This window comes from Miniopterus natalensis, chromosome 2 (assembly GCF_054644295.1).
Source record: "Miniopterus natalensis isolate mMinNat1 chromosome 2, mMinNat1.hap1, whole genome shotgun sequence".
Lineage (NCBI taxonomy): Eukaryota > Metazoa > Chordata > Mammalia > Chiroptera > Miniopteridae > Miniopterus > Miniopterus natalensis.
The window spans coordinates 32601739-32673827 of NC_142082.1; the positions used below are offsets into that span (position 1 = coordinate 32601739).

At 34.3% G+C, this 72089-nt stretch overlaps 1 non-coding gene across 1 annotated transcript; it reads right to left on the reverse strand.

Annotated features, from left to right (window-relative positions):
• Positions 1 to 1296: 1296 nt before the first annotated feature.
• LOC148093664 (U6 spliceosomal RNA) lies at positions 1297 to 1406 on the reverse strand. Its single transcript, XR_015714193.1, has one exon. It is a non-coding gene; the product is annotated as a U6 spliceosomal RNA (small nuclear RNA).
• Positions 1407 to 72089: the final 70683 nt, after the last annotated feature.

Consider the following 72089-nt stretch of genomic DNA (forward strand, 5'->3'; position numbering starts at 1 on the left):
AGATGATAGATAGATAGATAGATAGATAGATGATAGATAGATGATAGATAGATGATAGATAGATAGATTAGATAGATAGATTAGATAGATGATAGATAGACAGATAGATGATTGATATAGATAGATGATAGATAGATAGATGATAGATAGATAGATGATAGATAGATGATAGATGATAGATAGATGATAGATAGATGATAGATAGATGATAGATAGATGATGATAGATAGATAGATAGATAGATAGATAGATAGATAGATAGATAGATAGATAGATGATAGATAGATAGATAGATGATAGATAGATAGATAGATAGATGATAGATAGATAGATAGAGATAGATAGATAGATGATAGATGATAGATAGATGATAGATGATAGATAGATAGATGATAGATAGATAGATAGATAGATAGATAGATAGATAGATAGATAGATAGATAGATAGATAGATAGATGATAGATAGATAGATAGATAGATGATAGATAGATAGATGATAGATAGATAGATGATAGATAGATAGATAGATAGATAGATAGATAGATAGATAGATAGATAGATGATAGATAGATAGATGATAGATAGATAGATAGATAGATAGATAGATAGATAGATAGATAGATAGATGATAGATAGATAGGTGATAGATGATAGATAGATAGATAGATAGATAGATAGATAGATAGATAGATAGATAGATAGATAGATGATAGATAGATAGGTGATAGATGATGATAGATAGATAGATAGATAGATAGATAGATAGATAGATAGATAGATAGATAGATAGATAGATAGATGATAGATAGATGATAGATAGATGATAGATAGATGATAGATAGATGATAGATGATAGATAGATGTTAGATGAGCTCTCCCACAATTACTTCAAGAAACAAGCTTCGTAACAAGTATTTATTATGACTGGACTCATAAAAGAATAATGACAAGTACTATTCAATTTAACAAAGGTTTATTGAATGCAGAATATAGAAAGATAATATATTTGCATTGCTTTAATAAAGAAATGATTATACGGTCTCTAACTTACACACATTTAACATATTTGTAATTATAATGATTGTTTATTATTTCCTATCTGCAATATCAAAAAGAAATTTACAACAGAAATATACAACTGTATCATTTGCATCAGAGAAACATTTAGCAGAAAATACTAGCTTTATTACAAATTATGACAAGGTAAGGAACATGAGACATGACCTTTGAGGCAAAACAAAATCCAGGTGACTAGAACAATGGAAGAAATGTGATCCTGCTGACCATTCCTTTCTATATATGTAGAACACTTCACAAGATTGTGTCTCATCCTTCCTCAGGGGCCATACTGATCTTCTCTGTATTGTTCCAATTTTAGTATATGTGCTGCTATATGTGCGAGCACCATTCATTATTTTTGACCAGTAACTTACCATTCCATTACTTTAGAGTACAGTATAAAATGTCATGTTAGGTTAAAAATATGTATATTAATGAATTAAGGTGGCATTATTGTAATGAGTTTTTTATTAGAAGATTAATTTTTTTTTGAATGAATCTCTAAATTATTTAAGATAGGGAAAGAAGTGAATGATAAGTTTAATCTTAGACTGGAGGGTAAAGAGTCTTGAGGAAGGAAAATTAAGGACGTGGTTGTAATAGCTCAGACAATATGTAAAATGGGTCTGACCAAAAATGTTTGGTTGTGGCAAGGAAAAGAAATGGATAGGTTAGGTTCAAGGTACTTAATAGGCATGATGTTGAGCATTAGGGATATTGATGGTGACGGTAATGAAATTGGGAATTCAGATGTGAGGATGATTTTTTGCACTGGGGAATTCAATTTTTCTTCTTCTATATCTCTTAGGATATTCAGATTACTTGTCCTTCATATGCACTTTAAGATATCATCGATCCAATTATATAATTATTATAAACAGAGTCCTTCATGTAAGAACAACAGAAATAAAGTGATGAAGTGGGAATACAAGAAGTCTTGTCAATTAAAAACTTTAATTTCAAGTCTGGATAAATAATTTGGAGAAATTTACCCTAATAAAGGCATAATTGCTTTACTTAAGAAAAAGGAGATGATGTAACAATATATTTGTTTTGAGACTTGAAGGAGATAACAAAGATAAAGGATAGAGCACAATACCTGATAGAAAAAGTTGTTTATCAAATATTGAATTTTTTCCTTCCTTTCATGCACTCTGGTCACATTTGTATTTAGATTAGGGGTTCCACAAACTTCCTGTAAGTACCCGAAGGGTTGGTTCAGGTTTCTATAATAAATACCACAGACCAGAGGGCTTGTAAACAATAGAAAATTATTTCTTACAGTTCTGGAACTGGAAGTTTGCAATCAGGGTACCAGCACAGTTTCATTTCCCTGATGAACCTCTTCTGGGTTACAGATTGCTGTTTTCTCAGTGTCCTCACATGGTGTTAAGAGGGAAAAGCAGCTCTCTGGGTCCTATTTTTAAGGGCACTGATCCCATTCATGAGGGTTTTACCCTCAGGACCTAATCACCTCCTAAAGGCTCCACCTCCTAATACCATCATTTTGGATATTAGGATTTCAAAGTGAACTTTGAAGGACACAGCATTCAGTCCACTGCTGTAAATATTTTAGGCTTTGCTGCCAAATATAGTCACTACTACAACTACTCAACTCTTCTGTTGTAGCACAAAAGCATCCATACATAATGCATAATACATAAACAAATATGTCTGTGTTCCAATGAAACTTTATGTTAAACAGGAAGCATGCTGGATTTGGCCTATGGGTCAAATTTTGCCAACCCTTGAACTAAAGTTAAATTTCCTGGACAAGTGAAGCTATGTGTATGTAATTCATTCATGGGTAATGGAAAGATGATGTATGTATTCAAGTGATAGCATCTTACAATTTAGGAAATCTATTTCATCATCAAGTTTTTGCTCTATATTAAATAATAATTGCATTGATGTCACAGAATTTACACTCTTGATAAAAGAAACTTAAAATAATTGAATATTTTATATCTACTGTGACTCCTCAGAATAAAGCAACTGAGTTGACCTGAGAGACTCGAGAGGATGCTCAGGAAAGTTGAAACCTGATATGTTTTAAAGAATAATTCTGAGACTAGGAGGGAGAAAAGAAAAAGAAGGAAATGTCAGACATAAAGTACAAAATGTGAAAAATCATGAAGACATTTAATGCTACAGTATGTTGAGAGGACAATGGGAATTTTAACAGGGGTGCACAGAGGATGTGGGGGACTTGATGGAGATGAGGCTGGAAATCTACGTTGAAAATAGATTATGAGTATTTATATTCCTGAGATTCGACAGGGAGGAAGCTGAAATTGCAGAGGTCATCTGCTTGCTGACCCAATATTTCTGTTTCTCCCTTTGGGCAGAGGTTAATATTACAAGTCCCCACCACCTTGAACTTAGATAGGGCTGCATGACTTGCTTTGACAAAAAAACTAAGTAGAAATGGCATGTGTCACTTCTGGAGAGACCTTTAAGAACCAGGGTGTAAACTCCATGATCTCTTTCTCCTTCCAGGACAATCATGGCATCACAGAAGGGAGATGGAGCCTTTCTGGCCTGGGTCCTTGAGTGAGGATGATGTAAGGCAGGGCACCTCACCCAACCTGCAACACTTGTCTAATGGGAGAGAGAAATGAACCTATATTTTTTCAGCCCACTGGGATATTTTAAGCCTGAGTTGTTCTCTTTTTTTATAGCCTCCCCTCTTCTTACATAAATGTGTTTAAACAATGAAGTAAAATAACTGCCTAAGCAATCATTTACCCCTATGTCTTGTGATTTAGAATATCTGCGTTAAAATTTGCATAATACAGTTTGTTAACATTTTAAAAATATTTTATATTAAAAAATAAAAAGAAATTAAAATGCTAGACTATTGGCAACCTGAAGCTCCTGATCCTAGGTAATTCATCAAATATGCTGGATTGGGCCTAAGTGAAGTAATGAAATTGCATGTGACTACAAACTTAAATAAGCAAAGAATATATATTAAGAAGTTATTTAATCTATAGTGAGCTGAAGTTGAAAAATATCATTTACCCGTGTTTTTCTTTCTTTGTTCAGTTTTTAAAAATCCTTACATTTCGGAGTGATATCTTATAACAAAAACTAAAACTATTATTTTTGTAGGTATATATGATTTCATAATACAAAGTATGTCTTTTTGTTGTGATCAATTTCTTTAGCACAAAAAATACAGTCAATCTTGCCTTTGCTGTGCCAGGGAAATCTTCAAGGGAGATCAACGCTTGGCCATAACTTAAAAAGAGATGCTAAGCAATGGATGACATATAAAAAGTGGCTGTTTTAATTATTCAGTCATATTATGAAAAGTAATAGCGCAGCAGACATTTTATACTTTGTAAATCTAACTCCCCAGTGTTTGTTTTTAAAGGTTCAGCTACTGAGGAAAAGAATTCCAGATCAACAAATTAAGCTATATTTATACTGATTGGCATGGGCAGAATGAAATTAAAGAATTCCATTCTTTCTTTCTACCAGTGTTACTAGAGGTCACATCTCAGAGGAAAATGGAAATCTCTGCGCCTCAAACTGACACATTCCATTTGGTTCCTGAAAATGATTTGCCTAAGCAGTTATGAGTATGACACAATTAATTTAGCAAACACAATGGTTTATTCAACAACATTAGCCTTGTATGAAAATATCTCCACCTGTTTTCTAAAGTAAATATTGTAAAATGTAGGTATAATTAAAATTTTAGACAGTGTCTGACTCTATAAAATGGCAAATAATAATAATAAAATTATATGTATACATACATAATATATATTAAAGAAATAATGAGTAAAGAGTAAGAAAAGGGTTTCTGTGGTTTTCAGAATATATTTGTTTTATATTATGCGGAAATAGACCTTGGTAGTCAAAGGCCAGTTGGACATTACTCTTAGCTTCAGGAAGATAATGTCTTAATAAAATGTTAGAACAAAATCGAAGCACCCTAACACGGCCTACACAACTCTACATACGCTTATCACTTTCTGACTTAATTTCATGCCATTCTCTCTTCGCTTATTTGTGTTAAATTGCATTAGCTTTCTTTCTGTGCCCTTTAGAAACTAACTCTCAGTCTCACCTGTGGGCCTTTGCATTTGCTGCTCTCTAAAATATTCTCATACTTGACACTTCCTTGGCATTTTATTCTCAGCTTCAATGTGATGTTGGGGAGATTTTGATCACTCAGAAGTAACTTCATCCTTGGCCCTTTAACTTCTATATGAGGCTGCTCTATTTTCTTTATGTCAGTTATCACTATACACCATTATCATCTTTATTTACTTAACAGCTTATTATTTGCATTCTCCTACTAAAAAATGGATAAATGTTATAAAAGCAGGAATCTTCTCTGTCCTGTTAATTATCTTATCTTTCTGTTCACATATTTTTTTGAATTAGGAAAAAAATACACAGACCTTCTTTTTCCTATATATTTCCATGAATTCCTTTTATTAATGATTCTTAAATATATTCTGTTTTCTTACCCTTTATCTTGAAACCACCTCTATCAAATTTATATCACTTTTTAAAATAAAAGTACTTATGTATATTTTCAGAAAGTCATGTGGCACATAATACAGGCAGGTGTGTAACTGGCATGTGATTCAAAGTTCTGCCCCATCCCCTAGGGGTGACTTTAACTATAAGTTAAAATAAGATAATTATCTTTTATTCTTTATCAGTAAAAGCATGCAATAATTTCTGAGGTGCTTGTCTTCATACTATTGAGAGCATCAAGATAATCAGTTTTATAGTTCTTTCACTTTTTTGAAGTGACCATATTTATGTGTGTGTTTTTCTTTATGCCCAATATTTCCATTTTAACACATTTGAAAATGAGAGTACCAGAAATATGGATATACTATATCTAAATGTATATTCTTAATCAATCATAAGAATTTTTAATATTTAACCAATATCAATAAGGTATTTTTTGCCATAATAACAACTTAGACCCTTCTAAAAGATTCTAACTGGGCACAATTGAATTCTATTGTGTGTTTATTATACATAGCAAAAGCTAATATGTACTGAGAATTAATATAGTAATATTTTTATGAATTTATAATTTTTGAAGTGTAACAAGTAGCAACTTCATATTAATTACTCTAATATTTTCTGAGGTATTAAGACTATAGGATTAGAAAGCAGGGAAATAAATCTTTAGAAAGTCAGTGATTTCCCTTACTCCCATAGTCAATAATCTGGTGAAGTTTCCTCTTGGAATTAGGTTTGAATGGAAAATACAGAATAAAGTTTTGATATATAGGAAGGTTGGAAGGCAAATCTTATGGAAGAAATGGCATAACTAGATGTGTAGAATTACTGTAGAAAGATGAGGAGTGTAGTTTATTTAAAATAAAAAAATGTATGTAAATACGTTAATATTGTTAAAATATTTTGAAACAATTGAGTTTTCTATTTTCTTTTTCAGAAAAATAGAGAGCCATTGAAGGCCTTTGAAAAAGAAAATACAGAATAAGTTTAGTGTTTTTAAATTAATAAATGTGTATTTAATTGATATATGAATCTATATATAGGGTGGGCAAAAGTAGGTTAATAATAATAAATACTGTAACAATTAATAAATAATAATACAAGAATAAACTGTTTTGTGTACTCACAACTATAAACCTATTTTTGCCAACCCATGTATGCTGAATTGTGAATTAATAAATTAATACAGAAAATAATAATTTATATAAATGCACAGTCCCCATTCTTAGAAAATGTAATCTAATGGTAATATACAAAGAACATTAAAAGAGTAACTATAAGTAATACATATTAGTAAAGAATTATTACATATTAGTAATAGATATTAGTAAAGAATTATTGCTATTGGAGAGAGAGTGAAGAATTTGAGTCAGGATAATAAGTGTTATTTATGATTGGACTATGGGATTACAGCAATCTGGACAATGGGAAGGGAGAGTATCTGATGCCTACCTTGATATGTCACTATGGTAAGGTGTGAACAAAAGGAAATAGACCAGTTATAAAGGCTGGTTGCAAAAAAAAAAGAATAGTTTCTAAAATGGAGCAATCTCAGGCACAACTTGGGGCATCATTGGTACTGAGTGTTACAAGTAACAGCATTGGGAAAGCATATTAAAATCAGAAGCCTGTTGAATGATAGTCCTGCCAAAGACATTGTCCAACTATACAGCAGGCCTTTGGTTGGAGGATGAGGATAGGTAAGGAGTGGATCACATACCTGAGGAAACTGAAGAGAGAAGTGGCCCAGCCTCGTGTGCTTTAGGGTGGGATTTCAAACCCTGCAGGGGAATGCTGTTGCTGACTGGCAATCTGGGAAGACAGCAGAGAGATGTTAGCTAAATCTGAAACCAAATCCAAAGGATTGAGCCAGGTCCAAGAGACAAAGGGAGTGCTCAATTTTGTAGCCTGGTGGGTTCTTGATACGTGTCTACTTGCTAGAAAGAAAGAAAATGTGTTAGTGCAAAACGGAGCCCAGAAATATAGGCTGGCTTCCAACTCTAGCATCTGTCATAAATCATGGACTTCATGACTTACATTCAAGGCCTGTCAGATGGTGAGGCTGAAGTTACTGAAATATATTTTAAATCAGTCTGGATTGTTTTAAGAACTGGGATTGAATGATGAATATGTGTGAAAATTAAGTAAAAGTAAAAAAATGCGGAAGCTGACATCAGAGGCAGTGGGAATATAAAGCCGAGGATAAATGCACAGCTAACTTTGGGGACATGACCTTGGATCTAACTAATCGTGTGGACTCACGTCTGCAACAAAGAGGGCCAAGGACAGGAGATTGGCCCCCTGAGGTCTTAAGCACAGCGGTGGAAAGAGTAACAAGAGATAAACAGTCAGCAGGAGAAAATGGTTTGGCAGTGAAAAGTAATGAGTTAAATAATAGGTAAGATGTTTGAAAATATGGCTTTGGTTTCGAACGCAGCACCGTAACTATAAAGGCATGAGTCAAGACACAGCTTTGTTGAATGTATGAAATCACAAAGAAAGAGAACATAGATATAGGGAAAAGATGTTTCAAAAATAAACTTAGGAGTGACATCACTTAGGGTTTTCATTCATGATTGAGTGAGTAAAACTGATAAATTGAGGAAGTAAAAGAGAAAAAAAATTATTTTCTTGTGGTATTTGTAAGGCTGTTACTAACATAAAAATATAGTTTCTTTAGATCAATAGAGCTCAGATTTTAAAAGGTTATCAAATAAGGCCAAGTGGTAAATATATATATATATATATGTGCAGCAAGTGTATGTTATTCTTAGTACAAGATTTAGTATGACAGGAAAAAAGCTAGAAACACAGGCCATCTGAAAAATGTGAATCTGATACACGATAGTGGAACATGTTCAAGGGCAAGAAGGGAGACGGCACAGGCAGAGATTGAGAACCAAATAGAGGGGATTAAGTTTAGAAGGAGGCTGGGTGGCTGAGATAGAAGTAAGGGTACTTATAAAAGGACTCGTTTTAGAGAGGAGCAGACACATACTTATCAGAGAAGAAAAAGCAGAGCTAAACAGGCATTCTGAGGTGAAAAAAAGGACATTTAAGCATTTTTCTCCAGATAGCATCTACCTTCTTATCTAAATAAGAGATGAGGAGGAATTTCTCTTAGAAGTTGAACATCAGAATATGAGAAGTCGAAGTTAAATAATTATTCTTTGAAGAAGACACTTTGGGTAATTTGATAGAGAATTAATAAACGATAAAGGATTGCAGAATAGCACTGATAAATTTATTATACTTTCCATTCTTAAGCCCCATTGCCATTCTGTATATCTTCTTTTACATGAAACTTTTATTTTCAAGTTGCTTTATAATTTGGCTAAGGAAATATAAGCACACATGGTTTAAAAAATCTAATAACAGATAAAAAACATGAATCCCAATTTATCTTCCCAGCTGCCAGTTCCAATCCTCAGAGGCAAATATTTTCAATAATTTTGAAATGTTCAACCCACTTTTTCTTGACCACTTTCTGTTAATATATGTGAATTTACAACACTATACTTCTCTTACCGCTCCTCTTTCTGACTTAGTTATATAAAAATTGTTAATTCACCAGCTAGTCAACTATGGAAGTTTAAAAGTCATACTTAGTCTATAAGAGATAAAGAAGATTCCAAATGCCTACTTCAAAACATGAGGACTCTGGCTCTCCCTTTTACCTCTCTTCCTTCCCTTCTTTCCTCCAAGCTCTGTAAATTCTACATGCATTTTTATATTGGCAAGACTTCTGACATTTACTTTATGTTCTCCAACCTTAATTAAATAGTCTACGATGTGTCCATTGTTGATTCCAAAAGATAAAAAATAGTAAACATTTTTTTCAGGAAATAAACTATATAAATATTAGACACTGTAAACCCAAGTGTCACCTTTGGATTTATGATACTTGGATTTATATAACCCTGTACACTATGATTATAATTATTTTAATATAATTTCTTCTATGCCACTTAAAAAGTAATATTACATGGTCAAGATAAATTGAGTCTCATAATAACATTTAATGAGTTGCTCAAAATGAAGCTAGCTACATTTTAGTTTGCTTTAAAATTTTACCCTCACATTTTGATAGCTGTTTGTTTTTTTCCTGGAGTTTATAGTGGCTAATTTACTTATTTAATGTTATTTATGTTTAATTAAATAATTTACTGTTTTAATTTTATGGAATGTTTTATATGAATTTTAGATTTATACTATGAAGTTTTCCTTTATTGTCTTGTCCTGGAGATTAGTCTTGCTGCTCTAAGCTGGACTGTGAGATTTTGTTTGGGGACCTGCCTTCAATAATCCCGAGTCATCTGACTTTCTCTTGCTGCTTTTATCTCCTCATTTTGCTAGAGTATTACCTTAGGTGACTTTCTAAGAAAGGGTTAATAGGACACAAGTTTTATATATCTTTGAATGTCTGGAAACACCTATATTCTATCACTCATGATTAATAATTTGAATAACAGATTTTTGATAGAAATGTTTTCTTCATAACCTGGAAGGCATTATCATTGCATACACTTCTTTTTTGTCATATCTAATCAAATTCTACTTAAAGCAGAGAAAATGGAGATTATGAAAAACACCTGCAATAAGTGATAGTCTTATGTAATTCAAATGAAGACTCTGACTTACAGATATTTTTAGCTGCAGTATTCCAGTTGATGCTTCTTTTTTGCTCTTTCCTGAATGCAGGTAACTTCACCTTGATAATTGGGTGATGGTATGGTTTATTTTTATTTTATATCATTTTTTGTTGGCAACTGACATAGTCTTAACAGTCTCGTGTCACTAGTTTTGTATCTATTAAGAATCACAAGTCACTTTCTTGCATAATGTGAATTTTTGTTAAAATAGGATGTGCATACAAAATATTCTATGTGAATTTAAATTATATTTTATGACAAATGAATATGTTTTGTATTTTTAATTTATTTTATTTGACTTGGGACACACTGAAACTCTAGAACAAAACTTTATGGTATATCAGACATTAGTTAGACTCAAATTAATAAGTTGTAAAAGGAATTACCCAAATATACCCTGGGATAACTAGTATGTATATGAATTTGATTTAACATATGTTCTGTGTTATACAGTTTATATATTTGCTCTATATATTAGAAAAGAAGAAAAAAGAAACAATAGCTACATTTTTTTATTACTTTATTCAGTCCCTTTTTTCTTTTGCTCAGTGATAAAATTTTAGGCAGACATAAATATGCATACTAACTAGATTCTGGCCTAGATATTAATAATAGTAATGCTATTGCAACTTAGAAAATTTCTGAATGGGATGTAAAAGGAAGAATTTTCTCTGCCAGGCTTAAGATAAATTATGGATGCACCAATTTCAATATGAAGTGTGCTATCAGACTGGAGACATTTGACAAGACACCAAAGGGAAGCCATAAAGAGCAAAGGTTCAGGGATTTGTTTAAAAAGTAATTTATTTTTGGCATCATGCCATCTTTGAAAATATTTCCCCAGGCAATAAATATTAGAAGTTTTATTATCATTGCCCCAGTCCAGCTTCTTTGGGAATCAGATAGCTTGTCTCATTGAAGCCTAGGGCAGCCTTTATGGCTTCCTCCAGGAAAAGTGACCCTGGTTTGTAATAAAAGTCATGAGGTTAATCTGGTACTTGGAGTACTTTTCCCTAGAGATCGCAATTCTTACATTAAATTATATATTTTTTCATTATCCATATTCCTCATTAAAATTCTTTTCATTAAAACCTTTCAAATTATAGCACATTCTGTCTCATGCTTTCTGAGTGACATTCTGGGCATTCATATTGTGGCATTCTCTGCTAGAGCTCCTTTCGTAGTTTAACCAGAATAAACTTCATTTTCCACCTCACTAGTATTCCTTAGTGATGAGATTTGCAGCAGGCTAGTCAGATAGCCAGAGCTGCCTTGTGTGTACTTTATACTGTTTTATGAATGAGGAAGTTCCACTTTTTTAGTTGACAATTTTTTGTCAAGCGATATCATCACAATAGCGTTCCTACTTTAAAAACACACTAGTTGAGGCTGACGAATGTCAGAGGGATGGAGGGGGGCAGGGGGTGGAGGGGGAGAGAGTAACCAAAGAATTTATATGCATATATGCACAACTCAAGGATACAGACAATGGTGGGGAGAGTAACTGAGGAGGGGGAAGGAACGGGGGGGGGGGGGACGGGTCATTGGGGAGAAAAAGGGACATCTGTAATACTTTAAACAAAAATAAAAATTAAAAAAACAAAAAAACCAAAAAACAAAAACACACTTTTCAAAGGAGCACTATAAAAAAATAAACAATAACAAATCTACACTTTATTTTCCTCAAAAAATTTTTTCTTTCTTATATTCAAGTTTGTAATCATAAAAGCTGGTATAACTACAGAATATAAGTAATATAATCTTGTATGCAAAATTTATTTTTATATATTTTTCACAAAGTTTTGTTGTGCCTTAGAAAGGTAAAACAAAGGAAAATGCATTGTAACTCAGAGGAGAAATTATTATCCTCAGAAGAAAAGAAAGGAGGAGAGACAAAGTATCTAACAGTCCTATCATGCTTCCTTCTGTCTAATAGAACCTTCACCTGCATCATGCGTTTTGAGCATGTATCAGTCAGAATCCCATTGGCAAAGTCAAAGTTACTTTAGTTAGTTAGTTAGTTTGTTTGTTTGCTTGTTTTTTTTGTCAGACACAGACTTAATATAAGTAACCAAAGACTTAGGGTTGGCAGAGTTGAGGGTGGGAAGAACAGCTACTGCTTCCAGCACCTCAGTCAGTGATAAAGGCTCAATAATATTAATCAATCTTATTTTAAATATGCAGTAATTACAGTTCATAAAATGTAATGATTTTGAGTGGCAAATTATACTATATGTAATACATATATATTTTATGTAAATATACATGTATATATAGAAAGATTGTTTGTGAGGGGTTTTGTGCAATATAATAGATCTATTTTATCTCATTTAATCATTACCACAATTCTTATATTATAGATGAAGCAACTGAAATTTGGAGTAGGGAATTTATCCCTGGTTACACAGTTAACAAATGCCATGCTAAAATTTAAACTGAGTTCTTTTTTATTCTAAAGTGTGTATTTTTAACAGGTAATATCTACAGATAAGTATATTTCAAGGGGTGTGCAAGATGATCCATTGGATTGAAGAAAACAAATATTATTGTTATTGTTATTTTTTTATCCATGAAGGCCTACACTTGTGCCATATAATATCATCTTCATGTTATGCAAGTTATCCGAGGGAAGAGAACTTCTAAAACTCTATGAAGCTAACGGTTGTGCCCACTTTCTTCTACTATTCTTGTGGCTGTATCTGCTACAACTTATCATAGATATGATGGGTTTTGTAAAAATGAGAGGTTTAAATGCTAGAACCTTTACAATATTTTAGAATCAAATGTGCTAACTTTATAAATATTTTCTACAGTTATAAAGTCCACTGGGTAACTCATGGTAAAATAATTTAGTCTTTGAATTTAAGAATGACTTTCATGAACTTTCAGGGTTGGCTAAGATAGAGTATGCCCAGGAAACTTCAAATGCTGGGCAAACAGAAAAACCACTAGCAAAATCAAGGTGACTGGGGAGTGAAGTCAAAACTTGAAGAAGCAGCCCTTATGGGGTGACGTCCCAGGGGTTTATTTTTGTTTGTTTGTTTGTTTTCTACTTTCCTGACCTTTACCTGAAGATAAGACCCCAGCAAAGTTACATGAGCAGCCAAAACTTGGAGGAGGCCCAGCCGGCATGGCTCAGTGGTTGAGCATCGACCTAGGATCTAGGAGACTGCGCTTGGATTCCTGTGAGGGCACATGCCTGGGTTTGGGTCTCGATCCCCAGTAGGGAGCATGCAGGAGGCAGCCGATCAATGATTCCATCATTGATGTTTCTCTCTCTCTCTCTCTCTCTCTCTCTCTCTCTCTCTCTCTCTCTCTCCCTGCCCTTCTTCTATCTGAAATCAATAAAGATATATATTTTTTAAAGTTTAAAATAAAAAAACTCAAATTGAATTTCTGGACACAGATGTAGAAATAGGGGCCACCATAAGTAAGAGAATGTGAGGTTTCCTCCCCAACACACACCATTTTGCTATCCTAGTTCTGGCTCAAAGGCCAGAGCTGCAGCAGCCAGGTTTCTAAGGTATCATGGCATTTAAGCTGAGGTCTGTTGGCAGGAAAATGGGGAAGAAGGTGGTTCATGAAAACAATTAAATACATAACGATATTACTAAACCAAAGGCAGCATGGTTGAATCTCAGTGATCAAGAGAATGGCACACAATGAGACAAAAGAGAAAAGCAGAGGCTGAATTAGTCCGGGCTTAGAAGGTCAAATCAAAGACAATAGCTAGGGGTCTTGCTTGACCAATTAGTTGGATAGATGTGGCTTTTAATGAAGATGAGAAACACTAGACTAGGTGCAAGCTAGTTTCTGGCATGTCACATGAGAGATAACTATGAGATTTCCATGTAATGTCTAAATAAATCATGATATAAGTATGCATCTCAGAAAACACAACAGGGGCTGGGGATGTAAGTTTAGGTGTCAGAAATATTGATGGCTATTTAAAGCAAGGAGAATGAATTTGATGACTTAGAGGGAAGAGGCAAAATGAGAATTTTTAAAAAGTCAAAAGTCAAGCCCCCACAACTCCAATATTTAGAAGATGGTAGAGGAAGTATTTCTGGCCACACAAATGTTCTCGTTTTTCTTCTTTCCCTCAACACTTTTCCCACTCATTCCCTGATATTTAATCTAGTAATGTGATGCTCTTAGGCAATTTCTGTACTTATAAATCAGTCCCAAAGAACAATGGTCATGGTTGATCAATGTTCCTTAAAAGATAAATGAAACATTTAAGCAACCAGTGAATAATATCCCCTTAGAATACCTCTGAGAATCCATTCCTCCATGACCTTGGTTTTCTACAAAAGAGCCTGTTCCTCCATAAAAGAGTTACAACCCAAAGATTGCTAAATCAAGGGAAGATCTCTAGCTGGCAGTTGTGTCTGTATGTACTTTGTTGTGGAAATGCTGGGTTCTTTTAGTCTTTAATCTTAGTCTGCCAGCCTGACAGCTTTGAAATTGCTGCAGAGAAGTTCACTGAAAGAGATAAATCAGTATATCATCTGCATAAAGAAGACAATGCATCATCATGGTAAATAAGATAAGCAAATGAAGCACAGATACTGAGAAAAAGCTCTCCTGGGTAGGCTCAATAATACTAGAGATTACAAGAAAGCTAAAGAAACAAAAGTTATATGATTATAAAGTAATATAAAATCTCATCATGGAAGTCACACACACACACACACACACACACAATCATGTGCTTCAAACATTCCTTGAAAATGGCAAGACACCTTGAGTCTGAAATTGCAGTTAAGGAATAAACAAATATAAAAATTACAGACACATAGTGAAAAGGTCAACATAATAAACATAATAACTTTCTTTTTCAGATAACAAATCTTTTTAGGATGAAATTAAATTTGGCATTCAAATCATAATACATCTGATCCCAAAGTCTCAATGAATTTAAGGAATACAAAATAACACACAAAGTGGAAATATCATAGCATACTATGTAGTAATGTCTTTGTTTAAAAAGCAGAAACCTGATTAATTTTCTGAAGACAAGAAGGCTCTTGCATTATTGAAAGCATAAGGAAGGGCTACAATCTCCACCAACTGATAAAGTGGTGATGGGAATGCTCTAAAAAGCTGCAGGATCTCTTACGAGCTATCACATAAGCCGCTGGAAGTATAGTTTGATAGTGTTTTTGTGCTGCTACTCTTGTACTCTTGGAAATGAAAGGCACTATAGAAATTTCAGCATATATTGTATAGCCTGAAATTGGCAGGTCAGAATCAATGGATGATTCAATGTCAGGAGAAAAGATGACAGAAGTCAGAGGTGGCCAACTGCTAATATTGTCAATTTTTTGGACCAGAAAATAAATTCAAATGGTCAAACTTCTGCTCAGTGCATTGAGAGATGAACTCATACTGAAACTATTCTTTTCATCATCTTTTATTTCATTTTTCAAGAAATATTACATATGTTTTATAAACTGCCAATATTTGTTCAGGGAATGTCCCAACACATTAATAGTTGGTGAACAGAGCTACAAAACAAGAACAGGACCAAGGTTTTTTTCTGGGCAAAAGGTGTCAACAATAATGTAAAGTAAGTTTAAAACCATGTTTTCAACTGAATAATGAACATGAATATGTCTTAAAACTACCAACAAATTCTAGTCTTAGACAATGCTGACATCTCATCAATATGGAAGGGAAGTAAACTGAATTTGGAGAAAACAATCAACGTGTCTTTTAGGAAGCTGATTGAATGTAATATTTTGTGGCATCAAATTTCAGGAAAACATGAAATTCTAGAAAACAGTAATCACAAGCCTTCAGCTAACTATGAGGTACATAATGTTAACTTTCTGATCTCCCCACACACATTTTTTTTTTCTTCTGTGGACTCACACTATGATACAAGTAATTTGGGTTCCTCAACACTACATCATGACACAGAGCAGCCTTACTTCATATCCGCTATCTCATTTTAACCCTCCCTCCCACCTACCAACACACATATTAAAGCTTTGTCATCTCTGTCACATTCCCTCTCAGTTCACTGTTTTTCCAGTGTCAATGCATAATTCCAATATTGTCTGTTTTACACAAGTGTTAAAATCCAACGTTTAGATTCAATTCTTAGCTCTATTATGTAGTAGAAATAAACTCTGAGCCAAGTCACAAAGCCTCTCTACAATTATTTCCTGTTCTATTAAGTGAAAGTAATAAAACTAACAGCAAAATGCTGTAGTAAAGATGAGATGAGAAAGTGGATATAAAAAAAGATTTTATGGGTGAATCTCATTATTAGTAATATGCTACCACACTCAGCCATTGCTACCGATTAGGAATGATTCTGATTTGAAAATTTCAGGTATAGTATTTAGTTAATAAATGGAATTGTTGTGAAAGTCCAGAACCTACATGCGAGATGTTCGAGAATTCCTCAGGGCAAAGAGAGATCCACTAAAGCTTCAACAAGAAGAATTTGTGGATGTCGTTTATTTTCTCTACCCAGTACTTTTTGAACATCATTGCCATGTTTGATTAATTTCCAGATTTATGAGTTGTCTCCCCAAGGTAGAATCCTGAAAACTTCTCAAGAACTTGAATTAAAAAATGAACAACTTTGGGAAATACGCCCATCCAAATTTCTTTTTGTTCCCAGGAGTAGTAGTGGCTGAGTCATAGAATTATAAGGGCAGCAGTAATCAAAGTTCCTGGCACAGGCCCACCTTCAATCAGGCAATGGCAGTCATGACACCTTCCAACATTGCTCCAAGGGGTGGTTGCCTCATCAGGTGAACTCTGCAGGAAAGATTTTGGTGTTATTCTTGGAAACTTAGCCTGATGCTTGGGTCTCTCATGCCAACAATTTGTGAGCTACCCAATATTCTTTTAATAGACATCATTCCTGCTTAATCAGCCAGATTCAGCTTTTGTTCCTGGCAACCAAGAACTCTGACTAATGCATCCTTTCATGCCAGTTTGCAGTCATTGAAATAATATCCAAAGTAGGTGCATAAGCCTCAAAGAATAGATGCACAAAGAGTAAAGGTAAAACTAAGAAGCAACCACTAACTCATTTCAGTTAGACAAAATGTCCTAGAGAAAAGAGACAAAGTGTGTGGCTCTCGCTCTCTCTCTCTCCAAAGCCTAACAGGCTCTGCTACCTATAGCTAAGTAAAAGACAGCGAGAGAGACATAAGGGAAAGAAAGGGCACAGATATAGCATACATGGAAATTATATCTGGAAAGAAACAATAGTGTGCTCATTGTTATTTGTAGCTGAAGTGGAAGGTAACCAATAAGAAGTTTAATTAGTTCTGAGTGTGTTTTACTGTCAAAACCACAACTTCCAGGGCTAAAAGAAATGGTGACCATTTGAGACATAAAATGCCCCTTGGCCCCCAACCCGTGTACAGCAGGAGACAGACTGAGAAAACTGCTTCTCCCCAAGGAGAGCATGTCCTCCATCTTCAGAAGTAGCCCAGCGGAATAATGGAAAAGGGAGAATCCTGAGAAACAATGGATGAGAGGCACATTCAAAGAGCAACTAAAGCTCAAAGAATGTTCCATCCTCGGGGTAGAGGAACTAAACAGTAATGGCTTAGGGAGCTCCCAGGATGCTGTTGCCTAGAAATGGTGTTTGCTGCCCCTGTCCCACCACTGCACATTGAAAGGATGGAGAAAAGGAGACAAAAAACAGTGGGTCTCCTTAGTTCACAAGTCTCAAGTACCAGAGGACATCCCTATGACCTGGGCATAATGTAAAGCTTCTGGGCTTTGAGTTGGACTCAGTGACTGGAGCAGAGTTTTTCTGCGGTCTCACTTTGGAGAGAGGCAAGTGCGTTCTGCATATAGGAAGGGGAATAAACTTAATATGTTGTGGCCTAAAGGGTAGATGGCGCTAGTCAAATATTGTGTTGGTGTTGCCCACGAATAATAACTTTCCAGGTCAATGAAATAATAATCATGCTCTCTGTGCCCTAGAAGTTAACTTCTTTGGCCACTGAAATATGAGTGGAAATACAAGAATCATTCCTGGTAGAAGAATTAAAGAGCCAATGTGCAATTCACAGGGACAATGTTCCAGGTAATAGCTATCCCATGAGTACAGGACCCAGGACAGTGGTGATGCAGAAGAGAATCCCCAATGACCCCTGCTATACAGTGAGAGCAAGAATAAAGCCCTTGTTGCTTTAAGCCACTGAGATTGGGAGGTTATTGTTTTTACCCTAGTATAAATGAGACCACCCTGATGGGCAGAGATATCATGATGCTCACTTTCTAATCATGTTCTAGCAGACCATGGATATGCTGGATATGCTAGAAAGAGGGGATAAAAAGGAAGAAAAGAGACTGATATCATACAAAGAAATGAGAAATATGCTTTCTCAAAACTAAGATTTTTGGACCAAATATAAGAGCCAGAGCTACATAACAACAGGATCTAACCTTGCAAATACAATGAGAAATCTAAATGCAATCTTTACATGTGTTTGGAATTAAAATAATAACATTGGTTACAATGTAGGTTTTAATTTGAATTGGCATGCATGTTCAAATCTTAAGAGTAAGAACCACAGCACATGGCTCACTCTTCTGTTCTCTAAGGACATGTATATAAAATCTAGATTCATATGCAGAAAAATAATAAATACAAATTGAGAAAAGGTCCTTCTAAATTGGAAATATATTGACAATATTAAAATATTTTTAATGTAATTTGATTTATCATGTTAATTTTATTTTAATTTTATGATAATTTTATCAACCCCCAATCAAAATATTAAAATGAAAATAGAGTTGATAAACAGGAAGACCTCTCAGACAAGTAAAACCTAGGCTCACAGATAGTATAGGCTTTTAGGTCTTCTACCTACTCACTCACCCCAATAAACCAATCTTCCTGCTATCACTATAATCACACTCCTTATATTTACTTTTGCTTGAGAGAGTAAATATTCCCAACTTATTCTGATTTAAATTATGATTTCCTTAGCAGTTTTCATTTTTTCAATGATAATACAATGGCAAATTTATATCCATCTTTTCAGAATTTTCAGATTTTGAAAAGATGTAAATTAAGGGAAAATGGCAGATATCATGTCACATTTAGAGAAATGTAATCTTAAAATTATTTCTAAGGAGAAAGTTTCAGAGCTAAAGTGAGGAGCTTTAAAGGAAGTAGTGTTTACTATATACAACACTGAACTCCAACCAAGGTTATTGATACCTGCCACTTCCCAATCCTCAGGATTTTTGGCAATGTCTGACAACACTTTTGCTTGGCGCAACTGAATGGAGTCCAAGGATGCTATTAAACATCTTACAATGCAAAGAACATCCCCTCAAAGCAAACATTATTTAACACAAAATGTCAGTGAGAGATTGAGCAACTCACTTATGAATAGTTGCAGAATTCCAGGATTATACATTTCATTATAATTACAAATCCAAAAAGAAAAAAACTAGATTCTGGGTATGTTCAGAAAAAAGTTTTTTTTAAATACAAAAGAAAGATAATATTTTTCTCTGGAACATTTATAGAGTATTGTCTCACATCAAAATACCTCTAATGAGTATGAGTGCTTTGGTTTCAGCCAGACCTCATTTGAAAAATTTATTTTTCTAATTATAAGCATTTTACTTTGGCACAAGCACAAAACTCTCTAATCTTAGTTTTCATTTCTGCAGATGGACATTGTGATACATCTATTTCAGCCATGCTTTAAAGAGTAAATGTCAATAATTAGAAGAATCACGCAGAGCAAATAATAGCAATTGGTATTATTGTTGTTATCATTATTTTATGGAATATGTCACTCTAATCCTATGCAATTAAAATTGGAAAAGTGTAAAAAATACCAATACCAATAATTGTCTAGTGGAAGATGCCAATAAGAAAGAAGTATTATTGTTCCCAAGCCTCAAATATTTCCAGCTGACTTGATTTCTTTCAGAAAGTGCCCTTGATATAGCAGCAAGGAAAACTGGCTAAGGCCAACTTGTCTCCCACATGAAACATAAAAAAATACTAATATAATAAATAGTTGGTGTATTTTAAAATAATAGAATTCTTTGATCCAATGGGGGAGTTTCGTGTCATGTACAAACCCTAGGGTGAACCCCCATGAATTACACTTCTATAATTCCTTCCCCTTGAATGGAGGTCAAAGTGTGGCTTTCACCTAATCAGTAGAATATGGCAAAGGTCACATGTCATTCCCATGGTTATATCACATTATATAAGGCTCCATTTTAACAGTCTAGAGAGAAAGATTCTCTTCCTGGCCTTGAAGAAGCAAAAATGTATGTTGTGACCTGCCTCTGGAAACGGACACATGACAGGATCTGCAGGCAACATCTAGGACCTGAGAGTGGCTTCTAGGCAGCAGCCAGTAAGAAGCTGAGAAACTCAGTTTTACAGATGAAGGGAAATGCATTCTGCCAACATCCTAAATAATTTGGGATTTGGATTCTTCCCCAGTCAAGCCTCCAAATGACAACACAGCCTGGGCAACACCTTGAAATCAGCTAAGCCTTGTCTGGACTCCGTACCAATGGAAACAGTGAAATAATAAATGTATGTTGTATTAACCCACTATGTTTGTGGTTATTTGGTATGTAGCAATAGTGAATTAATATAGAATTACTTAACCAATATTATATTTCATTATATTATATTACAATATTATATTATATTAAGTTATATTATATTACCAATAATGTAAATAATGCCCCTAAAGTGGAAGTAAAAGCTTGGTTATTTAAAAATTATAAATACAGCTAAGAAATGAAAGGGTCTCATGGATCAGGGATCCACAGTAGTTAGGCATCACTGTCTGATTTAACATACACATTTAAATACACACACAGACACAGTCATACACACACACACACACACACATATTGGTTTATAGGAGAACAAAACTAATCAAGCTATGAAAATATTTTTATGATTATTTTACTAAACATTTGCAACTGGATCTGCAACATCTGTGTTTTCATGCAAGAATTCTGTATCCTTTAGAGATTAACAAGAACCAATTAAGCCAATTTATTAACAGGAAACTTTAAATTAGCAATACTCCTACAACATCCTATCATGCCATTAATCTGGAGCAATATATGAATGTTTCAAAGTTATTAATGTCATAGTAAATATTACAAGCACACGAAAGTCAACATGAAAAATTAGGATGCATTTATTTATTGACAAAACATAATACTGAACTAAATGAGCTTAGGAACAACCTTCTTGCAATTGAATAATGTTGAAGTCAAGGTCAATTTTTAAAAGAGTGCATGCTACTTAACACCCTACATTGTCCTCAATGGCATGGAAGGGGTAATTTAATTAATTCAGGAAATATATCTTTATGGAATTATATATAAGTATAAAAGAAAGTCATTAACCTAATGATCAACCGAAGATAAAAACATGAAGCAGCAGCATTGCATTTCTGTAGATAGTAAATATAGGCAATATGTGGAAGAGAAAGTTTGGGGCAAAATGAAAGATGACACTTATCTGATGAAGAGAGGACTCACAGAGGGGCTATCTTCCCTCTGCACCTACCCATGTCTTTTACATGCATCCCTTTATCACATTTATGTCCAAGAAGGATTTTTAAATGACCTCTGTCAATGTCACTTGTCTAAGAGCTTTCAGGTCTCTGAATTCTTATTTTAGTTAACAATAATATGACTTCAGGCAACATAAACTTAAATTGGCCTGTTTTATAAAAATGTCCTGAGCTTCTGTTTGATGATGTGGTGAATACCCTTTTGCTAATGCAATTAAAACACACATACAAAGAAATAATTCGATAGTAAAACCTCCCAAAAATGTTTTGACAGGATGAAGCAACAGCAGCAATAAGGATTTGGTTCTGGAACATGATTGAAAAGAACCACAGGAAAATAAGTGAATCTGGATAAATTATAGTTTCCTTGTCTATAAAATACAATAATAATACGTACATACTTATGAGATTTAAATTAGATAATGTTTACAAAAAAGTAATGTCTTACAAATGTAATTGAATTCTGGTAACCTTGTACTGCTGGTTTTAAGTTCTCAGTCTCTAAAATAAACCACAGCCAATCATTTACTTTAATGCAAATAGTAGCCACCAGAGAATTTTCACAGTGAACTTTATTTTGAAAGGTTTTAAATAAAAATTGGTTTTAAAGGTGTGTGTCCTTTAATTTAAGAGGCCAAAACTATAGAGCAAAGAAGATTACGTGTCTACTTCCAACTTGATGTTATAGTGACATGAAAGTTCTTCCAGCAACACACCATTGCAGAGTAACATCACAAGGAACAAAAACCCAACGTTATACTACTTTGAAGGTCTCTGTGGACTAAAAGATTCATGAAAAACCAAGAGATTAGAAAGTAAAACCCAGCATAGATAGATGTCACAACCATTGAATTGTTTCTGTAACATTCTGACCAATTCTCCAGGGACAAGTGCCAGGTTTGAGAAGAGTAGTTCTCTCCCTTCTTTGCACAACATGGGAAAAATGTTGGGTCAATGACACAAGATATTTTATTTCATTATTGCTCCATAATTGCAGAAATGAAAAGGTGTAATAACAACTCATTTTAGGGACAGGTGGGCTTCCTTGTATCAAATTCAAATTGTTGTGTTATTGTTAGTATTGGTAATTCTATCAACATATCACTTTACAAGACTGAAATGATGTCAATAAACAAATTCAAATAATCCTACGAGGCATGTGCCTCCTGCAGTTCTCCCTGCCTTCTGGAGCTGCAGCAGTGAAAAGGCATAATTCACCGACTCTCTAGAGGATCATAGTTTAATGGTATTTCACAGCCATGGCACATCATATTACATTATGTTCACAGTGTCACCACAAAAGCCACAGAACCATAAAGTGATAACATCGCATAATGAGACATACAAACTCAATGTAATGTGACATACAAGAAAATCAATGCAGCATATCACTTAAAGCACCCTAGTTTGGAAGGGGGTACCTACGGGTATTTCAAATGAATTTACAGATCATTCATTTTCTACGTAATTCTGCATTTAATTTCTGTACATTTGCAGACTTCCACAGAGAAATCTAACATTGAATTTGCAAGCTGTGCAATTGCACAACCATATTTCTTTTTCAGAGGAAGCCACAAAATAAAATGTAAATATATAGCACAGACTATTTGCAGGAATTTAAATCAGGGCAAGTAGTTTTTTTTAAAGATGCTTTCTCTTGGCCAAGATAGTATAAAATGCTATACATTTTTTAAATAAACTGGCACAATTCTGACCTCTCAACATGACAAAAAGAGGACCCTTTTAAAACTGAAGCAATTATAAAATGATTAAAAGCTACAGTTTATCAGGAAAGACTACATAGAACATGGAGTGCTGAGTAGAACTGGACACTAAAGCAATAAGCAGTTCCTCAGCAATAGTATTTCATTGTAGTAGGAAACCCTTCCAGCCAATACTACCCCAAAGCAAGGCAACACGTTACCATGGGAACTCTCAAGGACCCAACTTCTAACACCAAACAAATGACAACAATGCCTTTGCATTTTGCACAAGAAGGACAATTATAGTGCTCTCAGATATGTTCATGAGCAAAATATCACCTCAGTTGTAGTGAGTACAAGAACAAATAGAGTTAATGCCAGTTAAGAATGGTTTAGGCCTTGGATGGTCTACCTAGTCAAGGGAGTTCGTAAACAGGAGTCATTGAATTGCAAAGTTGTACCACAGATGACTGGAAACATTAGGTTAGACAAGAAGATATACTGAAGGCAATTTTAGACCTTTGAGTTTATTATTTTTCAATCTTTATGTCATCATTTTCAAGACCGAGTCAAAAAGTGTAGAAAACTAGATTTAAAATAACATAAAAATATAGTGGAAGCAGTGTTTTTCTAAAGACTATAATTCACATTTATGCAAATTTCAAACCCAGCCTTGTATCATTAGGGTACAAAGGTGTTTCATCACCCACTTACTTTGGCTGCATCCTATTGAACTTTAAGAAGACCTGCAACCTTAGCACTGCTTCTGGGTCCCGACAACTTGTTCTGTCCATATCCTTTCTCCCCAGTTCTAAAACCATCTCCTTGTTTACTATGACATGTTTAGCATGACACTTTTTGTTTCAATTAGGTATACCCCCCAAAATAAATGATGAGTTTATTTAGAAGTTAAAAAAGACATGAAGTGTTATAAGTTATAATTACGTTTTTAAATAAACACAGGCAAGTTTTCCACCACTATCTTGTGTGTGTGTGTATGTGTGTGTGTGTGTGTGTGTGTGCGTGTGCGTGTGCGTGTGTGTGTGTGTGTGTGTGTGTGTGTGTGTGTGTGTGTTAAAATGATTAGTGACATTTGGTCCAGCCTAACCTCACGTGCCATGACCAGCCAGGCTACTGAGACGAGAAGGGTTATTATTTGCAATACAGCCACAATACAATTATTGGACCAATAAAACATGATAGTATTTCTTATGTATTAATTCTGTAAACCAAGGTACAAATAAATGTTATGGGCTCTTTGAACTCAAGGGCATTTTCAAAGCATGAATGTTTTAGACAAGACCAAATAACAAGGACCATTTGGCATGGATCAAACATGCCCATGGACATATTCAACTGGACCATATTACAAGGACCTTTCAACATGACCACATGTCTCTGTGGATATTTTGGACAGGACCAAATGTCCTGCAAGGATTGAAACACATAACATGAGATCTGCCTTCATAAAAAATTTTTAAGTGGACAGCACAGTATTGTTAACTGTAGGTATAATATTCTAAATTAAACCCTTTGAAATTTTTTATTCTGCATGACTGAAACTTTAAACCTTGGTGGCTGACTAGTAGTCCATTTATCTATATGTCACATTTTCCTTATCAATTCATCCAGCCATAGACATTTATACTGTTTCCACTTTTAGGCTATTGTGAGTAATACTTCAGTGAACTTGGGAGCAAATATACCTCTTTGAGATAAGCATTTTGAATTCTTTTGGATAAATACATAAAGTAGGATTGCTGGTTATATGGCAGTTCTATTTTGAGGTGTGTTTTTTTTAGGAAACTCCATACTGTTTTCCATAGTGGCTGCATCCTTTTACATTCCCACAAACAGTGTATAAAGATTCCGAACTGTCCATTTCCTCATCAAAACATTAGTTATTTTCTTTTTCTTTTTCTAATAATGACTATCCTAATGGGCGTGAGGTGATATCTCACTGTGGTTTTGACCTGTATTTCCCTAGTGATTAGTGATGTTGAGCGTCTTTCTGAATAGCTGCTAGCTATTGGTATGTCTTCTTTGGAGAAATATTTATTCAAGTCCTTTCTCACGTTTTGAGTCATTTGTGGGATTTGTCTATTGAGTTGTAGAAGTTCCTTACATATTTTGGAGATTAACTTCTTATCAGATATACGGTTTTCAAATATTTTCTCCCATTCTGTGTGTTGTCTTTTACTCTGAGGATTGTTTGCTTTGTTGGGCTGAAGCTTTTCAGTCTGATGCTGTCTCACTTGGCTATTTTTACTTTTGTTGCCTATGTTGTTGGTGTCATAATAGGAAATTACTGCTACGACTAATGTCATAAATCTTTTCCCTTCTTCTACAAGTTTTCTTCTAGGAGCTTTACAGTTTCAGCTCTTACGTTTAAGTCTCTCATCCACTGTGAGCTCATTTTCTGTGTGTGTACGCTGTAAAATAGGGGTCCATTTTTGCTCTTTTGTGTGTCCAATGGATGGCACTTTCTGGGGTACTATGAAAAGGTTACCATGATTTTTCTCCCACCTGTGATGCAGCTGGTTTTGTGCTTACCTGAGGTGCAGGAGCTTTTAGCTGGTTTCTGGATTTCTCACAAAGGAAACTGGTCCATATATTTTGTTGAATCAGTGTTTCCATGGGAGGCAGAAGAGTCTGAATTCTTAGTCTGCCATTTTACTGATGTTGCTCGTCTATCCCTCAAGTTCCAATCTTAATCATCCAAACTAGCATATAACCTAAAAAAATTTATAGGTGAATCTTTGGTAAATACAGGCTTATACATGTAAAAAAATCATTAAATAACACTCTTCTTAGAAAGATAAAATCAAGGACTGCTGACCATAAGTAACGGTTCACTAACAATAAATCTGTTTAGGGCTCAAGCTCCCAGGAGCACAATATCAGGAGCCTCTGATTTTCCCAAGATCTATAACACTTGACAGTCCCTGAGTGTCTGACAAGGTGTTCATGCATCACATGTCAGTGTTAATAAATAATCACTCCTCCCTGAGCAAGACACAATCTGTTTTCCACTTTAATCAAGGTCACGCTATAGACACTGCATCTGAGTTCCCTCCCCCATCCCCTTCCTCTCTGTTCTCTGCCTGCGGAACAAGGACACTGCCATGACTTACTCAGATTTACCCTTCAGGACTCAGAGACCTCAGGAAAGGGGACACATTTGTAAGACGGAAACACAGTCACCAGTGGAGTTCTGGTGCCATTTTGTTTTGTTTTTTAAATTGACTGTGTAATGTTTTGTAATTGAGGTAACATTGGTTTATAACACTATGTCAGGTTCAGGCGTAATTAAATTGAATTTTTCCTCTCCACTCCCATGTCATGGCACACCTCAGTCCAGGACAATTAGAGAGAAATCTCTTCCCCAGGACAATCCAAGCCCCTACCACTTTGTCCTCAATCTCCATCACTTCAGGAATTAGAAGCTTCTGGAAAACAAGTCTCTGTTTTTATTTCTTTTCTTAGTACAAGGACTAGGGCTCCAAAAATGTTACCCTTTCTCTTTTTAAATTATCAAAGCTTTGACCTATTTGTTCTTCCAAGCTTTTTCCTGGACAAATATGGCATCAATTCTGGGCTACCCTACAACAATACAATGAATATATGTACTTTTCATTAAAAATGTGCCACAGCTATTTTGGTTACTACCTACAATAATTATAAAAATGTTTTTTGGTTTGTTTTGCTGTTATTTTGTTTGTTTTTTCACACATTACAATGCATTCTTTAGCACTGGACTTTATGCATCATCAGGTTTTTATAATTTCAGAGAAAATATCTGATGTTTTTTGTACATTTAGTATTAGTTTATGCTACCTTTTCCATAACTACATTTCAAATAGTGTATTACTTCTTTATTTTATTTTCTTTACTTTACTTTACTTTATTTTCTTTAGTTTTAGCCTTTTTTAACAAACAGAGATTGTGCATCAATTATGTCTCCAAAAGAAGCAGAATTTTCAAAGATTCATTATCAGTTTATGCCACCCACAAAATCCAAAGTTTGAAATATACATAGACATGTTCTTTACATGTGTGAAAACATTGTCTGAATTTAACAAATGCTTAAACAATGAGTGCAATATAACACAAAAACTTAAATTTTCAAAATAATTCAAATTGGATTGAGAATAAAAAAGGAAAGGCTTTATCTGAAATGGTTTGGCAATCGGGAAAATAGAAAAACTCCTAATATTTTCACTTTTATCTTTATAAATATATTTCATGAGAACAACACTCACTTAGAAGTATTTTTCCATGAAAAATAGATGCAGAGAACAGATTGGTGGTTGCCAGAGGTGGTTGCCAGAGGATTGGGGTAGGCAAAATGGGTGATGGGGATCAAAAGGTACAAATTTCCAGTTAAAAGATAAATAAGTCAGGGGATGTAATGCACAGCATGGTGACTATAGTTAATAACACTGTGTTGCCTATTTAAAAGTTACTAAGAGGGCAGATCTTAAAAGTACTCATCACAGGCAAAAATTATAACTATACATGTTGATGGATGTTAACTGGACTTATTGTGGTGATCATTTTGCAATATATACAAATATTTAATCATTGTGTTGTATACTTGAAACTAATATAATGTTATGTCAACCATACCCCAATAAAAAAGTCTCACCATATATTGCCATGTGCCCCCTATGGGCAAAATCGCTTCCATTAAACACTAGTGCTCTAGAGATAATCAGTAATGCCATTTTTCAGTCTTTATTCCTGAATACCTAATACAGAAAAAATGAACTTTCTATGAAAATGAAGTTTTTGGCTGTCCACAATGTTCTCAATTCCAACTATCTATCATAAGTAACCTTTGAACAAGCTCCCTATGGATATAACCACTTATATATCACTCTGTTCAATTTATTTGATCTCACTTTGCTTATCAGATAATCATGTTATATTTAGGCACACTTTTTTTTTTATTCCAAATCAAAAAAAGTTAAATAAAAACAAAAGTTCTAGAATTTGCTGACATAAAGAGTAGATAATGGATTTACAAGAATTTATAATTGTATTTTCCACTGTTATTTCAGTTATGGTTAAAACAACTACATATAATCTTTGGATTCCCCACAGATTCTACACTGGACAAGGGAGAAACACTCTGGAGGGGCTCTCTCCTGCTTATCAAAAGGATGGAGTGTCACTGTGTATTTCCTATGTGTTGTGAGTAATGAAAAGAAGATCAGATTGGAGGCCACGACATCTTTGTAGCAGATGTGGAGGACTTTTTACTACCAAAAGAAAACATTTATAAAGATGTTGATCTCAAAAACAAAATTGAATGCTGTATTTTGTGCCATACTGAACTGTGTAATACGCCTTCCTCTCTTATGTGTGAAACTGTGCTTTTATATGATGACAGTGACATTTTATATATTTAGCCCACAGTTTTAACAGCTCCTAAATATTCATAATGCTAATTTTAAGTCACAGCATGATTTGTTAATTCTTATAACTCTGCCAAACCTTGATAAATTGGGCTAAATTTGAACCAGATTTTCTAAGCCTTGCAGGGACATATTAATTCAATATTATTACTGTCAAGCATAAAATATGTTCCGAAGCTTCCAGCATCACATCACACCACTTCGCAGCTGAATGGGCATTTCATTTCTTTAAAGTGACTAACTTATCTGCCATTGAAATAACCAATAATGTTGTCTATTGTTCTGGCATTTAATGGGGTTTATTCTTTTGACCAAATCTATAGAGAGAAAAAAAGAAATAGAGAAAATTCTTTTAAGAAAATAGCTTAGGTAGTTAATAAATATAAACTCCCACGTTTCTCAAAGTTAAAAATGTCAAGAAAGAAAAACGGCTAATTGTTTTTGGTCTGCCAAATGCTAAATATGGTAAATGGCTGTAATGAGTAAAACACTGTGGTGACTGCGAGGGGGGTGGAGGTGGGGGAGGGTATAGGGGAATTAATGGTGATAGACCATAGACCCACATTTGACTTGAACGGGTGAACGCATAATACAGTGTTCAAGTAATGTGTTGTAGAATTATGCATTTGAAACCTGTATAATTTTGTTAACCAGTGTGACCCCAGTAAATTCAATAAAAAGGATTTTTTTAAATGAAGAAATATCTGTTTTTTTTCCTTTAGGATATTTCAAAGGAATATCCTAAACTGCTTGCTGCATTTCTGTCATTTATAGTGTATTTTAAGTAAATCCAAAACTATTCATTTTGTCTGAGAGAATTTTATTTCCTAAATATCAATTTCTGTTGTTTTGGCATTCTCCTATTGTTATGACAAAAACCTGAACTTGATGTAGATTTTGATTTTGGAAAAGGAACAGTTTTCCTACTTTATTTCATCTGACCTCCCCCGCATCCCTCACCCAAAGCAAGTTAATAGCACTTGTAGTTATAAAGTGAAAACAATAAGATGGTCTTGAGCAATGACACAAATGTCTCTACAATAAGGCTCTTCTCTTGTGTTACTTTACTTAACAGGACTCTCTGAAGAACTATCTTTGTCCTTCTAGCCCAGGGTCTTTCTTTAGGATTAGCTTTCTCTTTCATGCATCTTAACATTATTCCCTTTTACTTACTTAAGGTTTTCTACTTTGGAAATTGTTCTCGCTTTTACACAATTCCCATTTCCCCCTCTCTCTTACATATCCTGCTTTAAAGATGCCATCTTTCAAAAAAAAAAAGAAAAGCTTGCTTTGACCCCACTTCTTCTGGCTACCATTTCATTTTCCACTCATATTCAGAGGAAACATTCTTTTAGGGGAAAATATCTATTGGTCTTTTTATAAAATTCTTCAATAGGGTATACTTTTTTCTTGAAAATGCTGCATTTATTAATTTTCTTCCTTTTTAAAAAAGACTTTATTTTTCAGAGCAGGTGTAAGTTCACAGAAAAGTTGAGCAGAAAGTACAGAGATTTCCCATATTTTCTCCTCTCACACATGGAGACTCCCCCACTATCAACACCTAGTATCAGAGTGATACATTTATTATAATCGATGAACCTACTTTGACACATCATTATCACTCAAAGTCCACTGTTTACATTAGAGTTCACTCTTGATATTATAGGTTTAATAAATGTATGATGTCATGTACATACCATTATAGTATCATAAAACATAACCTCACTGTCCTAAAAATTCTGTGTGCTTTCCTATTAATCCCTCCTACCCACAAACCCTTGGAAACCACTGATATTTTTACTGTCTCCATAGTTTTGCCTTCAACATTACTTTTAAACTTAAATATTTTTATCTAACTAATCCACAACTACTTCTACTGGGATCACTAATAATTTTGTCAAGCAAAATACAGTCTCAATGGTCAGTTAATGGTGCTCAGCCTAATTCAATATTTCATCATCAACAGTTGTCCCTACCCATATTCTTGAAAAACACATGTATCTTGGTTTCCATGATGCCACATCATTCTGGTTTCATCCCTTCCCGCTTTAGACCCATGTATTGTCTCATTCACTGATTTTTCTTCTTCTGAGCAAATTTTAAATGTTAGGGAACTCTGAGTTTAGATCCGGCCCTCTGTTCTATTCTAATTACATGGACTCTATCTAGGTCAACTGAAAGACTTCAAATAAAATCAGTTTGTCAAAGTTGCCAGGAGTTATATATGACTCCTAATCTTAGGGATGATTTAGAGTAGATATATTTCTCCCTATATCTTCTATCAAATACAACTAAAAACTTTGGGCATTACATATAAAACAAAGAGAAGACTCTGAAAGATGGAGAGAAAAAGGCAGGCCTTTAAGTAACCTCAAGACCCAAGGAATGACATAGTGGTGGCTTTTCCAGGTTATCTTTCTGCTTAACATAGTCCAGACTGGGTGCTGAAGAAAACAACCTAGAAACATCAATGGGTACAGACCAAAAAAAAAAAAAAAAAAGCCAAGCTGTTTTCTCTAGGCAAAGGACAAGGAAAGGAGTATCCTGAAAAGACTAAAAACTTTCAGACAAACACCATGAATGAAATTGTGGCCCCACTATCACCACTCCCAGCAGAGGTCAAATTGGAAAACAGACTTCCAGCTGTGTCTGTCATGAGGCTCTCCTTTTTCTTACTGGGGTGGTTTCAAAGAGAACCAAATGGGGACCTGGGACTTCATCCTCAGATAGCAGTAAGGAGCCCCCTACACACACCCAGAGTGCTGGCGGAGGCCACATGAAGAGCAGTGATGAGGTTCCCCTCCCAGTCTACGGGAGCTAAACTGATCTTTTCAGAGGCTTGCTGGGAAGCCTGAATTATCCTCCCACCCAGCAGTAATGATGTCATGTTTAACACAAAAGACATAAAATCCAGATTCTCATGGCATAATATCCAAAATGTCCAAAGTACATTAAAAAATCCCTTTTTATTAAGCTAAAAAACAGAAAAAATGTCTCAAATGACTTAAGAAACAAAAATCAACAGACACCCACACTGTGATGATACAGATGTTGGAATTGTCTGGCAAGGATTTTAAAGCAGCCGTCATAAAGACACGTCAATGAGCAATTATGAACTTAATTGAAGGAAATTTAAAAAGTAGAAAGCCTCATCAAAGAAATAGAAAGTGTCACGAAAGAAAACATAAAGAAGGACCAAACAGAAGTCTTAGATCTGAAAAATACAAAAAATTGAAATAAAAACAAAATCTGTGAATGATTCCAACAGGGGAATGGAGATGGCACAAGAAGGAATCAGCTAACTTAAAGACAGTAGAGAAAAATTATCCAATCTGAACAAAGAAATAGACTAAAGAAAAATGAACAGAGCCTCAGGAACCTGTAGGACTATAACACAAGGTCTAACATTTCATGTCATCTGAGTCCTAGAAGGAATGGAAAAAGAGAGTAGGGCTGGAATTGTATTTCAATAACTCACGACTGAAAACTTAACAAATTGGGGGGGGGGGACATAAACCTACACATTTAAAAAGCTGAGTGAACCCCAAACAGGACAAACTTGAATAAATTCATTCCAAGATACATCATAATCAAACTTCCAAAAGCTAAAACAAAGAACAATACCTTAAAAGCAGTGAGAAAGAAATGTCGCCTTACCTTTAATGGATAAACAATTCCAAAAACAGTAGATTTCTCATCAGCAACCATAGAAGCCAGAGGAAGTGGTATAACATTCTCAAGTACCAAAGGAAAATAACTATCTTCCTAAACAAACCCTAACAAGTAAACAAGTGGAAAAAATAGGCTCTGAAACATGTGGCCCTTGATTGGATTATTTTGTGACTTTTAGCACCAAGGAGCAAAACTATTTTTCCTTTCAGTCTTAAATATTGCCAAGTTGTTTCAGGAGGGCTGAAATTTTTATTTTGATATATATTATTTAAAATTTACATAATCTTGATATTTTAATAAAAGAAAGTTCAAGGTTGATGACAGAGCATTCTATCAGGAAATAAAATATCTGTGTTCAAAGTCTTGCTCAGCTACTTAGTATCTATATGAACTTGGTCAGGGCCCTCTACATCCAAACCTTAGTTTTTTTTCATCTATTAAATAGAATGATAAAATTTGTTGCACATCTGACAATGAAGATAAAAAAAGATAATATATAAAGTAGATGTTTTTTCAGGTTATATAATTTTCATTTAGAGGAATATATAGAGATGTGCATCATTCAATTTATTTTTTTAAATATTGAGCACAATTTTCCTAGGTATGGGAGAAACAAAGGTGTCAGTCTCTATGTTTAGGGCAAATAGTTAATTGAAGAGATAGACCTGTACACATTTTATAAAGGCAACATGAGGCAAAACATATTTATAAATACAAAAATAAATTTCTATTGGAGCTGCAATGACCTTACTGTAAACACCTGAATGTAAGTCTGGGCACTGCCACTTATTATTGGATAGATTATTAATCTCTCCAAAGTTCAGTTTCCTCATTGACAACATGAGGATAAAAATAAAGTATCCTCCTAGAAGGCTTGTGAAGCCAAATAAAGACAATTAATGTGAAGCATTCAACCCAAAGTGGCACTTAGCAGTCCACAAAATGATAGATTGTTATTACAGTTATTAATCATAGGATTATTTATCAGATGTAGCTTTCACATGACATGCATTTTGGCAAGTGCAGGCTTTCTAGAAAAAGTACATCATGAATTATAAGTGTATCCTAAGCTGATAAAGCAGAATATTGAAAGCTAAAGAGCCAGAAAGCTTCAGGACAAGTTCAGTATTCTGGTAGGGTTGGAATACAATAAAAATGGCAAGAGGAGTTCACTGCAATTTGTCTTTAGATCTTATTATTGACAATAAAGAACTAGTAAGGGTGCTGGAGAACAGACTAGGCATGATAGACATGTCATTTCTTTACCCTTTGAGACAGCATGGATGGACCTGGAGAACATTGTGCTAAGTGAAACAAGCCACTCGGAGAAAGACAAGTACAACAAGTACAATATGATTTCATTCATATGTGGAACTTAATGAACAAACTGAACTGCCAAGCAAAATAGAGGTAGACTCATAGAGATCAGGCAGACAGCTGAGGATGGGAGGAATTGAGCAAAACAAGAAAAAAAGAAAGAAGACTAATGGACATGGACATCAGTGTGGTGATTGTGGGGGTGGAGAGTGATGGGTTTAGGAGGAAGAGAGAATAGAGGGGATAAATGGTGATGGAAAAAAGAAATGAAAATATAAATAAAGAAAAGGTACTTCTGATGGCAAAGAGAAAGGCATATATAGAAGTGCAGAGGCTGGAATCAGGAAAATAATTACAATGCTGTTGTAAAAAAATCCAGATAGCAGGGGATAAAGACTTGAACTAAAGAGAAGAAATGGGTACAATATTGATGGATGCAAGGAGTGGAAGGAAATCTTAGAATAACACAAGGGACCTTACTCATCAAGACGAATCACACAGAGCACTAATGGAAAACACAACAAGGAAGGGTTTTCTGATCTTGACATTTTTACCACCACAAAACCCTGAACTGAAAAAGCCTGGAAACTGTGTTAAATACCCAGATCATCTATCTTAGATATTCTTTTTATTTCACTTTTGTGCTCCCTTTCTGGGGCAAAGACAGTGACATTGAGTTTGGCTGAGAAAGCAAATATATGAATGCCTAGTTATTGACACTTAAGAATTACGTCTTTTCTAATTACTCAGTGGATGTGATATTCAGTAATGGAAGTTCTTAATTTGTGATTTTGATATGCCAAGACCTTTCTCTGCAGCTGAATTTTATCTGCTGATGTCATTGTCTGCAGGGATCCCGTCCACATATGCTGCATGCAATTTCCTGTTTGTACTCTACATAATTGAATGATGCCCTTGGCACTTGTTTTCCAATAAATATCACTCACAATAACCTTGAAAAATACTCTTTCTCCTTCAAATATTCTTTTTCTAGCCTGGTCATTAATCAAATGAACTAACATAATATTATTTATGTTAATCTGAAAAAAATGGCAAATATATAAATCAGACATTAAAGTCAAATTGTTTTCTCTGGCACCTCTAATTATATTAAATAATACTTTATTAGAATAAATATATCTCTATAAATGTAACACATATAAGAATACACATGATTATATACAATTATATTATCTAATATTTGAGTGTTGAAATAGGCCAAACACTGTTTTCAGTGCTTTATATGTATTATATGGTTTTTAAACTATAAAAGACAGGTACTATCATTAGCCCCATTTGACAGATTAGTAAAGTGAAACTTAGTTTAACGACACTGCTCAAAATCAGAATGAAAGATGTTGTATTTATTAAATTTGACTCAAAGACCCTAATCCTAGTCACCATAATATGGTAGTGTGTATTCTAACACATGCATAACTGTTTAAATACACACATGCACACCTATGTATACTTGACTACATAAATGCTGTTAACAATATACAGTGTACCTCAATGCAGATGTTAGGAAGCCCATGCAAGCCCTTTTATAGAGTAATGCTTTGAAACTATAGGATGAGTTTATTTGTCTTCCTCTTGGCCCATCTATTGATAAATCTGAATTAAACTGCCTGACAAATCCTACAATTCTACTTTCATCAACATTTATTTGCAATACCAATCAAATTAAGTTTTCAGAAACCTCTTCATAATTTCTAAAAAATAGCAATACTTGAATTTCAATTTTCTACAGCAACAACCTTACAAAATACCTATAATTAGGATACTTCAAATTAACTTAGGGAAATATAAAATGTAATTTTCAGGTCACTCAGTTTGTTCAAAACCAGTCTGAGTTACTCCAGCCTGAGGTATGACTACACATAAATGAGTGATTTAATAAGCAATTAAAAAAATCAATCTTATTACTGTAGAGCACAGGTCAAAAACTGGCAGTCTACAAGCCAGAATTTTTGCCCTCAGGTATGTTTTGCTTGGCCCACATAATTTTGGCCTGTCCACAGTTGTAAATCTTTTGAAATAGTTGCCAACATTTAAAAATTGGGAGATATGTAAAAACCTGAGTTTCTGGCTTCTTTTAAGAAAGACTGGAAATCTGGCAAAATGGGCACTCTTTCTCTCATGGCAGCTGTAATTCTTATTGTGAATAATTTTCCTGCATTCAGTTCACTGTGATTCAATCCTTTCTCTACTGCTCAAACTTTGTTATATTTTCCTAACAGTCAGCTTTATTTAGATTCCCTGTGTAAACTGTAATTATTGGAGTCTGGATACCCTATTTAAAATTATAACTACTATTTGGGTTCGTCTGTTCATACATCTGAATTTCATATTTTCCTAGTAGTGTTTGTGGATAGGAAGAATTCTAAGATGCCAGCCACCACCAAAACTAAGATTCCCGGGCCCTGGGTTACACACATTTTTTAGTTACTCATTGAAATACTAATGTAGGGCTGCTGTGAAGGGATTTTGCAGATAAAATTAAAGTCCCAAATAAGTTGACTTTCAAAACAGGAAGATTATTTAGGTGGACTTGATATAATCTCTGGACCCCCTCTAAAGCAGAGAATGTTCTCCAGCAGGTCACAAAAGAGAATGTCGGAGATTGCATCCCACTCATATGAACTAACAAAGATCCCTTTTGTCACCTGCCTTCTGGGCCACATAGCAAAGAGTTGTGGGCAGCCTACAAAGCTGATAGTGATCCCCCCCTACAGCTAGAACCCTACAAGACAAGGAAATGAATTTTGCCAAAATCAGTGAACTTGGAAGGGGATCCTGAGCCCGGAAGAGAACCAGATATCTAGATTTTAGCCCAGTGAGACCTTGAGCGGAGAACTCAGCCATGCAGTGCCTAGTCTTCTGACGTACAGAATCTGTGAGATAAAGTTTTATTTTTTCAAGGCTTTTAGGTTGACGGTACTTCTTAAAGGAGCAATAGAAAGCCAAGCAATATTCAATCATTCTCCCAATCATCCTGATGTGAAACCTTAATATTAACATTACCATTCTTTTTCCAGTTAGTTACTTGCTACGTCACTCACCTAGAGTGGTCGCCCACCCTCCCATACCTGAAATTAGTTTGTTCTTTTGCCTGGTCTTCATATCTTTAGCTTTTTTCTGCAACACAAATATATCAACTGTGATATTTCTATTTTAAGCTTGCAGAAACACTTTTCAAAGTCTCTGGTGAGTCTTTATTGATTCATTAAAAATGATTGATCTGTGAGTCCTGCCTCCTTTTGCCAGCTCAGTGGTACAAATCCTTTCAAAGCTTCCTACAGTACAGCACAGTTGATGTTAGAGAACCATCACTTGTTACGTCTTTTATTAGACAATAAAATTGTTGGGGGTACAGTGCCTATCTGGAAATGGCATGGTATGTTCCACAGCAATATTTCTACATTGAGATGTGTAGGCATATGTTTCTGGATCTAAGGTTTTTCTGTAAGACTTAAAATTTAATGTTTTTACACTTTCATTAACTATGTTTAAAAAAATAATAGAACTATATGCCTGGTCATTTAAAATATACATTTTTAACCAAGAGTGGCCACTCAATGTCAGTGGCCTTATTTATACTTGTTTGTATTGATGGACTTATCAGCATAAGCTGATATTTCTATTTTAAGCTTGCAGAAACACTTTTCAAAGTCTCTGGTGAGTCTTTATTGATTCATTAAAAATGATTGATCTGTGAGTCCTGCCTCCACATTGGTTTTCCTCAACAGTGAGGTTAGGAATAAAGGAGGACTCAGTATGGAAGTGATGCTTCAGGCCAAAAGTGAAGGTCAAATAATGTGACAGTAAAATCTGATTGAAAATTTCAGCAGAGTTTAAATGGAAAATTTTAAAGAAAAGGAGAAAAATACGATAACAAGTGTCCCAAAATTGTAAAAATTCACTTTATTTTGCTATTATCACTGTTGATGTTGGCTTTGATCATCTGGCTAAGATAGTGAATTAATTATGCAGCTCACTTCCTTAAAAACAAAATATTTTCATAAATTATTTTGGATTCTTCTGCATGATGTAGAGATTTTTAATATTAGGAATTCCATATTTCAAAACAACTGAATTTAAATATCTGAAGGAGAAACGGTTTGGTCTTGTCAGGAATCTATTTATTTTTTTATGTTTTTCTAGTGATTTTGTTAAACTACCAGGTTTGGTAACTTTATATCCAACACAGCATTTTATAAAAGGTAGATGCTTAATAAAATTTTATTGAAATAAATTATAACCATCTCAAATTTATTTGTATACAGTGTGTGTTATAAATATATCTCAATCATTTTCATAATCCAAAAAACCCTGATAAAAAAAGATTTATACATGATCGCCCCATGTTTCATTAATAATATAGTGATAGAAAGCAGAGCAGGGGTCACTTGAGCCTGGGGTTGATTAACTAGAGAACTTTGGGGTGATGGAAATGTTTTAAAATTTTATTGTCACAAGGATTACATGAATTTTTACATTTGCCAGAGCTCATCAAAGTGTTTCTTAAAAATTTAATTATTTATTGCGTTAAATTGTACCTCAATAATGTCTATTTTTTTAAAAAAATAAAATATAGAGCTATTTTCTAAGGTTTCTTATCAGCTGACAGAGAAATACTTAAAAATGTGAGAAGAAAACAGGAGATGTTAAAAATGAGTCTAATTTAATATGTCAAAAGGAGTGTATCAGAGGCTGGTAGTTGGCCAGCAAAATTCATCTCTCTATTTGCCATAATAATGAAGTTTAAACAAGAAATAAGGCCTTATATCTAGTGTATACATTTCTGGTTTCCCTCTGTGAATATTTATACAGCCATGTAATTAAGTCCTTACCAATGGATTTGGAAAGAATTAATGTGTGTAGCTTCTACCTTATTTGCTTAAAAGAAAATTGTTTTCATGACCTTCCTGATTTCCACTTTATGGCCACAACAACATAGATGTGCCTATACCTCAGCTTTTGCCATGTAGATAAAGACCTAGACGTTTGTGAAGCTACTTCATTGAAGATATCTCAGTCACCAATACCCATGTAGCCCAGAGCCTCCCAGCTAACCAGTCACCCAAGGGATGTACAAATAAGTGAATGAATACTCTTCTTTAAGTCACTGTGTTTTTGGTCTCTTATAAAAGTTTAAACCTAGCTCTCACTGAAACGAGGAAGACCTAAGGTATTTCATGGGAGAGTAATAATATGAATAAAGGCAGAAATATATATAGTCCGTAGTGAGTAGACATGATGCATGCATTAAGAAAAGGGATTGGAATAAAGGAATAGGAAATTAAGTTACTGAAGTGTCCAGATTGTTGAAATACTTACAAATTATACAGTTTAACTGGGGTTTAACAATATTATAGAAGAAATAAATGATTGTAAACATCAAAGGGACATGATGAAAGCATTTCTTCAGAGAGATCAATTAGATGTACACAATTAGTTGAGGGGGGGAAGAAAATCTAACAAAATGAAACTATAGGGAACACTCAGAAATAAAGTGATATGTACTAGGGCCAAGCAGTGGCCTGAATAAACAAAAATATAAAGCCAAGATACATCTTAAAGAAAGAACTGACAGAATGTGGTAGTAGATCCTATAAAGGGATAAAAGATAGTAAGGTGCAAAAACTCTGATGATGTTAGTAATTGTTTGTAGACAGGAACAGTTCATCCTTCTGTTTCTCTTGTATAATGAATACTTAAATGCTCTTTTCACAGAATCTATATTCTGCTGAACTTTCCAATTAACATCAGTAATATAATCTTTTTAAATGAGTTGCCTGCATGAATTACACTGTGATTCTGTATCTGAATCATATTGGTTTTCTTTGGAAATTAAAGTCAAATTATATTTGTTTTCTGTGTGTGTGTTTTTCTAGGAAACAAAGAAGTGTATCTAATAGTGCAGGGTGGAGAAAGAACGCTTTCGCCAAGAAGACAACTCTGTTCTGTCAAATAATAAACAGAAGTTTCCAAGGTGTACAGAAGAAAAGAGCTTTCCTGTTGTTTTGAAAAGCATATAAGTAGCTGAAAGTGAAGTTGTATGAAAAATAAACATGGCAAAATTAGGGATTGTCAATATCCTGAATGCCCAACACATGAAGTGTTCATTAGAAAAATGAACTTTGAAAATATTCTTTTTCTTCCAATCTTAGTCCTAAAGCTCTAGGTCAGATCCACATTATCAAATACTGGTTTGATAGTAGGCTTCTGTATACTCTCTCCTATTTTATACATTTCCAACTATGATATGTTCTATAATGTGTATTAGAGTGTACCCTCTCTTGTTTTCAACCTTCTGAGAGCCCCACATTACCTGAAAAATATAGTTTAACCCCCCTGCATGGCTGTCAAGGCCCACTCCAAATTATCATTCATTACCTGATAAATCATACCAAAAGTTATACGCTAGTTCTTGAATACAGTCTGCTGTTTCCCTTTTTTGTTCTTTCCTAATGTAGTCATCTTTTATCTTTAGCTTTTGAAAAATCCACTTATCTCTAATGGTTCAAAAAATATAGCACTTCTACCTGTCAAATAATAAACAGAAGTTTCCTGGATCTTCTTATTGTATATTTAATTTTCATTATATGACATCACTTTTTTCAGTTATTGTATTTTGGTTGTACATGTTTTTTTTTGTTTTTTGGTTTTTTTTGGTGAACTATAGTGCTCAAATTTGAAACTTCATAAACTGCTTCTGTTTGCCCTTCCACACACTTCTTCCCACCCTTACAAATAAAGCGCAAAGCTCCTCTCACAAAGAGAATAAGCCAGGCGCACACTTACAGAAATAAGTTGTCATAGTTATTCTACCTTCCTAAGCAGTTACCTGGGGATAAGAGCAACAACAACACAACTAACTTACATTTACCCAATGACACTCTTTTTCACTTTAATTACTCACTACTAAATAGACATGACCATTTTCCAATCACTTCAAATACCAGTGTGTAGGTGGTGGCGATAAAAATGTGCCCCTCCTAGTATTGTCTTGTCTTACATAACTTAATAGAGAGAAAGTACATTTTCATTCCATGAATATAATAAAAGGTAAAAGTAATGTTAATAGCAATAATAAAGAATATTATTTAGAATTCCTCTGGAAGGAAGCGACAGAAAACAGAATCCAAATTCATTAAATTAAAAAAAAAGGAATTAATAAGAAATGTATTGGTTCAAAAGCTGAAAAACAAAAACAAAGATATAGGTCTGGCTTTAGACGTAGCTTGATTCAGGCCTTAACTGACATCATCAGATGTTATCTTCTGCTCTGTGTTCTCTAGTTGGCTTTAATCTCAGATTCCAGGTGGTAGTGTCTGTTGGCTTCATTCAGTGAATATCTTTTGAGTGCCTATTGTATACCAGGTAGTGTGTGTGTGTGAGTGTGTTTATGTATGTCTGTGTGTCTATTCAGTGAAAAGAATTAGAGGCAGAGGGTGATGAGAAAAGGTATTGATAAGGTTACCAGGAAAGGTTGTCAAGGAAAAAAACCCTCTGGTAAGAGGGTGTCTGAGCTGAGACTGAAATGCAGTCAAGAAAGGAGGTGTGAGGGCATCTTAGTGAAGAGCCTTGTGAGCAGAGGGGAGCCAAGGGAAAGATTCTGAAGCTGGAAGGTGGCTGATGTGATGAGGAACACAGGAGAAGCCAGTGTAGCTGGAGCAGAGTGAGCAGTGAGGAGAGTGGCAGAGAGTGATACCAGAAAGGTAGTTCAGGTAGTGAAGTAATCTGTAGCCCTTTAGGTCATTACTTTCACTAAACGAGACCAAAAACCACCAGGTTGTTTTGAGCATTTTGTGGAATGACTGATAACACATTTTTAAAGGAACACCACTTTTGAGGTTTGGGATCAAACAATCACAACTCTGAGGCCAAAAGTGGAGAGGGTCCTTGTCAGAGAGAACTCAACATAAATTCCAGAAAGTAAGATTTGAGGTCACTGAATCACATGACTTATTTCCTCTGCCTTTTTCTAAATGAATTGCTGGGTCCAGGGAAGAGGGTGGAAGGTGACTGCACTGAATGGGCCAGCCTGGGTCTTGTGTCCTCTACTTTGTGTCTGATGGTAAAAATAATATCACCTGAAATATACTGAAAAATACAGGAAAGTCACTGAATTGACTGATAGAATGATGAAGATGACAAAACAGAGTCAGTGAACTTGAAGCTACATCAACATAAATGATCTAAATTGAAAAACAAGACCAAAAAAAGAGTGAATAAAAATAATGAGGGCCTCAGGGACCCTATTAGTAATGTCAATAGATTAAACTATGGGTAATTTGGTATTTCCAAGGGGAGAAGAGAGAGAATGGGTCAGCAAAATGTCATTGGAAATAGAATGACTAAAACTTTCAAGTGTCAGACATGAATGTAAAGACTTAAGAAGCTCTCTGAAACCCCAATATTAATGTCAAGAAAACCACACCTAGGCACATCATAGTCAAATTTCTGAAAAACAAAAATAAAAGAGTATTTTGAAAGTAACCAAAGCAAAACAACACAGTATCTAGAAGTGAACAACCATTTGAATATTTGAGGAATTCTCATTAGAACTCATCTAGGCCAGAAAAGAGTGAGAACTTGTTTACTAGCCCAAAACGTAGTCTATCTTAGTGAATACAACAATGTGTACTTGAAAGAATGTTTATTCCATAGTGATTGAGTGCAGTGTTCAGTGTATGTCAATTAAGTCTATGTTTTTATTATTTTTTCTAGACATTTTATCAGTTGCTTAGAGAGGGATGTTAAATTTAACTATGACTGTGGACTTATGTACTTCACCCATTGTATCCAAGAGAAAGACCATCTTCAACACTAGCTATTGCTTTTATTTCTATGTGGTCTATTCTCAGGATCTTCAGTATTTAAAAGACCCTAACTTTATGTATCTATGTATATTTATTATTCTCATATTATACTTTTTCTTATGAACATGTGCTAAAAATCTTACACATAAAGATAAGTATAAATTGTAATATATCTCCCTTTGTTTATTGTCAATGTTTAGGTAAAATCAAAATGATCTTCATAAACTATAGAAACTTTAAACAATACTTTAAATTTTAACAATACTTTAAATTTTAAACAATACTTTAAAAAAATGTAACCTATCTTTGTGTTCATGTGTCATTGAAAAAAAATACAAAGAAAACTGAAACATCAAACCCATGTCTCATAGAGAAAGAAAAACTAATTGTCCGTAACAAGCTTGAAGAATTTTAATGGAAAATTGAGAAAGAGGAATGGCTTTGGGTAGATTTTACAGCATCAGTTTGCAGAGCCATTAGCAAACAGAGCCAAGAAGTCAAGCACTTGATAACTGGTACATTTACACAATGGAATGCTACTACTGGGCTGTTAAAAAGGAGGAAATCTTACCTTTAGTGATAGCATAGATGGATCTGGAGATTATTATGCTAAGTGAAATAAGCCAGTCAGAGAAAGTCAAATACCGTATGATTTCACTTATATGTGGAATCTAATGAACAAAATAAACGAACAAACAGAATAGAAACAGACTCAGACAGTTATTTGAGGGGAGGTAAGTTGGGGGACTGGGTGAAAAAGTGAAAGGATTAAGCAAAGAACAAAAAACCTCATAGACACAGATAACAGTATGGTGATTACCAGAGGGAAGGGAGGTGGGGGAAGGTAGAAGAAGGTAACGGGGGATAAATGGCGATGGAAGGAGGCTTGACTTGGGGTGGTGAACACACAATACAATATACAGATGATGTGTTATAGAATTGTACACCTGAAACATATAATTTTATTAGCCAATGTCACCCTAGTAAATTCAATAATTTTTTTTAAAGGTCAAGCACAAGTAAACAGTTCAACTCGAAATTACTTACTGAAAGCTATCAGAGGCTGTGTTCAAATACATCTGCTGCAGAGCTAGCTGGTGGGGAGAATGACTTAGGCTGCATACAGATCGGAGGCATTCTACGTGTGGGTGCCCAGCCAGGGAGCGAGGAGGGGAGCTGCGGCAGGGGGGAGAATGCCAGTCAGGGAGGGTCACTTCTTCATTTACATCACATTGAAATTCAGCTGGTGGCTGAGAACCCGAAAAGTGAATTTACGGTTGCAAGAAAGTCAATTATTTTACAATAACTTTAGGCAGTGACTTAAAAGGCCACTCTGAGCACACCATTCACTTCTCCATACACATATATATTACTATTCATTGCCACGGATACCTGGGAGCAGAGTAATTCCGTGAGGCTACCTCATTTAAAACACTGGGTCTTCACAAAGCAAACAATCTAGGCCTCATCAGGAAAACTGAGTTATTAGAAAGAAAGTTCTCTGAATTTCAGGAGAGGCTATTTACTTCCCCTGTCTCATTTTTCTCCCTATTTTGCTCTTTTTCTTAGAGAATTTTTCATTTTTAATGAAATCTGTCACAAGTCAAGTTTGGCCTTCCTCTTGGTCACTTGCCAGCACAATGCTATGAAAACATAGATAACAGCATGTATACTTCACTTTAGAAACTGATACCTTTTGATTGAAGAAAGTATATTCATTAATCTCAAAGTTAGCATCCTTTTCTGAACTAATGTCTTCTTGCTTACTTATTAATAGAAGTATAACTGATGTTTATGATTTTTACAAGATACTTTTTAAATGGACTTACCTTAAGGGAAAGAAATTAAGATGTTTTATATATAATTGCCTTTTATGACATATACACACACAAGTAGCTGAAAAGATTTCTTCAGCATTTTTCATAGCAAGTATTTAGTTAATAGGACAAAGAGAAAAATAATAAATTTGATACAGCTATTTGCATTGTAAAATTTTTTTGCCTGTTTTTTCTTTTTCCTTCATGGACTAGAAGAAGGGCCAGAATACCTGTTCACTGCTTTTGAGTTCATATTATGCTTGTGTCAAAGAATGGCTTCTCTCTACATTTGTTTTTTTATATTATTAATAAGAGTAACTTTGTCAAAACATCTTGTCAAGTCTGAGCCTAAAACTCTAAAGATAATGTTATCAAAAGAAAAATACAGGGTCCCTCTAGGCTACTTTTCAGTTTCTTCAGTCACTGCAAAGCACATAAAACAGCCACACAGCCTGTGCATATCTGTATGGCACTTCTTGTCAAACTGAATATTAGGGCCTGAGGAACATTCTGCAGTGGGGGCTGTGCTTATCTTTTCCTTTGCCCTGGAGAAAGGCATTGTATATTTAAGTGATGGAAAAAGGAAGTTAACCTCACTCACAACAGGAATGTATTTGTCTGGATAACAACAACAGCAGAACTTTTCTTTTAAATTTATTAGACATGAGCTTTGCCACCCAGAATCACTATTGCATGCAGGAACTGATGTCAAAATAAAGGACAACCAGAACTCAAACAAGATCTGAAGAGCTGCAAAGTACATCTCAAAATAGTTTTGGAAATGGAGTAAGTAGTGTGTCCCATTTCTACCCAGCAAAGACATACACCATTTACTGTATTTACCCACAAAATCCAAGCAGCTGTGTATGAGAGATTTTTTTTTTTAAGTGTCTACTGGGTGATGAGATTTAGAAACTTTTAGGCCCTTGTCCACAAGAAGGGAAGTATGGCCAGCCCTCAGAATTTAGGAATTGGCCCTTGACCTGCTCACTCAACACCACCTTGCTGCCTCTTATTGTTTTCTGGAATTGTTTCTCTAAACTTTCACAATTGCAGTTCTTCCAGTGTTGTGTTTCCAATGAGTCCACTCCCTAGATTTCTCACTTCCTGTGTCACTCTCAAATTTATGCTTATCTCCCATTTTCCATCATGGCACTTGTTTTCACATTGTGTGATGGGGCCTGGAGACATTCTTCTGGGAATCTTCTCATTTGGTCAATTTTTTCTGAATGGTGGAGCATCTTATGGGCCAACATTTTCTCTGCTCTGGTCTAGACAACTGGAATGAATAATATTGCCAATTCTGCTTAACAGCAGAAAAACTTTCTCCTATTCAAATAGTTTTCTAGTCACTTGTGAAATATTTACATTTACCAGTGAAAAAAATTATTTAAGAGGGCATTTTGTGTTTGTACAATCAACAATGAAGGGGAAAAGGGACAATATTAGCAATATATTGAAACTTGACTTGGAGGGAAATATAAATTGCTCCCAAATCTTGTATCAATATGAATTATTTTTTTTAATTTCAAAGGAGGGCTTTTATTAATATTTCAGTGCCAAAAATCAATTCCCAAAATTCTATTTAAATTATGCCAGTTTACTTACATTTAAATAGTACTTATTTATATCATTACATTTACCACTAATGACATGGTGGCCCATTTAAAATAAGATTTCTTCAAACTGATTAAATATAAAAGAGGGCTTTCTATGAAAGTAGAGGAAAAAATATTTTATGAAATTCTATATATTGTCACCATCAATCAATCTTCTAACATTTAAAAGCTCTACCCCTCTAGTCAGCTTCCTTGGTATATGACTGCAATTAAGTGAACCATAAATGAAACCAGCATTGGATTCAGCATTTTGATAAAAATCAGTTCAGCCCGATATCACTTTAGCACAAATGGCAAACGTTGCATGGAAAATTAATTTTAAGGATCACTTTAAGTCATGTTGCTGAAACTATGTGGACTTTTTTAGGGTAAAATTGCCAAAGCTGCTGGAAGTATGAGTGTCAGTAATGATATTTGTTAAGCAAAGTGAAGAATAGCAGGCGTCCTGAAAACGGAAGAAGTAGAAGAGATGATGCTGAGAGAGCTAATCGCACCAGGAGCTTTTAAGACAATCAAAGGATATAAAGTACTGGGACAGATTTGATAAATCCATACACATTTTCATCCATCATCCCTTTGAGAAATGGAGCTCATGTAAACAAGAGGAAAAATTGTCAATCATAGAAGCAAGCCTTCCAATTGCTCCGCTCTACTCATCTCAAATATTGTTTGTATGCCTCTCAATCAGCATGTTGTTTGTATGAAAAATGCTAAACAGCATACATCTATAAGGCCAGCAGCAGAAGGGTAAATGAATCCTTTTGAAAAATCTAAAGGAGAATTCTGATTTACAAGCTGCCGTTTGCTTAGTAGAATGAAAGTGATAAAAGTACAAATTTCACCAAGAATAAACTACCTCCCAGGACAGTGCTTGCAAACAGCACACAAGAAACAGAAAGATAAAGGCAAACGGAGGTAGACCAGAAGTGAAGTTACCTTAGAAGTCAACTTTAGTTTCCAATTAAAACAAGAAAACGAAAGGGCAAAGAAATCATCTGAAGTACTTAAGACTGTTGGTTGACTGAGAAATGAGCTCAGCAACCTCGAGAGAGCCCATCCCACTTCTGTGCTGCTGGAATCTGAATCAAGTTCCTAGGTGGATCAACAAAATTCTGTCTCCATATAATGTCTATTTCTGCAATTAGTTTTAATATCGTCAGAGTAAGCGTAATCTCCTTTATCTGAAAAACATATAAATCTTTCAGAACAGTCGGCATAGTCACCTCATTTTTTTTAGATTTCCACACCCTGCTTTCCTCAGATGTCCCTCATTTGCCTTGCTTCTAAAGCTTCTGTCATTCTTAAGTTCAGTTTCTGCTCTCAGGGTTTTCAGTAGTCTTCTCAATGAGCCACTGGCCCTAAGCATGGTCTTAACAGTGGACAACATAAGCTTGGTTTACTCTTTGACACATGTGCTCCACTCCTGTTAATATGGACTAATCCATTACCATTATTTTGATAGCCCCAACACACTCTAAGTATATAGTGTAGCTAGAGTTTAAAAACACACACACACACACACACACAAAAAGCTCTGAAGTTCTTTAACTTTTTATTTAAAGTATATATCACTATTAATCCGGGTCATATGTAGTATTACCATATTGAACTTTGCAGCTGACTTTTTAATGTAAATGCAAAAGTTTAGATTTCACATTACTCTATTTGTAATATTTTGGCTCACTATTATAGCCCATTTTAACAACCATTTTAAAGTGAAAAATTGACTGGTATGTAGGAGAATAAAAAACTTACAATTTAGTATAAAAATGAAATTAAGAAGAATGAAATTACATAATATTATAATTATTTACTATGAAGTCCATGATATGTTAATATAGTGCATGTTATTCTCAACCCACTCTTTATATCTTGTTAACTCAGTAATTTACTAACAGATGGAAACACTGAATGCATGCGTGATGGTTATGTAATAGATAACTTTAATAAATACTATTCCTTAAGGAAAGATGTGACCTTATTATGAATTTTTGTCCTGTTATACTGGTTGAAACTGTTTTTTCCTCTGGCCCTAAAATATGGTAGCTGCCATTCATGCAGTGGTTTAGTCATTGCTACTTTCTGAAGTTCTTATTCTGCTCTACCATTAGTCGCTATATTTTTGTATCTTTATTTATACCCTGGGGCTATGTAGAAAAAATTCTGTGGCTTTATTTGTTCAATAAAAAGAAACATAAGTAAGATTAAATTCTAGTTAATGGAAGGTGTTGTAAATAATACTAAGACAAGATATACATAAACCGTATCTATGCAGGAAAACATATTATTTAATGCTTCTTAGCATGGGCGACAGTATTGCTCCTGACAAAATACTGTAACTCTGCTACTAAACTCATAAGAAGCCTTTACTACTACAGGGTCCTATTAATATTTGTTATACTCTTAGAAATAAAATATTAATTTAAAGTGTGAATAAATTTAATTGAATGAAAGTGATAAACCATGAGATAAAAGCAAACACAGATGAGTCCATCCAAAATCCCAACCTGATACAAGAAAAGGGATTTTTATTTTTAGTAACAGTTAGGTGCCTTTTAGTCCGTTTTTGATTGCATAAGGTGTCACCATATAAGGTGCAAATAAAGTTATAACTTGTCAAGCACTCAGGTGACCTAGCGCAGCTGAAGTCACTAAGAAACTCAAAGAAGTTCGCTTAATCTGTAACTGATTATTTTTATGGGGCAGATATTTTTTACACCTTTGCTTTAGCCATTGGCTTTTCATTAGCTCAATATGAATAATGATGAAAACACGTCAGGTTCTCTTTTGACTGCTAACTGGAGCACCTTTCATTAACCTTCATATTAAAAGAGTCAGTATTTCTGGAACTTTTTATGTTTACTAGAAAATTTGTTCTACATGAAAACATTTTTGGATGAAAATATGTTTGTTGCTTTTAAGCAAAACCAATAATGTATTTCATGCTCAAAACTATACAATCAACCTAGGTGTCTGTAAAAACAATTATCTTATGAACTTCTAATAAAAAAATCAAAATTTTAAGATGAAATGAATTGCATTAAACAGAAAATTATGTGTTAGAAGACAGCCCTGAAGTAACCACGGTTGCAATCATTCAACTACCCATATTGTTACCTTTCATCCTTCCTACAGCAGAATATACTAAACCAGTTATCCTTACGTGTTTACTTAAATGCTAAGAAGTCTTCACAAGTCACCTCTTTCTAATATCCTGTTCTGTTATCCTCAGTGAGTTATAGGGTAAGTAGAGTAGAGCGTATAAGGCTTTGTTGGGTGTTCTAAGTAGAATAAAGTTTCTATTCTTTATCCTAGAGTGAAGAAAAGAATGAAGTGAGCTTCACCAGAGTTGTGTGATGTTAACCATCCTCATACAGTGGGCAAAGGCTTTCTATGTGGATCAGGAAACTGTTAGGTACACACCTTGTTGGCATATATGAGAGTCCCAGATGTGGACCCCCCCCCAACAACTTATGCTACATAATTACATTGGCTTTCCTAAATTACAAGTCAGCATCTGGAAGACTCCCTAAGTACAAACCCAAAGAAAGCACTTTGCCTCAGGGACACCTTTGTCCATAGAAACCATGGGAAATATCATGACTGTGGGATTGTGAATCAGAATTTAAATATGAAATTCTTACCATGAGTAGGAACACTCTCTCTTGGGGGGGGAAAAAAAAACACAAAACACATGCTTTTTCTGGGTCCATTTTGGTGTCTGGATACTAAATGTAATTTTACTAATAAGGACATTGGGAGTGGGGGGGGCATTGTAGGAAAATAAAATATGACTCATTAACTGCACTTCTCAGAAAGGAAACCCATTAGATGTTCTGTGATATGTCATGCAGTAAATTAAGGAAGGAAGTGGAAACATGCCCCGTCTGGTTTTATTACCCATCCTGTCATAAGAGTGATTAAATCAGTGAACCAGCTTCAGAATTAAGGGGTGGGAATGGACAATGAACTACTGCCAAATAAAATGCTGAGAAGTCACCATGGTTGTTGCTGTCCTTTATGTGAATTTGAGGCAGGCACCCCTTTTGGAAAGATACAGCCTTGCTGGGGTATAAATTTGTAAATGACAGGCATCCTGACTTAGTATATTGTGGGTAGTACATGGAATCAGAAATTTTAGTTAAGTGCACAGGTTATTCCAAGAAAAGTACTTAATAATCCATCAGTTCTCCTCTAGTGTCTCCTCTAGTGTTAATGGTTCTGTTAATAGACCACAGACAATGGGGAAAAGTAGATAATAGCATATGGCAGTTATAAACACTGAACATTTGAAGGCCAAAGGGCAAAAAGGTCACAAGTGATCACTGAGGTTGAAAAGGGCATCACTGAAAAGCATGGAAGTGTGTCACACTGGGTTATCTCCGTCTCCCATGAAAGAAAGGCGTGGGGGAAAGAGTAGAGGCAGAGACACTGGGGCACACTCTAAAGGTGTAAATAATCCAGTTTGATTTAAAAAACAAACAAACGCACATCAGATTATGTGGAAGACCAGCGGGAGATGAGTCCAGGTGACAGAGGACGCTGATTTTCAGGATAAGCTGTTTTTGTTTTGTGTTTTATTATTAGTCTTTACTCTGCTGACAATAGCAGGTTTGGGGAGGTTTTAAGGAGGGAAGTGACACAAACATAATTGAGCATTAAAACAATTCATCTTGGGTCAGGAGAGCAGATAATCTAAGAGTATTTTGCAATCTTCCAAAGAAATGTAATGAAGATCTAGCTTCAAGGGGTGGCAGGAGGAATTAAGGGAAGCAATAGACACACCAGGTGTCAGGCACGGAACTTTACGAATAATTAAATGCAGGGCACGGAGGGTCAGAAGGACTCGAAGATGGCTGAGAATCCAGCTTACAGGATAAAGAGAATGACATTATCCAGTAATAGAAATTGGAAAATGAAGATTAGGAAATTGGTCTGGGAGAAATGATGACACTGATTTTTATGGCAACTCTGTCATAGTCTAAAGAATGCAGAACTGTCTTAAATAGCTTAGAGGTTAAGAGTTTAGTCTTGGGAGGCTGACTGCCTGCTTTCAAAGCTGGGCTCCATGGTTTACCAGCAATATCGTCCTGGACAAATGATTTATCTTGTCCATGCCTCACCTGTCTCATCTTTAAGACTGGGGCAAACAATAGTAACTGCTTCATGTCTGTTCTGTTGTGCTTTTTGAGTTTTAAGTGGGTTATTATATGCTAAGAGCTTTGAATAACACGTAGCTCATAATCAGCCCTCAGTAAATGCGGGTTATTATTACCATTATTTATTACCATTATTTATTAGCTAGCAATTAACCATTATTTCCTTTAACATATTCTATCTTAGATCTAACTTACTTCTCTTTTACCAAACTGCACTATGCACCCTCAATAAAAATAGAAAATCTTTGCTCATAATACTGCTCTCTAATACAGCCTTGAATATAAATTAATGTATTCTCTATGCCTCCTAAATGTTATATTTCTACTTTTTAATAAACCCTGTGACATTCTTCCTCATATACAAAACTAATGTAATAGTGTGCATTTCCCCCAAACTATCCATATAACTAATAATGCTTATTGCTCAAAAATATTGTCTCAAAGCTTTATAATATACTGTATTATTTTACCTGAATAAATATCTTTGCTGCAAAAGCAATTCCTGTAATCATCATGTTTTAGTAAAAAGCCTATTAAAATAGAGATAGTTTTTCTAGAAAATGAGAATTAAAAGTGGCATAGATCACTTACATAAACATAATGATTGCATTAGAGAACAAGAAAAATTTCTCATGTTCTATACTCCTAAAAAATCATGTGTTTGTATCATGTGTAATTGGTGCTATGACCACGTTGGTTTTTATATGCACATAGATCCCTCTTCCTAATCAATGAGATGTCACATCTCAGAATCACAAAATTATTCCAGCTTTTCTACTGTATTTCTGCAATAAACTCTGGGCCCTTCATCACTCTTGATCCCCAAGGAGAATTTCCATTGATGTTGCTAAGAGATATGCACATGAATCAAGCCTACTAAATGACACATAATAACTAGGACACTGAATTGCTCCAGGGATTAGTAATGGGCCCCTGACCTACAGGTCAACAATTTAAATCCAGACTCGGTTAATAGTAGTTAAAAATTGTTACAATCTGATGTTCAATTGACAGCCAATGAAAGGAGGCCTGCAGCCTTGGTGGAATTCCAAGCTAACAGGTGTCTGCAAGGTCAAAGATGAAATCAGTGTGAAACCTTGTTACTCCTGCTCAGGAGAGGAAGCCTCTGAAGTACTTACTAGTGTGCTGGTTGCACAATATATTCTTCCTATTTCACACTTACGGGAGACCTCTTCCTTCTGTGACGATGTCCGCAGAACAGCACATATGGCAACTTAGAACGCTTTAAACAGTGTATATGCTGAAAAATGCTTATTTGCTTCTGCGTTTATATAAATTTCATTCTAAATACAACTTCTATAACAGAGATAATGCAGTATTTTCACAGAATTTACACTGATGTACAAAAAAGTGTTTTCCTTACACACACACACACACCACTGAAATGATGAAAAAAAAAAATCCCTCACAGATTATTAAAATTAAATCACTGCTACTATATTTTCCTATTGATGTCATTATAAAGGTTTCTTTCACAGGTGAGAGTCTCATTTTGTATCTGTTAAGAAATATTTCAATAGTGTTATTTTTATAGTGTTGCATTCATCAGTAATAACAATGATTGAGTATTTGTTATATAGAGAATGAATATTTTAAACATGCATTGAAAACTCTATATATCAAATGCTTTGATAGGGTACCATTAGATCAAATTTCCCAATAATAACAAAAAACCAAAAAAAAGCCTGTATCATTCATCTTTAAAAGTTAGAACATTTATAGGATGTTTGTAAATTCTTAGTGTAACCTTAACTTTTAATAAATGTGGATTTATTTACATTAAAAATAAAACTATAAAAATATGTTATTATTTTTCAAGATAACGTGATAAGAGGAAATTCAAGCCAAGGTTACATATATAAGTCAGGAAATTGCTCAATTACAACCGGGAGATATTTTCCAACTGTTAGACTATGAAATGACATTGTGTATGACAAGAAATCTAGAAACTTTTACCTCTTAACTTTTGGCATATGCTTACCTAAAATTATTTCACAATATAGAATTTTAAACATCTTTACCCCATTTTCTAATCATGATTGGCACCCTAAGTTTATACACAAGCTATTTTTACATGACCTCTACCCTTTTCTAATAGCATATATGTTTTTAAAAAGAAAAACATCCAAAATTATAAATTTTCTATTTTAAAATTATTGATATTTATATTGACTTTCAACATACAAATGCATCATCTCTCTGAAATTAAAACACTTTCCATATTGTAGTGGTAAAAGAAATGAAAAGATATTTTTAGAGCTACATATTTGAAAATTCAAGCTCAGTGATATTTCTGATTCTACCACATTTTGATTGCCCTTCAAATTAGAAATGACCCACTTAACTTCTTTATAATGTTCTAAACCATCTTTGCTTTGCTAACATAAAAATTCATTGCATTCCATGCCTCTTAACAAGATGATTTATTTATAGAAATGCCGGGAAGATAAGTCCACAGATGCTCTGTCCCCCATGCTTCGTAAGTGGTTTGCAAAAGGGCAGATGCCATTGACCTTTTAGATGACTAGCAGAGTCAATCTCACAAAGAGGTCACTTTTCTATCCCAGATTGAATTTGAGATTGCCTTTTCCGACTAAAACAATATGAATGAATGAATGAATGAATGAATGAATGAATGAATGAATGGCTGTTAATATGTTCGACAACCTGAAGTTAATACCTAGAAATTTAAAAAATCTTTAGCTCTAATGTTAGCATTTCTCCTCCTGGTGCTAGGTAATGTTTTCCACTAGAGATGAGTTACTTGCAAATACAAATAAATTCTTGATTTTTATTTTAAACACACACACACACACACACACAAATTCAATAGTAGCACTCAATGCTAAAGTACTTTCAAATTTTATACATTCTCTTATGTTTGTTCATTCTATGCCTATACTTTGCCTCATTTCAAAAGGGCTTTACAGTGCATTACAGACAGATACAGTAAGACAAATAGTATAAATCTAAAAGACAGGTAATAAATTACTGTTGAATAGTAAAACTAAGCAAGCAGAGATGGCAAACTTTCATGCACTGTAATCATAAAAGGCTCAGTGTACACATAATGGTACACAAGTGCCTATACACACACACACACACATTATTGACTCAAGGGAAGCAAGGACTTCTCAGCTCTCAGCTCTGGAACACACCAATCCTAGGGGCCCATTTTAATAAGACACTGAGTGATGAAATTGGTGACATTCTGAACAATATCATAATGCTAAAGTCAATAGCAACATCAGAAAGTGGTTTTTTACTACATACTTGAAAGCAAAAGTAAGGTATACTTACTCAGTTCAGTTTTCTGAAAGCAATGCTACAGAACATGCAAAGAATTAAGTCCCTTGTGCGGCCAGGCATGTCTCAGTGGCTGAGCATCGACCTAGGATCCAGGAGATTGTGGTTTGATTCCCAGTCAGGGCACATGCCCGGGTTGCGGGCTCGATCCCCAGTCAAGGGCGCACAGGAGGCAGCTGATCAATGACTCTCTCATCATTGATGCTTCTCTCTCTCTCTCCCTCTCCCTTTCTCTCTCTGAAACCAATAAAGATATATTTTTTTAAAAAAGGAAGAAGAAAAAAAATTAAGTCCCAATAAACAATTTGTTGATGAACATGTAGGTGAAAGTTTCAAATGTAGACAAATGGTTCTTAAACGTTAATGTGCTTAATAATGAGCTACGTGGTGGTTAAAGAATACATTCCTGGGCACCACTTCCAGAGGTTCCGACTATGTAGGTGAAGAAGAGAAATGGACCCCTCATGTTTAACAAGCACAACCCAAGATCCTGGTGCAGGTCTTTGGAGAACCATCTTTGAAGAAAAATTGAGTAGACTAATGGAAGAGATGTTTGCAGACTTGTCACCCAGTCTTCCAGAATATTATTTCTAATAACTCATATTTTGAGAAAAAAATGCATAGCAAATTGTTTTTAAGCTAGTCTGGGAAATAGGGACTTTATAAATTAATGAAAGGTAAATTCATTATTTTCTTTGCTACTTTTCTTTAATAACAGTCCAAATGCTATAAATATACTTTTCTCCATCCAGAATTCAAAAGACCCTGAAAAAATATCTTTGGCCTTTCTGAGTACAAGTATGAAAGAACTTCTATGACATAAAAATGTGATGGCAGTAGACTATCAGAAGCCAAGTGTTAGCATTGGGAGAGAAAGATAAGTAGGTGTGTCTGCAATAAGCATCAGAAGGTTGACATGAGCTCCACAGCATAAGTTGACAAAGTCTCCCTTATTTATCTCCAAAACTTCCCCATTTGTCCCAAATAACAATTAACAACAGAATTTATTTTAAAAAGCATTAAAAAATTTAAAAGCTAATAACAGTAAGAGATACTGTGATTTATAATAAGAAATATATATTTGGTCTTGGGCTCAATTTCTAGTTCAGAAATCTAAGAGCTCCTAAAACCCTTGGGATTTCCTAAGCAATAAGAGCAATATGGGTGAAAGCTCCTAAGGACGAGCTGGTTGCCTGGGGAACCAACCTGCTGATTTAAGGATTGGCACTTTCAGTCCCACCTCCTGGACAGCCAGGGAAAGGAGAAGGGCTGGACGTTAAACCCATCACCAGTGGTCAGTTAGTTCCTCTATCATGCCTAGGTAAGGAAGCCTCTATAATAAAACAAAAGGATGGGGCTTAGAGAGCTTCCAGGCTGGGAAACCAAGATGCTTCTGTTGCCACAGTCTGGGGCCCCAAACTTACCAAGACAGAAGCTCCTTTGTTTGCAACCTTGCCCTTTGTATCTCTTCACCTGGTTGTCGATTCTCACCCTTTAATACCCTTTGTAACAAACTGGTAATCTAGTGATCTGGAGGGCTTCCTGGTATCTGTGAGCCATTCTAGCTAATTAATCAAATAAACCAAAGGATGGGTCATGGGTATCTGCAACCTATAGCTGGTTGGTCAGAAACAAAAGTAATAACCTGGATTTCTGATTGGCTTCTAAATTGGGGTCAGGTTTATGGGATTGAGCCCTTAACCTGTGGAATCCGATGCTCTCTTTGAGTAAATAGTGACAGAATTGAGTTTTAAGACATCCAGCTCCTTGGTAGTATATGGGGGAAAACCAGAACCACGCGCTAGAACTTGGTGTCAGAATTGTAGATTCAATCTTATTCTCTATTCTCAATGTCAAGAATATATGTAGCTCTTGCTTAGAATCTGAAAGCTCACAGGAGAAGCTCCATTTTAAAGTTCAATAATATATTACTAAGTTATATCATTTGCTGATTCCATGAAAATAATGTCGGTCTCCATTTTTTAAAATGAATATCAATTTGATTTTTATTTTAACATTATCTATTTGCTGTTATTAAGAAGAAAATATCAGAACCATTATTTGAAATAGCTCTGTAGTCTTCAAAAATTCCTAAAGCAAATATTTAAAAATGATTATTTGGGGAAATTCAAAACTAATATAACTAATTCTAGATTTTGAAAAATAATTTTGCTAGTTAGTAACAGATTTTACATGAAAATAGATACAGTATGTGTAAATATATTTTTCCATTATTATTTAGCATAATAGGGTGTGATAACAAAACATAAACTCTTCTTTAATCTTTAAAAATGTTTTACTGCATAGCATCTATGTAAACTATTAAGTTTGTATAAAAGGTATGTGATAAAGTCTTAGTATCTGGTGAGTTCTTTTTCCAAATATGAAACATCTAATTATCTGGCACAAACTTCCTCCACCATTAGTCAGCTAGTTTTTGCAATATAAAATTGTCTTTATTTTCAGAAGTATAAAATCTTATTTTTTATTACTTTATCTAGCTTTGTGCTAAAAGATTCATTTTTAAAATAACAGTTAGACTTCAAATAATGGTTATTGGTGGATAATATTGTGCATATCTTAAATACTGATTTGTTCTCAGACAAATAAAAGTAGAAATAATTTTTTTAATATTATAATTTTCCCCAATTAAAAAAAAGACTTTCTCTGAAATTCAACTTTACTCTAAATCAAAAACCAGAATTATACTTATAAGCCTTATAACTCTATCTGATCAATAATATTGTTTAGTTTATTGGAAAATTAATCAAGGAGGTGATAACTAATGCCCTAACATCCCCCCCCCCACCGTAAATGTCTGTGATTTTATATAAGAAAACAATGGAGAGACACCTGCCCCAGCATCATAGACTCTTAAGTTTAGTCACTGCCTTAGAGAACAAAGTCCAAATTCCTCCTGACTGGCTTCTTTTGCATCAGCATACTCCCTGCCATTCCCACAAGTGGCTTTTCTGCTGAACTTTCAGTGATCAGAAAAGAAAATCTAAAAACTTTTAATTTTAGAAAGCTCTCTTTATAGATGTCTTTTAAAGCAATTGGTATAAAGCAGTTGAGATTTCTAGATAATACATATACATAACTGCCACTATTCTAAAGGTCTTTTGGAAGTGATCAGGTAGTAAATGATTTGCTTAATTTTGTGATTTATTTTTTAAATTCATTTAAGCAATATGGTTTGAAAATATGCTAATTAATTATTTACCTTGAAGGATATTTGCACAGATCCTAGTATATGTTCTCCTTATATTTTATGTGATTGGGTAAATACAAATGCAATGAAACGTGCTGCCAATTTCATAAACTTAAAGGGGAAAATAAATAAGACAAGTACTTAGGCCAATAAATACATTAGAATGCACCACATGTAGTAAAAGGGTTACAAATTGCAGTGATGGTTCCCAAAAGGAAGCAATCACGTTCACTTTGGGAATCAGAGAATGAATCATGACTGAGATAGCATTTAAATTGCATTTTTATCCATTTGCTGAATTTTGACAAATAGAATTGGTAAGAAGAATATTACAGGAAGAAGTAAAGTGAGCAAATTAGTTGAGTTCAGAAATCAGCTAAATTTGGTTGGATTAAAAAGAAAATTTGGAACAAATTAGTGGGAAGCGAAACTGATTAAGGATAGACATGACTGAGCGTAATGCTTCTACCACTACCCAAGTCAGGCCGTTAGCATCTTGTTGGTAGTATTGCAAAAGTGGACCAGTTTCCCTCTTTGGAGTGTGATTTCTTCGTCTCTCTTTTTCACATTTTCACCAAAAGAACAGTGTAATCTAAACGACAAATATAACCATGTCTTCGGTTACTCATTGTTTGATCTACATGCCTTATGAATAAAGCGACTGCTATAAAATGGTTTGCTAGACCCTTCATAATCTGAAAACCTGACACCTGCCTAGTTGCATGCTTATTGTTTCCTAACTGAAAGTTATCCTGATATTCTACTAAGTGATACGTCCAAAGCTACTTATAGTTTCCCTAAAATGGCAATTGGCACACTTTATGATAATTTAATTTAGTTGTCTACCACCACAACTTTATGCTCCACAAGACTGGAGCATCTCTCTTCACCATTCTTTTATCGCTAATATCTGCGTGGTGGCTGGCCTATACTGGGCACCTATATGTGGTCAACATAAAATAGTGAAGTGCTTTCATTCCCTTTTTTACCCTAAGTCTGAACTCACGTGTAGTTTCCATTTTCAGCACATATCAATTTAGATAATCACATTTCATGTGCTCAGTAGCCACAGTTTCCTAGTGCTGATCTAGAAATAGAACAAACAACAAGGTGTCGTCTCCATAACTGTAGCCCCATGCTGGAAACTTACCAGATGACAGAAATTTACAGATTGTAAAACAATCAATTGGCCCAAAATCTTCAATGACTGTGTTGTCTTTTTTAATTATTAAATTCACATTCTTTGAGATATTATTTTCTGTGGCCTCATGTATATAAGCAGAATTGCTGAGCTCCTAAGAACATGGCCTAGTTCTGTAAAATACCACTAGGTCAATGATCTTGGTCCAGACAAGATAGTTAATGACATACAGACAGAGATCACTCAATATTTAATTTCCTACCAGTAACTCCTCAAACTTTCCTCAGTGCTCATTGAATATTTTTTAAAAGGAAATTGATTTCAAAAGCAATTCTTTCTACTCTGGAATTCCTTCCTCAGTCAGCATTACTTAGTATATAGCCAGTTTGAGGATAGCCTTATGAGAAAGCACTGAAAAGGAATTTAGAGTGGCAGCAGGTGGGTGACATCGTTCCTCTTTTACCTATAGTCTGAAAAATAAGTAACCTTTTCATTAAACATGATCCCTGAAATATGCAGCTTCAATTATTGCCATAAGGAAAGGAGTTATGCTCAAATTCACTGGTATTCAAAATTGCCTTGTTCAGTGACTTATCGCTGAATCTAAACTCATTACTTATTGCTTAAGAACCTTCATTCTCTACAATCTTTCTAAAGGCAAGCTTTTCAATAGTATTTCCTGTTTCAGTAACCTCAGGAATACTTTCTAATACTTCCTAAAAGTACCAGTTGGTATCACTTTGCCTAATTTCTCCATTAGCACACCTTTAGGAATCACATGTAGTACCATCATATGCTGAGACAGGAAAAGAGGGAAAACGTGCTATGACTGTTCTTGCCTTAATGTGGATCTATTAGCTGGCTCGAGTGTCAGCAAACTTTTTCTCTGAAGAACCATGAGGCTTTGCAGGCCACAAAGCAAAAGCAAAGCTATTATATAGGTACTTCCAGAATAAGAGACAAAGTTTAACAATGCTTTTTGGTGGTTGTTTTTTGTTTTGTTTTTTTGAGGAAATTAAAAATAAAAATAATTGAGTAAAACTTTTTTTTTTTTTTATAAAAAAACTCTACTAATGAGAAGAATAAACTTATTTTTAGGGAGATAATATTTCACTTAGTCAGTGTTTAAAGTTGCTGTTGCCTATAATCAAATTGATCACAAATGTTTGTTTGTGAAAACGTTCTTAGCTCACTGCTGCAAAAGGCAGTTGGTTGTGCAGATTTGGACTTCAGGCCATAGTTGCTGATCCACAAACCAGAGGAAAGCTGGAGGCACCTGGATTCCTCTATGTGTGTGTGTGAGCATGGTGCTGTAAGTGTGAAGCCTGCAGCTGACGTGAAATCACTGAATGTGGAAAACATTGTTGGTATATTTTATGTTTTTGAAAGAACTGGTTCTAGTCCTTCCTTACTGTAGTCAGAAGGTATTTTAAATGAGCTGTATTTGTTTCCTGTTTATTGCTGAAAACAAATTACCATAAATTCAGTGGTTTAAAACAACACAGATTTGTTATCATACAGTTCTGAAGGGTAGAAGTCCAAAGTCAGTCTTGATCAGGCTATAAAGTCAAGCTATCAGTAGGACCAATTCCTTCTGGGGCCTCTGAAAAGACAATAACTGTTTCCTGGTATTTTCAACTTCTAATGCTGTTGCATTCCTTGATGCATGATGCCTTCCTCACACTGCTCCAGAAACACATCTACTATTACTAACTGATCTGATCATTCTGTCTACATTTTATAAGGACTCTCAAGATTACATCAGGCCCACCTGGATAATCTAGAATAATCTTCTCATATCAGGATTCTTAATTTACAGATTCTAACATATGCAAAATCCTTTTTACCATGAAAATTTGCATATTCACAGTTTCTTGGGGGTTAAGATCTAGCTATCTTTGGGGCCATTACCCAGTCCACCACAATAACTTTACATATTTTATGCAATGCACTGGTTGCTTTCTACTTAACGGTTTCACTAGCTTTCCCAGGCCAGTTAAAAGATTCTTTAAATTCATTAAAGATTTTAATATTTCTCTCTTCTAATCTATATGAGTAGTTTACAAAATGCTAATGTGGCTGTTCAACATTGTATTCCCGAGTACATAGGAGTTCCACATATATTTTCTTATCTAACTATCAGAGCACCCAGTGAGAGGTATGTGTTAGATCCTCATTTTACTTTTATATGGCTGTTCAACATCCAGTGACTACAACTACTAAATCTGTTTGAAAAGCAATGTGTAACTACAGTTCTACTGACACTTCTTTGAAAACACAGCCCTCTTCTACATAATCCCAGCTGGAGTAACATATTTAAAAAATTAGTGAAGAATAAATTTCATTGTTTCTTTCCAAATCAAATGCAGGAAATCAGTCGTATGAAAATCACATTCCTCTCTCATCTTCTGAATGTAGATTGGGAAATGTTTGTGGAAATAATTATGCAGAGAATGAACAGAGTTTTAAATTAACAATATAATCAGGTAGGCTCTCAGTTACCGTGGGTAGGCAGGAAAAAGATAATTTGAGTAGATTAATGCATGATTTTTGGGAAGCTCTACAGAAAATTTTTTCAAGATTGATTAGCACTTGCCTTTAAAATAGAGAACTATATTCAAATTTGAATTGTAAATTCCATCCATGTTTTATAGAGATACATAGGAAAAGTATTTATTCTGTGGAATAGCAAAATCATTAGGCACCAATTCAATAAAGATAAGAGTTCAAGAACTATGGACTTTAAAATGTTACCTTATTGTATAGTTGAGATTATTTCATATATGTAAAATCTAATCTGAATCAAATATGTCAACCTTTGAGAAACAAACTTTTATAAAACCTGTAATATGTAAAAAAGTAGAATTTTTCACAAATATGAATGTAAAAAGCTGTGATTTAATATATAATCAGAGGCTTGATGCATGAGCAGCTTATCATTTGAACAGCTCTCATCAGCACTTCATTAAATTTTCAGATGAATTGTTTAATTTAGCAAATCTATCTTATTTTGTGCATACAAAAATGATATATGTGAAAATTTTGACACAAATGTATTTTTATTCCAGATAGAAGAAACACTTGAAACACATAGGTCATAAAGAAGAGCAATATATTTTTCACTGTACCAGAAATGTCATTTTTTTCCTGAAAGAGAAACAGGTCAGATTACCCTTCTGTTCACTTTGTTGCCTAATAAAGTTGAAATCAGAGAGGTTCTCAAAGCATATTCACCAATTAAGGATAAGGAGTGGTTTTGTAGTGTCCAGAAGTGTAAAATAGATCTGTGAAAGCTATGACACTAGCCCTAAGGAAAATCACGCTATGAAAATCTTGAGAATGAATTGTGCAAAGCATGATATATCATGAAATTAAATAACAAAGACATTTAACACTCATAATCCAAATAGAAAATGTTTGAGAAATTAGCAATGGCCAATGGCCAATTTTTTCAAAAGACTTCACTTTAGATATATAGTAGAGAATGAAAATTACAAATATTCTAAGGAAATTTGCCACTGATAATTCAAGTAAATTTGAAAAAACATATGTTCAAGAAAAATGATTAAATATCTGCTAAAGTGGATAAACTGACTCTATTGACAGGAAAAAATGTATTAAGACACTAAAAAGGAAGGGATAAATTGCTTATAAAGAATTCATAACATTTCTCTCAGTGAATGGCCTCAAGGGACAATGTAATCTATGTTGCAAAAATCAGAGCAACTTGTTCAATAAAACCAGAAAAAAACAATCATCATACATATTACAGGAAGAGAGAAAATAAATCATAAATTTTTAAGTACAGGTTTATATTCCAAAATACACCTATACCTCAAGCCATTTGCACAGCAACCTAAATGTTCTGTGAAGGTAGGAATCTGAGGGTCACACCCTGAACCTTAAATTGTGAGAGTTAAACTTTGTCATTTTTTCCATTGTCTCCAGAAGACATGGATTATGCTGGATGTTGGGCTGAATGGTTTCATATGCATTGTCTCAGTTTGTTCTAAGGAAAATATTAGAGGATTATATCATTGTGATCATTAAATAGACCAGGAAACTGGTACTATAGAATTCTATTGCTTTGTTTAAAATCACACATTTGGAAAGTAAGAAAAGCAGGATAGAATCTATGATTATCTCAATCTAAACACAATGATTTTTCCAATATTCAGCTCTGTCTTCCAATAATGATGAAGAAGAACAAAGTATCCTCCCATGTTTTAGTGTAGAGTTCAGGGTACAGGCTGAAACAGAAGGCAGGCATCCATAGTATATAAACATACAAATAAATAGATTTAACCTATGAGTAGCCAGCAAACATATTCCAATACAGGTGTGCACCAGCTCACGTGGCCAAGCAGCTCACTGAAATTATCATCACAGAAAGCGTTCTATTCATATATCAGTCTGAACGCCATTGGGATTTTCTTCTTACTTATGCCCTAACCAAAGTAAAATCTGGAGTGTTCCTTATCTGAATTTATTTTACTAAGTCCCCTGACTGCATGTGGTGGGTGTAAGATAGAGCATCAGTCGCATTAAGTTGAGAAATATTTATTTAGGATCTACTATATGTAAGATACTTTAGTAATCACCATTAGAACAAAATATGGATAAGATACCTCTTTAATTCTTGAGATCTTAATTACCCAAAGGGAGAAACCCTTTGTGTATGTGGGTGTGTACACTCATATGCATGTATATAGTTTTTTTTAATATTTAATTACACCAATACCACATAAAGTAGTAATTTGTCAAAAATGCTTGTATTAACTAAGCTAATATACAGTCATAGAAATATAAGGGATCTTCTTAGGTATTAATGTTCTTTACCAAAAATATCACATTACAAAAGAGTAAATAGAAATGAAATGCAGAAAGTTTAAATAATTTACTCACATTTCATTTACTAAATCAGAATCAGCAGAACTCATATCTCTCATTTTTCAGTCCATAATATTTCAATAGCACATATTTAAAGATATTAATATATACAATTATAAAAAGCTTTTGTGGAGAAATATGGTATCTCTTAGAATATGAGACAAGTATACAATATTTTTGAAGGAACTCTAGTTTAATTTCCTATCCATTTCAGGAATTTGTCTCCTGCACACTATATTATTGATTGGCATTCATAAACCTCTGCCTGAAATATTTCTGTGCAAAAAAGCTCACAACCTCATAAATGAATCTATTCAATACAGAAGCTGTACTATTGCCAGAAGTTTTATCTTTATGCTTATACTTAAATCATCATAATTTCCATCCAGTGGTTCTTAATCGTTCCTTTGGAGCCATAGCAAATATATCTAATCAAGCTTATATGTTATCAGTTCAATATCTAAGAGTAACTAATCATTTTCTTCATTTCTTTTCTTATTCTATACTCAATAGTCCTGGCATTTTCTTCCCAGACCTCTCATCATTACAGCCACTCTTATTTAGATAGGTCCTGATCAGCCAGCATCTCACTTCACAATGCGATGTCTAGAAATGAGTACAAAATTCCAACGTGGTCTTACTAAGACTCGATCCCTCCTGGTGTAGGCTAAGATAGCATTCATTTTTCTGGCTGCCACCTCACATGCTTGAACTTATTGTCAAGTCAAAGATGTAGTTTTTCACAGGTCACATTTCCAAGAATCCCAATGAAGAAGCAGCCAGAGGAGAAGCCTCTTCGATGGCCTAAAACTTGTCTCCAGGGATTGCGTTGGCATTAAATTACAGTCAAAAACTTCAGATCACCTGGTCCTCTGAATCCTAACAGTTTTGTCACTTATTTGATATTTTCCTGTTACATGCAGTTAAATGTAATCCTGATACAAGGATCCTACAAGACTGCTGCTCTGAACCGACTCCATGGTTTGCTTTTCCTCTTGTTCAATGCTTCCCACAACTCAGTCACTGGCGAGGTAACTACACTTTCATTCCCAGCCTCAGGAGACATTATTGTTAATGTCAGTCCCTTCATTTGTCCTTTTTCCAGTTAAATTTCCATTTATCCTCAGTGACTACTGTGTTTTACTAGCAGCTTTTATCTACATAGATGACTGATCTCACTTCCTCCTACAGAGAGAGTTAAAGAACTGGCACGAGAGCTGTCTTCACTTCACACTCTCACCCATCAGAAGCACCCATTCCTTCTCTTTTTCTTCATTTTCAGATGCATTTGCACTCTCATTCTAGTCAGCATCAGTCCTTTTATGTTTACATTTATCTATCTTCTGGAGAACTAGTTCTTTTACTTCCTATTTTTAAATTTTCCTTTCCTACTGATTATTTCATATTAGTTTAAGTCTTCCCCATAATAAAAGGAAATAAAGGGGGGAACCACCCCGTTGGTTGTTTCTTACCATCACTATCACTGTATCTCTTTCTTTTCCTTCTCAGCCATAATTATCCACAGAATGGATAATCCACTATTAAGAATTTCCTAAATTATGAGCCACTGTCCCGACCTTCTCCTCATGACTTCCACACATGCCAAGCCATTAAAATCATCATAAGCTAAATCACCCATGTCCTCAGTATCTATAAATTTTTATTTTACTAAAATTGCTTAATGCTTTTTACTATTTTTTATATAATTAAAATTTCAAAACCTTTGATTTTTATTACATTCCTTTTTTTTTTTTCTGAAATTTTCTACGTTCTTAGTTTTCTTTATTCTCCTCACGGTGCATGTTGGAATTCTTTGGTTGTATTTTATTTTCCCTCTTCTTTTATCCATACATATTTCAGTTTTGGCCATGGATCCATTCCCTTACTTATACTGCATTAAAATGCCCATCCATGACATCTGTGCTATATCCACAAAGATTCAGGTGCAGGTACATATCTGCTCACCAAACATTTTCACTTGGATATCCACTGGACATCTAAAATGTTTATGTCGAAAACTGAATTCATCGTATCTCCCTCGGTTTATGAATTCACCAACATTAATCCTCTTCTACACTATTCCCAAATTCATTTATGGTCCATTGACCAGTCAGAAAACTCAGAGTTATCCTGTAATAAACAACATTCATCCAAAAACCGTTCATCACTGGTTCCCTCCGTTTTACCTGTTTCTTCTCAAAACTGCTCCTTACTCAGGCCATTGCTCCCACTGCTTTACAGTGAGGCTTTATCGTTCCTGACTCGCACAATCACTAGAGCCTTCAAATCGGTTCTCCCAGCTTCAACCATTCCCTTCTGCTGGGGTGCCTTTCCTAATATATAAATCAGTCATGTGATCCTCACCACTTCCAAAGCCTTGGTCACTTCCATCATCTGTAATATAAAACTCAGGCAACCTGCAAATGCTTCTGTCATCTTCTTCAGCCTCATTTTAGGCCACTATTCACAAATAATTTATGCTCAAGGAATGACAGACTGCATATTTTCCTTACATGCTCAGAGCTGTTTCATATCTTGGTGTCTTTATCCACACTATTCCCTTAGCCTGAAAAGCCCTTCTCTCTATATTGTTATTTATGTATTTCCCAGAACCTACTATCTCCCACAAAACTGACCACTTCCTATTTACCCACCTGGGGTTTTCCCTGACCTTATAATTCCACCATACTCACCATACTAGGTGTAAATGCTGTTTTTTTGTGAGATCCTTGAAGACAGATACAGTCCTTAGTTTATCTTTGTATCTTCATTGTCAAATACTTAGGATCATGCTTATAAATGTTTATTGAACTTAGAACTTTTTCATATGAACAGCTTAAGCATGGACCTCATTTAATACTCACTCATTTGGCTTGCAATTTCCTATTGCTTATGGAACAACTTACCATGAACTTAGTGTCTTTAAGCAAATGCAAATTTATTCTTTTTATAGTTCTGGAGGTCATAAATCTAAAATGGGTCCACTGCATTGTGTTCTTTCAAGGGGCTCTAGGAGACAATCTATTTGTGTGTTTTTCCAGTTTCTAGAGGCCACCTGCACTCCGTCACATGGCCTTTTCCCACATTGTAAAAGCCTCTTCCCACATGGCATCCTGTCTCCTCTCTGAATTCTGCTTTCATCCTCAAATCTTCTCTCTATAACTCTGACCTTCCCACTTCCCTCTTATAAGGACCCTTGAGATTGCATTGGACCCACCCAAAAAAAGCCAGGAAAATCTCCTCATTTTGGGATACTACTTTATCACAACTGTGAAGTGTTATATTCACAACTTCTAGGCGTTATGTATGACTTGGTCATCTATTAGAGAGGGGTAAATATTCAGCCTAGCATGGCAATCTAACTACAAAAATTTACATTAAATGTCCTAAAGTTATATTCCATTAATGTTGGCTTATTTTTTTAATCAAATATTTATTACAAAATGTAAACTAAAACCCTATTTTATTTGTATTACTTGTTCATTTAAACTTATGCCTTCCTATTTCTCATTGTCCACATGACTGATTAAAAATATCAGCCAATATAACTAATACCAAGCTTTGTAAGATCTCCCTAATGTATCCAGGCTTCTATTTATTTAGTTTTTCATCCAGCAGTAACTTTATCTTACTCCACTACTACCAGGTCCATATGTGCCCCTCTTATCTGTAAGAAAATTGTGCACTTTGTTCATCTCTTATCAAAGATGGTCCACAATCACTCTGCTCTCAAATTATATCAGAAAGATTTTAGTTTACCTGATTTATGCTCAATGGCTTCTGTTATATAAATAAAATGTTTAGTAAATCATAGTTTATATAGAATCAGTTTATTTAAAAAATATAAAATGGAATAGTCAGAACTTGTCTCTATCTTATAAAATATTATTTTCTCCCTTTTTTGGAAATCAGGGCAATTCTCCATATCCAATCTTTTGGATTTCTCTAATTCCTAATCATTCCTGATACATTTATAACAGTAATTTTGTAATAAAATATGGAAATCCATACTTTAACTAACATATTTTAAATCATATAGATTTATTAGATTTACTCTTTGAATGTTTCAAATTAACAAATACCAATAATAGATTTTTATCTTTATGTATTATATGCACATATATAAAGTACATATATTTAATATATAATGTATTAGAAATGAATTCAATTTATAAACACATAGTAAATATAAATGTAATATATATATAGACACACACATTTGTATATTTGATATTACTCTATTGGTGTTTATAGATAAAAATAAATATTTTTATTAAATATTTTATAAGAAGAGTCATCAGAAGATTATTAAAATGGGGAACCTTAGGCCTCGTGCAAATGTAAAAGAATGTGCATATTCCAATGTCTATGAGCTAATTTTTTAATTGATTTTTTTTTTTTTGAGAGAGATAGAGGGAGGGAGGGAGACAGAAAGAGAGAGAGAGAGAGACTTCTATTTGTTGTTCCACCCATCAATGCATTCATTGATTAATTCCTGTATGTGCCCCTACTGAGGATGGAACCCACAACCCTGGTGCATCTAAGGATGCTCCAACCCACCTACAATGTCAGGGCACTGAGCTATTTTTAAAATAATGTTAAACCATGAAGAATAAATCTACTCTAACTTTGGGATTATTGTAGTCTTCGATTTTTTTTTAATGTTATACCCCAAATTTCTCCTCAGAGATAATATGAACTGGTTTTACCCTATATGTAAAGAATAATTACTTTAAAATTCCATTTATTGAAATAACATATTAGACAACTTATATTTCTAAAAAATATATAATATTCATTGTAAAAATATTTGGGTTTTCCATTCCCTTCCTAAGAGTTGCCATCAGTGCTCTATGTGAAACCTGTGTTGAACAAATCTTGATGTTGATGAAGTGTGAGTGATGCCACCATCTGCAGCTGTGGAAACACACACTCTGTGGGGCCTGAACTTGGGCCCCAACATGAGAAAGGCCTTGAGGTCATCTTTAAAATATTATTTCTTTCTGTTTTTATGGTTAAATATAATATAATAGAAGTTTTTATGATTTTGAAGTTTTTTTAATGGTTTAAAAATAATTTCAAGTCATGTTTAGGGGAAATGTAGTCTAATCTTTTAAACTTCTCTCAAGACACTATGTACAATAGCAATTAATCTGAAATTCAATGTAAAACCTTCTCTAGAGACAGATTTAGAGTAAAAAAAAAAAAAAATCACTAAAAAATATCATTGACAATTCCTAATGCTTACTGGCTTATATTTTACAGGTAATGTATAATGTAAAAACAATAATAATAATAATTCATCTTTCATTTAATTTTTTTATGTTCAAGAACTCTAAATGCTAATTACATAGATTTCCAAAATTCTCTGTCATCAATGAATAGAGCTAATAAGTAAAAATATTACCCCTTTCCTCATTTAAATATGTTAAAGCATCTCAAATAAGGCACAGTGAACTCAGGCTACTTATATCCCTGAAAAATGTCTTGGTTTCACAGTACATGTTTTTCCTTTTATACTACTTGTTTAGTCTTACTAATACATATCAATATTAAGTTTTCAATTTAAAGATAAAACTGTTCTTGAGGTGAAATAGTTGGTTATATGCCCAAACTGTATATATACACTGAGGGGGCAATATGTTCATGTTAAATGTTAAATAGTGGGGAATAAATAATTGATGGAATAACCTCTATTTACCAATTAACATCACATGAAGCAGGAACATAAAGAAGCTTGGTTGATCAAAATAAAATTTAGTTAACCTAGACACATCATTTCTTCACATAAAACAACAAGTATTTGTGTAACTAGGATGCTTTGGTAATATAGAGAGTGTTAGATATGCCCTTGAGTCTATGATTGAATGTACTTTGAGTTCAATATAAGATTTGATTCATTATAAACCAGTTTATAGAATATAAACTGCTTTAGGTCATCAATATAAAACCTAACTTTATAACAGGAAAGTATTTGGGAGTGTCTGTGTTGTTTTGTTTTGATTTTTTATTTTGTCTGTCAGCATGCAAATACCATAAGTGAGATTTCTAATTCATTTTTGATACACAAGCTGAATTTTGACTTCATTATAGATGTATTATTGTTATTATTATTATATGCCATTTAAACTAGCAAAACTAAGGAAGAAATATCAAAATGTAATTAACACACTCTATCTTATGTTTAAGACATATGCACCTGGATTATGAGAAATCTGTAGATTTCTCCCATTACAAATGAAGTTATATGCTGAAATGACAGAAGCTTTGGATCAATAAATACCAATGAGCTTTTAATATTTCTGCTTGTCCTTATAATGCCCATGACTAAACTAAATTGCATAACATAAAAGAGCATTGAAGTACTGCTTAAGAAAATACTGCTTATAAATTGCACAGAATGGAAAAAATAAAGTAGAATTATGGTTTTGTTTAGGGCCTTATAAAAAATTTGTGAGTATTCAGTATAGTGTATAGTGGAGATTACTTAAAATGACCAATAAGAATGTATAAAAAATTTGTGAGTATTCAGTATAGTGTATAGTGGAGATTACTTAAAATGACCAATAAGAAAGGAAAATAGGTGGCATCTTAAAATTTGTGTAAAATTACTTAAAGTTCACATGAATATGCCCTTAATTATGTAATACTTTCTGTAATCACAGCTGCTAATCTGTTCTAAAAGCCTGGCCTTTAGACTAAAATGTTGAAATCTTCCAGAGAGAGAGTAAGGATCTACTACATTTTCCATTCTATCCTTAGTAAGGGTTCAGCGAAAGTTTTCCTTTTAAAATGTGCTTTAAATATGACTGCAAGAGATTACTTCAGAATCCATCAAATGATAGACAATATTGATTTGTTAGATAGATTTTCACTTTCAAATATGTATAAGGCAATCATGGAATTAAAGTAATAGAAATAAAATAGCATTATATAAACTACTTGTCATTATGAATGTAATTCTGAATGTTTCTGTATGTGTGTCAAGGGTTAAGTTTAGTGGAAATAACTTTGTTCTCTTTTTCATCAATTCTCCTAATAGATGTGTTAAAATGGACAATTCATTGTTAACAAAATCTAATAATACTCCATTTTTACTTTAGTAAAATTGAGTGAAAATTGCAGCATATTTATTGATTAACTGAAACCAAAAACCCTCTCCCAGCTCATACTAAGATTACAAGAATCAATCAATTTAAGGGGTGTGAAAGAGTTCCAGAAGCAATAAGCTATTACGACAAGATGATATTAGTGTTATTTAGTCTTGCCTGTGTGACCACTACCTGCCCTCTTTAAACAGAAATCTTGGTTATCTTCAATGACTGACTTCAACAAGCAAATCAATCAAATATATATTGAGAAGTTATTAAGTTTGAGACTCAGTATGAAATGTTTGGGTGGATATAAAGATGAATAATGGATATTCCAGCACTTAAGGGGTGTTTAATTTTGTTGAAGTCCCTTTGAATGCAATGAGCAATTCACAAGTCAATCTTATTTCACAAGATTTCAGTCCAAATTAATCAATACTCCTTGTTGAGAGGCACAGTAACCATGGTCTGCTTACCTAGAGCAGAAGTCCTTAAAGCTATAAACTGCCAGGAACACTTAAATGGTAATTTTGAAAAATTGCTGCTGGTTGAGTGTGGACTAGTCTGAGAATAAGAAAATCTTGGGGCCACAGTCTTGGGGGCTACTACACTCTTTTTACTTGAAGAACTCACCTGGTTCTTCTGGTAAAGATCCTCCTCTGACTCTGCCAAGAGATGGGACGTGTTGATATAGTAAAACCAGAGAGTTGGCCAATAATAAAGTCTTACTCTATAGGACTTAAGAACTTTACCTGAGTATAATTTTGAAATTTTATCTCAACTAGAGGAAGGGAATTTTCCTCTATGTCAGCCATCTCCAGCCTTCCTCTATCAAGTAAAAGGGATAAGGAATAAAACACATAGTAAAGAGGGGAAGCAGGATTTTACAGAAATAAATTGGGAATGCTACAGCTGGGGAATGGGTAAGGGGTAAGGGAAAAAAGTTATACCACTGGAAGAGAAATAAACATTTGTAAAGGCCAGTGTATTAAGATATAGGCCCCCTATAAGACCAAGACTTAATCAGAAGATTATAAAGTGCTTTCTGTCCACCACACCAAGCAAGGCTCCAGATTAATAGTGGATTACAGCTGAAAGAGCTGTGAGATGCATAGCCTCTG